The sequence below is a fragment of the Oryza glaberrima genome, chromosome 6 (genome assembly GCF_000147395.1).
Source record: "Oryza glaberrima chromosome 6, OglaRS2, whole genome shotgun sequence".
In the NCBI taxonomy this organism is placed as follows: Eukaryota; Viridiplantae; Streptophyta; class Magnoliopsida; order Poales; family Poaceae; genus Oryza; species Oryza glaberrima.
In genome coordinates this window covers 8,316,884-8,388,972 of record NC_068331.1, presented here as the reverse complement: position 1 = coordinate 8,388,972, position 72,089 = coordinate 8,316,884, and the positions used below count along the sequence as shown (strand labels likewise).

Below are 72,089 nucleotides of genomic sequence, written 5' to 3'. Positions count from 1 at the left end.
CGAATTAAATTATCCAGATAATTGATACACAGCGACTTACCGTGATATATAACCGTCTCCGGTAGTCCGGTGTAACTGACCGGTTCATTAACTACCATTGTTTTGTTATCCTGGTGAATATATACATTCAGCAAAAGCGGAAATAATACTGGAGACGTCTTCTTTACTCTATTTAATGTTCTTTTCCTCCAGAATCAACTTGCAATTGATTGGACAAATCGAAAAGGACCCATCTTGTATGACTTATTATTCATGTGCTGATTGATTATTCTTGTGTCCAAATGTTTAATCATAAAAGGAAAAACATATGTTTTCCTTTAAGCGCACATAGATTCTTTTTTTTCTATACATGTTTTCTATTCTGGTTTTAATTGGAAAATAAGAACTGTTACCAAGGCAAATAATGTAGTCAAAAGAGGAAGAACATTCTAATCCTTGAGGGGATACCTCCTAGTGTAAATATTTCTCTCCAATTCAATGCAAATAGTTGTGAAAAAATTCTAAATTTGTTTTTGGCAGCTTAGAGTATACTAACATCTACCACTCCACTAAAAATCATATTCAAATTCTATCTACACATTGAGAAATGAAAAAGACCGATTAAGACGTGAATAGTAATATTATTCACACTATTCACATCTGAATATGTCTATTTCATTTCTCAATGTGTGGGGTTGAGTTTTGACTTAATTTTTCTGGAGTAGTCTAAGTACATGTTATGAATGTTAACAAATTTTTCAAAGAATTATTAACAACTATTTGGATAGTGTTTGAACAAATGAGTGGGCATCCCCTCGAGAGTTCAAAACGCTTTCCCAGTCAAAAGAGGAGATGAGTTTTGAAAAGATAAAAGAACTTTTGTTCAACTCAAACCATTTTGAAAGTCTTTTTTATATAAAAAAAGAACCATATTGAGAACCCTCCCGATTTATGCATAACTAGAATACACCTGATCCAACACACACATATGAGGGTTGAAAACGGTTCAGAAAGTTTCCATATTCTGGACCTGTTTTTGAAAACAAGAAGTAACGGTAGGGTTTTGTTTCAAAAACTTTTAGAAAACAAAACAGATTCGGACTCTTTTTTGCCTTAAACGAAAACGAATACAGTAAAGGCACTATTTGTTAGAAAGTGGAATAGGTCATAAACTTACCGCAAAATTTCTCGGAAAAGAACTTGAAATTTTCTTTAGGCAATATTTGTTGTTCAAAAGATGAAAAATTGGACTTTAACGAAGTGGTATGTGAATTGTGATGTTATTCTTATAATATAAAGTGGTATTGTTATTTGCTAAAATTTGGAATTTTTTATCTATTGTTTTAGAAAAAAAAGGTAGAAGTTCAGTTTAAGTGGTTTTTATATTTTGATAAATATTCATAACATTATTCACTTCATTTTTGTAGTTGATAATATTCGATCATGTTTTTGTATTCGGGGTTTCCAGTTCTGAAAAAAAATGGAAACAAAAATGGTAGAGGTGGCTTTTTTCCGTTTCTGATTTGTTTTCATCCCTACATACATATAAAGTTTAGGTTAATTAGATCTATACCATTAAAAATTTGTCAGTTTTGAAATATACCATTACTCTTTGTGTATTTGTAACGATGCCGTTGTTGCTTGTTTGTAATCTCAGTGATGCCACTAAGATACGTATTTTTGCATGTATTAGACAAAAATGCCATCATCTTCTACCTCTCTCTTCCCTTGTCCTCTCCTCTTTCTCTGCTCATGCTCCTCTCAAACCTAAATCCCGTTGTCGGCGATGCCTCCCTGCTGCTCTCCGATTGGGCCGACTCATCTATGTCTGCCGCCAGAGCTTGCGGCGTTGGACAACACTGCGCTGGTCCACCGTTTCTCTTCACGAAGGCCGTCCTTGCTGCGTCGGGTGTCGAGGTGGTCATCGGTGATGAGGAGGAGGAGGCAGTTGCTGGACCGGAAATGATGGCACATTGGGCAGCTGCGAGTGTGGTAAGGGGGGTGCAGGAGCTCGTTGGAGAGGAGAAGTGGCCACTCTTTGCCACTCTTTCCTTGGTCCTTTGCTGCTTCGGCATTGTCGCCGCCACCGCCCAGGGCTCCTCGCTGCGAGGAGAGGCGGATGGATCTGGGACACCGTCGTCACCATCTCCATCAAGTGTCGGCCACCATCTTCCCCGTTTCCACCTTGCCAGCCGAAGAGAGGGACTAGGGGAGGGAGGAGCCGCATCGTCGGGGTAGTTGGAGGAAGATGCCATCGGTGGCGGGGACCGAGGGCCCCATGGCAACGCTGTCGTCGGTGTGGAGCTCCGCGTAGGAGGACACCAGCAGCGGCACGAGGTGGAGGGAGGCGCGGACATCCTGGCCGAAGGAGCGCTGGAGAGGAAGGAGATGGCGGCTATGGTGACCATGTCTATCGTCAGTCATGCTTACCGCTGCCGTTGCCGAACTATCGCCTGCCTTTCACGCCATGGAAGAGAGGAGGAAGGAGAAAGGGAAAGAAGGAAGAAGGGGAAAGGGGCAGGTTGGTTCAATTTTTTTCATAAATGAATCCAAGGGGTAAGTAATGGCATATCTGAAACATGTGTAAAATTATAATGGCCCAAATACGCGAATACTAGTGGTAAATTTGAAACCAACATATTTTTTATGGCATGGATCCAATAAACAATTAGAGAATATAGGAAAAGTTGTGAGAAACCAATCCTTAGGCTAAATTGCCATCTATTTTCTTGGGGGGGGGGGGGGGAACGTGTCTTGACCACTTACTCAAAGTGCTGACATACCGTTGCAACCAAATTTTGTGAACCCAACTTCTAAAAAATAGCCCAAGTACAAAACCTGTATGTAACTAGACATATAACCTGCAAAGGAAATGAATATTTCCTTTTGTTAAACACCATATAATTTCTGCATAGCCATATATAATAACAACAAGTAATAGCCACACCTAGTAGGACCTTTGTTGCCACTCCAATTTGGCCCACCTTCTCCACCTTGAGCATCCTTGCTGCCACCGGAGTTGAGGGAAATGGGAGACTTTTCTCGTCCCTTCTCTCGTTAGTTTTTAGGAGTTAATTAATAAACTCTGGAGATTAGATCTATTATGTTATGAAAACTCTGGGTGATCTCATCAATACCTTGGATGGGATTGACACCCTCGTGCCCGATGGTGGTTACACACTGCAGTTGTGTAGTGCCTCGCATCTCCTTGCCCTCTCAAGGCACTCCATTCCAACCAATGCGGTGGTATCCATCCATCGCGTCTTTAACCGATTCCCTATATATATTTGTACCAATGATCAATGAGAATCTAATCCTCTTCGCTCAATCTCTCTCGCTCTCGCTTTAATCTGAACATGTTATCAGCACTGCTCGCGAAGGAGAAGAGGAAGAGAAGGAAATTGTTGACGCGAAATCTTCCACTTGACATGCCAGATGTGCATTGATCGCGCCAACACTGAGGCCTGGGAGATTTTGCTTCTTTTTTTATTGGCAACTTGGTTTGTGAGGTCCTATGCAAAGATTTTGGAAGGTGCCGATGATCGAATAAATGGCTTTGGCTTTAGCCTTTAAGTCCGAGTCGCTAAATTGATCGGCAACACCGGTTTGCTGCTATGTTGGAGGAACAAATATGATGGTCGATATTCGTTCATTTGCTTTTTCGTATGTCAGAGTTGGTCAGTATTATGGTTACATGTTTTTTAAAATATTACATTATGTGGAGCCTCTTTGTTTTAGGTCGATATATGGTTATGTATAGTTATTGTAACCACATGTTCTGTAATCTTTTATATCATTTGTTATAATCTATCCTGTTCGGAAAGAAAAGACATACATGATGAAAAACATTACATACAATACAAAGTGATGACACATACTTCCTCTGTTCCAAAATAAATAAAATTGGTAGGGGAATATGGCATATTTTAGTACTCCGAATTTGAGTAGTAGTAGGATGAGTTACATCTCGTAATAGTTTTATTTATTTTAGGACGAAGGGAGTATATATATTCCTACATAACAAAAGTTGCAAAACTACTGACACGTGTGATTTATTCCGGCCCATACATCACAACATCTTATCTAAGATATTATCATCAAGTTGTTAGCTATATTCTTCACATTGTACTTCACTGGAAGACAAGGGGTTTTCTGGATAAAACATGACAGGGTGTCAGTCGATTCAAGGATATGTGCGATATTTTTAATAAACATGAGGAGCTTTTTGCAAAATAGCAAAACACGCTTAACCTCTTTGAGGAGCCGAAAAAATTCAGAAAACAGAGAAAATCGGAGAGGGTATGGGACGTTAATAACTTGTTATTTTGATAGGTTAGACTCTGCCAGACCAAAGTCAAATAAGCTATTTGTGGCAAATTGTTAATACGATTATAATACAATTGTTTTTTATAGGCGAAACAATTTTATACTAGTTAACGTGGTGGTAACCGGATCACCCAAAAGCCAAAACCACAGTGTAAAACCGGCCTTAATTAACGTGAAACTAGCTTTTTTCCACGCATAAATAAAATAAAAGCAACTAGTTAATCTACGGTTAGTTGATCATCATTCATGAAAAGTCGCTGAAGAACTCGAGTACTTGACGTACAATTCATTGCCGCGCATCTTTCAACAAACCCCGTACAGAAAAATCTTATACCGCGCATGTTTCTCCTGAAGAAACCAAACCGTGACACCGGTGCCTTCTCGCGGGGAGACGCCGCGTCCACCACGCATGTTTTCGCATTGGCTCGTTGCGCGTTTCCGCACGCTACTCTTTTTTCTTTCTATAATGGAGTAAAAATTTCGCTATATGTTTTGAAGAAGTTACAATCACTTAATATAAAATTCTCACAAGAAAACAGATACTTAGACAACAATAAAACCAACATATATAAGGAGAAAAAATGGCATCATCTTTTCGCTTATACTTATACTTATAAGCCAGAATTTGAATTTTTAACCTTAAATTTGGAGCTAATTTTGAGGTTTTTTCATCGAAGTTTATTTTTCAGCCTTTGATTGTAGATCACTAAGAACACGTATATAAAAGTTTTATATATAAATTACTTTTTTTTTTGTAAATACACATTTCACTTATTTCACGAATAAACGAAACGATGGCTCCATAATTGCTGAAGTTTATCTGGGAATCTTCACTGCATGATAGTCGGTTCTAATTTTCAACGTGCAGAATATATGAGCTCCCTGCCCGTCGGTTTCGCGTTTTTGTTTCACCGTACCGCGCACTGTCTCACCTCACGGTGTCACTGCAGTGCAGCAGATGCGTCACGCATGGCGGCGACGCCGTCCATCATGCGTCTCTGCCCGTCTCTCCCGCCTTCCTCGAGGGCCCGGGGCCCCTCTGTGCCCAAGAGCGCGATAGGCGATCGGCTCGAAACGGACCAATCATCTCCGGCATGCACAATCTCTCCAGCCTGCACGTCTCTCCTCGTTGCGTTGGTCTATCTATCCTAATCCGGTGGCCTTCTTCCACCAACAATCGCCTTTAATAACAGTTCAAAAGAAAAAAAAAAGAAGAAAAACAATCGCCTTTAGGCGTCACCGGTCTCTGTCCTGGGGGCCACCTCGTCCAACGTTCAACCTAAAAACGCTGTGCAGTGTGCAGCTGGGACACGCTACATGGGCCCTGTGTTCCAGTGAGAGTCCCAGCGACGCTCGGAGGAAGGACGGGTGGAGCCGTGGGGAGTGGAGAATGGAGAACGAGACACGAGGAACAAGCCAGACTATATACAGGAGTGCATTTGGAGTTTGCTGGAAACACTATCTGTATATATGCTAAAATGTACGCCCTATCTGGAGTAATACTTTTTAGTTGTTGTTTTTTTATCGTAAATCATCTTTTATACTCCCTCCGTACAAAAGTTTTAAGCATATTCCATTTTTCAGTTTTTCCCAAAGAAATTATCATATTTGTAATTAATTTTCATGCATCCAAGATTTCAATAAAAATATTATCTTTTTGTTTTATTCCCTCTATCCCATTTTAAGTGTAAACATAAGTTTTCGCGCCTAACTTTGATAGTCCGTCTTAGGCTGTGTTTAGTTCACGCAAAAATTGGAAGTTTGGTTGAAATTGGAACGATGTGACGGAAAAGTTGGAAGTTTATGTGAGTAGGAAAGTTTGATGTTATGGAAAAAGTTGGAAGTTTGAAGAAAAATTTGGAATCTAAACACGGTGTTATTTAAATTTTTTTTATAATTAGTATTTTTGTTGTTATGCAATGATAAAACATGAATATTACTTTACTGGTGACTTATATTTTTAAATTTTTTCAAAAAAATTTTAAATAAGACGGACGGTTAAAGTTGGACGCGGAAAACTATGACTGCACTTAAAATGGGACGGAGAGAGTATAAGGCTAGAATAAATTATTGACGAGAACCTGAGCAGTCATCTTAATACTTATTGGTTGTATGCATGATATGATTTCTTGATCTTTGGTGTCGGTGACCACAGAAATATGTGACTTTTGGATTGAGGGAGTATGCTATACATAAAATATTTTTTCTATTATCTTTTGCACAAGTTATTCCTCTCTCATATATGACACGTAAATATTTTTTGAATAATACATGAAAGATATCTTGGAACAGATACACAAATTTGTATGTTTTGTAAGGAGGCTACACGAAAAATTCATAAATTTTTAAACAAACCTTTTAATGAAAAAAAATCAATTCTCAACCTTAATCTTAATTTGGTACATGTAGGTGGATAAACAAAATTAAGGTTGTGTTCGAAACAGCTGCTCGACTATGATGCTCCATCATTTTTTGTGAGCTTACTTCTCGAACTACTAAACTAAACAGTTCATTTCGTAAAAAATTAGAAGTTCCTTTTAAAAAATCAAATAAAGGCATTTATTAAATTTATAATAATTAATATTCGATTAACTATGTGTCAATGGTTTGTATCATTTCACATGCTTCCGAAAAATCTAAGCCATCAATCTTATTCGAACAAGTAAAAAACGGCATAAATAATAGTGTCTGTGTCTAGGAGAAAATTCGACATAATTTTTTTTAGTGCGGAGGGGAAAAAATGAGTTGTTGTCGATTCATATATAGCATGATACTTTGTTTTATAGAGGCTATCAACTTACCATGGTTGAACAATATATAAAGTTTCCAACCATTAATTCTCACCAAACTATTTTTTATTAAACTGTCTTCCACCAAAATATTTTTATCATATTTTTTCCCTTTCCATCCCTATACGACAAAATTTCATTTTATTTTGGGCTAAGAGAGGTTTCTCTCTTCTACACGCCAGTAGATTAGTCTAGTAGTTAACGTTTTTATGGGCTAGCTATTAATTGTTATTATAACACAATCAACACTATATATGTTGTTTAGAGAATTATATCATTATTAGTTATATATGAATATATTCAAGATAGCTAAACAGATGGCTTATTTATTAAATGTGATATATGACATAATAAAAAATATAACTAATTATAAACTACTGTTCATACCCTAATCCTAAGTAATGGGGCACGATCCGAGCTCACTGTTTCGGTTTGTCTCTTTTTTTTTTTCTTTTTTTCTTTTGGAAAACTCATGCATTTGTAGAAAGAGATGAATGGAAAGAAGGGACTGTCATAACTGTTGAGCGGGCCATGCCGGCTGTTTCAATTCTCTCTGACTGAATTTGCTGACTTATTACTTGTTGGTATGCATGCATGTCAGCATGTGTGGAGGCCATGCACACAATATATGAAAATTCCACGTAAGCCAAAACCGGATGGGTTAAGATGAAGATGGCAATTTCTGTTATTTTTTCTTTTAACACACAACTCAAAGGCAAACGCCTATATACGAAGTCACCACAGCGTTCCAAGAGATCGGCCATACCGGCGCTACATTGTATATTACTGAAACAATGACTAAGTGTAAATATGAGATATGTGTAAAGTTTAGAACTTAAATCTGGATGGACATGTTTCCACCATAAGAAATGCTCTTGTTTGATTTGGCGTTAGATCGACCATGCTTAACACAATTTCTATCTGTTTTTAATAGTGAAGGTTGAAAAGTGAACCATTTTAGAGTTGCAAGTTCAAAATTGGACCAAAACAATTTTAAGGCTTAAAATAAAGTTCAAATTATAAAATACTACTTGTTAAGATTACACCCGGAACCACTACGATAACGTGAGAATGGCGCGTATTGAGTGTAGAATCAAAATGTACTCCTAAAAACAACATTATTTTTAATCCTGCGCTGGCTAGTTGTATCGAGCTCTGGCATTTATAAAATGTGTTAAAATAGGCCTACATCGTCCAATGATATCCCTAGAGCGGCGCTACGGATGGACACGGCCTTGATTACTCTTAAACATGTTCGATCTGACGCTAAATTAAACAAATTAACAAGTTGCTTTCAGGTGTACATGTAAGTATATATAATAATGTCGAACCGTATATATGTTGACGATTTGGTTAAAAGCGACATCGTCTAATGATGTTTTTATACTCATATTGGCACCTTTTTGCTGATGTTACTATGTCTGCGAATAGATGAGAAGGGAACATCAAGGCATTATTTGTCTTGTACGATCTGCTTTGTGAGTTGCGAGAGAAGACACACAATAAGAGAGAGTCTTCAGTTCCACCAAAGTGGCTAATTTTGGTGTAATAAGTAAGTTTTAGGGTTCTTCCATATAAAGTTGTTTATATGTAATAGCGAGTCTTAGGTATTTTTCTAACTCCCTCCGTTTCAGAGTATAAGACTTTCTAGCATTATCTATATTCATATATATGTTAATTAATCTAGACACATATATATGCCTAGATTCATTAACATCTATATGAATGTGGGCAATGCTAGAAAGTCTTAGATTGTGAAACGGAGGAAGTACATCATTTGCGAGATACTCGACAAAGATCTTAAAAGTCATCTTGTTTGTCGGGTTGCTAATAATTAAATTATTGGTGCCGGTTTTAGTGCTAAGGGCACCATGATTTATTTGGTGATGCCAATTTAAGCAATGGTGGAGGACATGGTCAAGGTCAGACACTCGTCATACCTTGGCGAGGCCATGAAAGCACTCCTTCCTCAACAGGGATTGCCTACAGTACTAGGCCCACGCGTCAGCCACTGCTACTGCACCAGTAGTACTGCAGAGGATCTACACTCCTCCTTCCTATCTTCCACAATTAATTTCTACTTAGAAAATATCATTAGTTTTTCTCCGTATAATAAGTTACTACTTAGAAATATGATAAAGAAAAGTTAATCTTGCAATTTTATTTGAACTTATTCCGGTACATCTTCTCTCGTAAGTAATATGTTATTTCATTGAGGGCAGCTACACAACGGGATCCGATTACTATGGGATATTTTAAGTGACTCATCCCTTTCTCTTTTTTTTTGTATAAGTGAGGTTCCACGTGTGCTCCCTCCTGGTACCTGGTACCACGTTCAAAGGTGCGATACCTATCCGATTCCTCCTCGATATCATGCGCGTGATACCTCATCCCCGGCATTGCTCCTCTACAGCTAAAGCAGCCAGCACAGGCTGGTACCTGATACCTGGTACCCGATACCTGATACCTGATACCTAGTACCTGGTACCAGTATAGTACCAGCTGCATGGTGTGTGGTACCTGTGGAATTGAAGGGATTCAAGAGGATGGGACAGGGGAATTGATACTATCCATATAAGCCGGAGAAAAAATCAGCAAGGAAATCATCAAGCAAAAAAAGAGAAAAACACACATGAAGAAGGGATGCAAGCGATGATGAAGCATTGCCGGTGTGGAGGAGGGGGGGTGGAGGAATCAACCAGAGTGGAATGGAGTGCGAGGGGTACCTGCAGGGTATCGAAAAAATGGATGTGAGCAGCGGCACAGCACCGCCGGTGTGGAGAGGAGGATGGATGGAGGGGAGAAGCGGCGGTGCAGCACTGTCGCGTGGGGGCGGAGGGACGGAGGAGCTCGCGGTCCTCGTCGGCGAGCGCGGCGGCACGAGAGCTCGCACGCCGCTTCGCCGCCGCGCGTTCCTGAGCCGGCGAGAGCAGCTCCGCATGGCGCCGCCTTCCCCGGCGCTAGCGAAGGAGAGCGGGCCGAGCGCCCTCCACGCCCGATGCGCCACCCCGCACAGCAAGCCGCCGCCGTCGTCTCTGTGCTCATGAGGGTGGTAGTCAGAGAGAGAGAGGGGGAGAGGGAAGGGGAAGAGATAAGGAAGAAGAAGAGGATAAGATGCCAGCTAGTAGTCGTAGTTGAGTAGTTTTTCTGTAATTCATTTCAAAAGTCCAATGTTAGAAAAGAAAAGGTGATTCACATTCAATTGTGAAATTGCATGCGTTGTACATTATATTTCGTGATGCATGTTCCGACGGATGATTGTATTATAATTGTTTTGATCTATTTTTGATTGTTTATCACATATTATTAATTTATTGTGTTTAGATCTATCAAAATAGCGTCCTTAGTTATGCCCAATGTTTTCTGCAAAGTAAACTAACTCTACCAGTATTGTTTTTTATTCGAACTTTAGATTCAAATACTTGTGAAGTAAAAATTGATAGGAGTAGCCATCAATTGCTGGAGAAAGGGTTTTTAACCCCGGTTCGTCACCCCCTGTAGGAATACTAAAGATAGCTATCTTTAGTCCCGGGTGAAATAACAGGGACTAAAGATAGAAGATCTTTGTTCCCGGTTGGTAACCAACCGGGACTTTAGAGGAAGAGGGCATGTCCCGATTGGTTTTTTAGTTTTTTTAATTGTTTCTAAGATTGAATTCACTCCATTCCTAAATCATCATGAAATCTCCAAATCATCTCTATATCACAAATCAATCATCCCCAAATCGTGAAATCCCCAAATCATCTCCAAATCACATATCATACATCATAAATTCTCAAAGATGGCTACATCACACATTCTGAAAAAACATCACATATTCACATCACAGTAAAATACATCATGAATTCTCAACAAAAAAATTCATCAAAAATCCTAAAATCCCTAGCCTGGTCGCCGCCCCAGCCTAGCCGACCAACCCTCCGCGGTGCACCTCCTCGTGCGCCCGGCCGCCGCCTGGCCGCCGGTCGCCCGACCTCCTCCTCGCGTGCCCGGCCGCCGCCCGGCCTCCTCCTCATGCGCCCGGTCTCCTCCGCGTGCGCCCGGCCAGCCCACCCTCTGCCGCCGGCCGGCCGGCGTCCTCCTCGTGTGCTCACCCCCTCGTGAGTCCTCCTCGTGCACTCGCTCAGCTGAGAAACAGATAGGGGAGATAAGGAGTGAGAAAGAAAAGAGATAAGGTTAGAGGAAAAAGAGATAGAGGAGAGAGGAGTTTGTGAGGACGGAAGAAGATGACAAGTATTAGGGATTATACAGAGCGTTTTGATTTTTAAAGATCACATAGTCCCATTGTGCTTTTAAACCGGGACTAAACATGCTTTTTAGTCCGGATTTTTAAGCAACCGGGACCATTGTGGGTTTTGCAATCAACCAAAGATGGTTTCTCCAGTAGTGGTACAATGCCGGTCCTCAAAATTGGGGCATGGTACATGTCACTTAAATCCACTATCTTTGTAAATCCAACATTTAGATCAATGATTTTGTTTTAGTGAATCATTGTAGGTCCAAAGCCCGTCTGACCGTTGACCTGGCTACGTGGTTGTCCAATATAGCCAAAACTTTGCATTTAACCCCTTTCATGTCCGGTCGACCCACTTCTCCTCCAAATATCCCCTCTTCTTCACGCTTTCGGTTTATGGTTGCGGTGGTAACAGCAGTGGAGATGCGGCTGGTCGACCAACCTAACAGTGGTTGCCATTGATGCATGTGTATAGAATGATGGATCTGGATATAACTTATGTGTAGAATGACGGATCTGGATATAACTTCTGGTATTGGAAAGAGGGGTATGTCAAGTATCATCAGAGGTCTGGCTTGATTAGTGAAGAGGAGGCGGGCAGATGTGAAGCAGCCTGTATATTCAATTGAGAAATACTTCAATGTAGGATCTATAGTGCACAAATTCAATTTCAGGCAACATAATAAACCCTAGATTACATCTCAGTTACTACCAAGATCAACTGACCAACCAACTAATTAAATACCTAGCTTTAGCATGGCAAGATCCGCTAATCATCTGCTAGGTGAAACCTTAGAAACTGCTACAGAGTTAAACGTTGAAATTGCGTAAAACACCAAGCTTCACCACTACAGATTCAACTAGAGAAATGGAAGGGGATAGAAAGAGGATGGACAGGCACCTCTTCACCTTCCCCCGCAAGGTTAGGTCCATCTTCTTCCTCAACACTACCGACAGCGCCACCGCCTTCAGCTGATCGACTGGCGTCTGACGGCCTAACGCGCCATCCAAATCTTGTCTCTGGCCACCATAGAGTGCCCACGATCACCGTCACCATGCTCAGAGTCGTCGCCACAATGCAAGTGTGGGGGTTAGAGTGAGGTTGGGATCGGGCGCGGAGGGGGCTAAGTGCAAGGTTTTGATTGGTAGGTCAATACGGTCAAGCGGACTTTGGACCTGTACTGATCCACTAGAACAAGATCATGGACCTAAATATCAAATTTACAAGATCGTGGATCTAAGTGACACAACGCTCTAACTTTAAGGACTGACGGTGTACTTTACTTTTTAAGAAACTACTATTTGTAGCTTGTGGCTACCGGTTAGGTTTCTTAAGGCGCGGTCTGCTTTCCTAAACTTGACACTGGTATACTCATATTTATAACTAATTTTTATGGTAGGTGATGTACTCGTTGATGGCGAAACGTCCGTCACTACTTAAAAAACTATTTTTCCAAACAACCCCTATATTTTTATAGGTGACCTAAATAAAGACATGCATGTGAAAATGGATAGAGTCTTCTGTCAATACCCGTATATAAAAATTAATATTTACGGATATGCTTCCTAGCTTGTAAAAATATGATTATTTTTATCGGCGGCCGTCTTAAAAGCCATACTATGAAAATCGTAATTTTCACAGATGAAATCACTCCTTATATCCTCACATCCTTTCTCACACAACTCACAAAGCGATAGACTGACGGTGGATAAGTATTGAGGTGGGTCTGGCGGAAGCAAAGATAAGGTCTGGGCCGCCTGGCGGTAGCGATGACCATGGATTGATCGGCAAGGAGGTCTAGCGGTGAAGCTATGTGTTGGCTCCCTTTCCTCCGATGGCAAGATGGCGGGAAGGGCACATCCTTTGCACGGAAGGCGGTGAATCGACTGCGACATCCCGGGAGGCGGTGAATCCATCGGACGCATGCCTCATGAACGGCAGATCTGCTGCCAGGAAGGTTGGGGATGGCATTGGCAATGTCTGCAACGGCGGATCCGGCGGCACTCATTTGCATGGGCAGTGTCGACGATGGACTGCGGTAGTGATGATGATGGCTTCACCGGTGACTACTATGCCACTAGGATTGGATCGAGCTAGGATTTCTGGAATTTTGTCTTTTGGAAGTCTTTTAGCCGAAATATCTTGTAGTTGGTCCTCATAACGTGCTAGCCTGTGAAAAATAATTATTTTCGCATGCGGTTAGGTGCCTGCTAGGAAAATTTGGATTTTCACAAAACATCTTACTCGAGGTTGTTATCCCACCCACCTAGAAAAAGCCTCTTAATGCGTGGTGACTTCGTCAATGAAAAGATATGCCGGCCCATTTTGGATGTGCTACTGGTCCAATCTTTCGGGATGCTTTTAATGTTTGGTATACGTCAATGAAAAGATATGCCGGCCCATTTCCCGATAGTATCTGCCTTGTTTTCCATTGACACGCAATTAGCGAATAAGTTTTTCAGTGGGGGTAAATAATCACCTGCTTTGTACTCTATAGAGTCTGTTGTGTGTAATCAGATAATTTATCAAAATTAAATGCGCATATTTTTTTCCTACCGTCACATAAGTGAAAAAGGAATTCCAAAATACCATCAAGATGAGCTACATCATCAAACAAATATTAACCGTTCGATGCACGATTTGAACAAAGAGGACTGCTGGATCGGAAGAGAAAAAAATAAATAAATAACCAACAATGTTCATGCAACACCAATGAGATATGTGGTAAGAAAGGTATTAAAATGAAAAAAAATACATTGGCCACATAAAAAATCACCAATAAATATTTATAGTAGTTCTATTGTATCAAAAATAACGAGTATTAGTGTATATATGAATAACTAATTAACCTAATGCTATCAATTATTCATTATGCCTTAAAATTATAAATCATGTTGCGTGGAGGACATAGTAAATTTTGAAAAGATAATTTAACATGTGATTATAAGATTTACGATAAAAACTATATATACACTTCTCAACGTGTAAAGGATGTGGGTATTTACATTATTAGATTTAGAAACTGAAGGAGTCAATGTTGTAAAATGTGACAAATTATTTCTTTAGATAATATTCTTAATCACAAATCACGATATAGAACCTGTTAGTTTTATAGCTACACTTTAAAATGTGTTTAAAATGTATTTATTTTTAATTTTTATTATATATTTAGGCCCATTAACACAAATAACATATAAATACATCTAATAGATAGGTTATAGTCGCGCAAACGTGCGACTTATAGGCTAGTATTTTACTGGTAAGTATTTGTCAGCTCGTTACAACAGAAATTTTAATATGAACATTGTCATATAATTATCAAGCTAGTCATTGTTATCTCCTAATTTTTACATATATTTTTTTGCCTGACAGGTGGGCCTTTTACCCATACGCTCTCTTTTTTTTCTTCATAAACATAGCTACTTGCTTTTTTTTAAAGTATCATATAGATGTCTACATCTATATAAAACAAACAAACAAGTTTATTCTTTGCTAGATGCACCAAAGAAAACATACATAATTCGATCTAAATTGTAGGATCATTATCTAATACTCCATCCGTCCCAAAATATAAAGGATTTTAGTTCGATAGTACGCATGCTAGTACTAGGATGTATCCCATCGAACAAAATTACTCCCTCCGTTTCACAATGTAAGACTTTTTAACATTGCCCACATTTATATAGATGCTAATGAATCTAAACATTATTATATATATAGATTTATTAGTATCTATATAAATATGAATAATGCTAGAAAGTTTTACATTGTGAAACGAGGAAGTATATATCTTATATTTTAGGACGTTGGAGGTACGAATCATTGGTTTAATGCATCTTTATTATTACTACTATAAAAAGTAACTGTTCGGAATTATCCCCAGAACTTATTGATACCATATTATTGTTCCTATATAATTAACAATCAATTAAGCTGCTGTTATTGTCAGGACGGGAGGATAATTCATGAAAGGTGTGTTTCTTGACCTGGTTTTTAGTTTATACTAGGTGATACCCCACGCTTTGCTGCGGGATTCATGGATGAGTATATATTAAATATTATCAAAATGATGAAAGTTGAAATGTTGAGAAAATAATGTGAGGAAGATGATTTGACATATACTTGTTGATCTCTATACTATAATATTGTATAATATTGTAGATGATGTGTAATACTTGCATGGGATTTAAAATATACTAGAATAGTAATTACTAGTGAGTGATTACGTGGCATGCTTGCATGGGATTTTAAATAGGCTAGAATAGTAATTGCTAGTGGGTGATGATGTGGCATGCTTGCATGTTGAGATTTAGCTTCTAATAATTGTTAGTGGGTACTAACTATATATGGAAAGTATAGATTTGCCACTGCATGCATACACGTACACGATTACTTAGTAATTTCTAGCAAGAGAAATGCCCATGAGTCTTCCGGTTAGCTTCACAAGGTGGTGTGCTAGTCGACCTGGGTTCGAAGGCTCGCTCCCTCTAATTATTTGATATTAGGTCATTCCCTAATATTTATATTTTTTAAGTAATTTTTAGCAAGGAAACTACTATATATGTTGGGCAAAACCAACCACTTATCAAACATAATATGATTTTCAACCAGTTGGGGTTTTAACCCTTGATTTTGTGCCGGTTGATGTCAAACTGGATTCATTTAGACTAGGTTGACCCCATTATCTGATATAATAAGGTTTTTTTTTGTTATTTTTTCCATTCATGGGAAAATGAGTTTACTACAGGACATTCAAAATTTGTGGTATTTACTGCAGGGCACTTAAAGGACAATAAGGAAAATATGGTAGTTAGCTACGGGATACATAATGATTATTTTATTATATTCTGTAAATAGAGAGAAATTTTTGGAAAAGATAAGTTTACACATGGGGTCATTTTTTTAACTTGACTAGATCTAATTCGAATCAGACTCAGACTAGAGGAGTGAGAAGGATCGAATCAGGGGAGTGTGAATAGTCAGACCCAATAGCCCTATAAGCCGATGGATGTATCGCCCTGATTTTCGTTCGGGATTAAAAATCATTAAATAAATCATTTCTAGAAATTATATTAAAAATTAATGCAATTTAATCAAGTGAAATAATGAGAGAATTAAAATTTTCCTTTAAAAATCATGGCTGGGAATATTTTTTAATATTCTCTTAAATTTCCCGTGAATTTTCAAAGCTCAAGAAGTAATTATAATAATAAAAAACCATAAATCCCCTTCTCTGTCTTTGGGTCGCTTCCGGCCCAAGCCCTCTTTCGGCCGCGGGCCCCTCTCTCTCTCAGGCCGGCCTCCCCTCTTCTCCCTTGGGTCGACAGCCCGCTCAGCTCCCCCTTTCCCCTCAAGTCCGTTTTGCCTCCTTCTCTCTCTCCCTTCGCTGATAGGTGGGATCGGTGGCCCCACCTATTAGCTCTCTCTTCCACCTCCGACCGAAACCGCCATGGCCGCCACCTTCCCACGTCACCGCCTCCCTCACGCCATCTCCCGTGCGAGCTTGGACCACGCCGCCCATCCCCTCCACCTCCACTCTCTTATCCCCCACTTGTCCCGTGCTATTCGGCGCCGGCCGAGCCGCCACCACCCCACGACACCGCCCCACTCCCCCTCCAAATCTGCCGCTCACCGGCCCTCTCCTCTCCCCCTCGAGCTATAAAAATGCTCACCACACCTCCCTCTCTCTTTTTCCCCAACTCCCCGATCTTGCCGCGCCTTCCATCGCTCTCCCCACGCCGCTCCTCACCTTCGCCACTCGCCGAAGCCCTCCGGCCGTGTAGACCCCCGATTTTTGGAAATCGGAAATCTTCTGTGTTTATCCGTACCAATCCCTGGATCAGTAGTTGGTACACACATACATAGTTGATCACAACATATCACGAATGAATTCAGGCTAAAAGAGTTAAATACTTACATTAGGGCCAGGTAGGCCAACAACTATCAGAGAACAACAGCGGAAGACAAAATAATATAAGGGCTCGGTTAACATGCCACAGGCAGTCGACTGGGGAGCGAGACCTAGAACAAGACCGCACTCCGATCATCTTGTTGGATACGCAAGCGTACCGACAAGGGCTTCTTTTCAACACTCCCCTAAAAGATATATAAATAGCAAGGGTGAGTACCAACCGTACTCAGCAAGCCACCACAACAACAATGCATATGATAGAGAGTATTCAAGGAATGGCTTCAGGTTCTTTTGCATAAAGCTGCGTTTTGCAAATATTTTCACAAGCCTAAGACCTATCATAGACTGATCAAATTTTAGTTCCAGTGTTCACATTAAACAACGACGGTTCTGTCCACCATCCATTGTGATCCCAAGGATAGCTTCCCGCCATTGAGTCGTCATGGTTTTCTGAGAACGTCCACCTTCCCTCCTCTCAGGAAGTGGCTCCATCAGCATAAAAATCATCATGCAATATCCCATCCCACACAAGTTAAGAATTTAGAGTCTAGCCAAGTGTAATACATGTCCCGGTGCTCATTAACCGCGAGCACGGCTATTCGAATAGATTTGGTTTACTCACACTGCAGTGGATGTACACTTTACCCGCACTCCGCAACTGCCCAACACATGAGCCTCGTCCCAACACATGAGACGCGTCACGGCAAAGCTTTTCGATAACCTCGCATTGGCAGTACCCGCTCCATGAACTTAAATCCTCATGCACTCTAGGTGTCCATGTTTCTAGCAGTGAGAGGAGTTCTGGCGCTCCCGGGAAAGAGAAGTCTCACACACACATTAAATTATAGTTCAAGTTAAGTTCTCTCTCTCACACACTCATGGCAGTCCTACTAATGGCGACACCGATGTAGGGCACGCCTCTCGGCCCTACCTCAACGGCTGTCCCATCGTAGCGCACCTGCCTCACTCAGGGGTGAACCATCTATGCAGGGATACTGCCTCCACTCGGCTATCTAATCCGCTAGGTCTATACCCATTCGAGAAGTACGGTTGTACGGGGGTCGTTTCATGCTTAACTTCATGGCTCGGTCCTTAATTGACCGGGGACGGTACTAGCCTTTTCCAGATACCACCCAAATCCTCCGTCCGCCCCAGTCGAAAATAGTTGTTTAGTTTTATTTTTTTTTCCTTTCACAAATCATGTCATCAATATCATGGCAATGTGGCGCTCATGTCTCCACATGCCGCATCTCAATTACCTTCCCAAAGGTAATTGCCCAGGCATATAGCATTTGATAAATATGAGTATGCATAATTCTAGAATAGCATTTCTAAGCAATTGTCATAATTGACTAGGGACTCATACGTAAACATGGTTACGAAGGAATAAGGGCAAACAATAATCAAGGCATGGCATAATCACAAGTAGGATGTTCATCATTGCATGCAATTTTATTTGTAAACAAAATAATTTCGCAATTGGGATCAACATGTTCAAGGAATAGTGATGACTTGCCTTGCTCAGAGTAGTCCTTATTCTTTATATAATCTTGATCAACCTTCACCTCCTGGAAGCTGCATACGTTGCCTCACGACTAATCGATACACAGTCTAGAATACGCGAGAAAAACCAATATTCAAGCAACAGTCAAATATGCACAAACAAAATATATTTGTTGAGGTCGAACCTAAGGTTGCTCATATTATTCGCGCTTGCTAATGGACTCTAATCAAGCTAAGAGCTAAGGTTTCTTAGTCTTTCTGTTGTCATGGTGGTTCAGTCTAGCTAATGGCTAAGGAAGGATTATGGTTACACATGCATCTATCTAAATAGAACGGTTATACACTAGAGGTTCTGTTGCCGGATGGATTTTGGATCGGTCAAATAATTACTGTGAATCATTTGTATTATTATTTTATTAATGGAGGCTTTATTTTAATTATGTACATATTTTACTTGTCAAAATAAATTATAAAAGGTTAACAATTACTCATGCTTGTATGTTAGAATTGTTTAGGTTAATCATATTATGGTTACGGATTATCCCATCACATAATTTTACAATGACTATTCCAAATTTACACTTGATCTGTAATTATACGAGGACAAGATGTATCACTAGTATTTATCTAATATTCATGTTTGTCATATACTCCCTCTAAATTAATATATGCAACAAGTAAATTAATACGATACCATATATCTATAATGGGATGTACAATATATGTGTGTGCACAATATCTTAATATATATTGAATCATTTATTTGAATAGTTGCTATGTACTGCTTGGTTAACTAAGGGTAGCTCACCTCTCCTACTATATGCTATTATATGGGATATGTCGTTGATTAATTTCATATAGGTGATTTAATCACACTAGCTCTGTTATTATTTGCCATAAACAAGCTTAGGACCGATCTATGTGTATCCATATTTTACTTACCTAATAATTATAAGGCTAACTTTATTTAAATAACTAATAAGTCATGGGTTTTAATTATATTTGGACATAGTTTAATAAATGGCGCTAATATTTTCCTATATATCCATTAATTTCAAACAGTGATTATAATTAATTTATGTGGTTGCTACACTGACAAAACATATTAAGGGTAATTATTCTACTGTACAATATCCATTTTTATTTATTGGCACATTTTTAAGTTAACTATTATGCATCCTCTTGATATTAATTATTTAATATTTATAAATATATTTTATTATCATAAGTTTTTAATTTAATCTACCCGAGCATTATATCCATATAATAGGTTAGAAATTTCTATCGCGAACTAAATATCGGACGGAATCTTAAAATTATTATAATGTTATACGATTTAGTTTAGTCTATGAATAAACGAGTAAATATAATATACGTCTAAAATTCCTAGTGATTAAATCCGAATTTCTACCGTGAATCGATTACTTATAGAGGTTACCCAAAAATAATCTATAATAGTATATAAAAATTCATCTAATTGTTTAGTTGTTAATTACATCTAAATTACTACCGCGGATTGGTTTCTTGTAGAAATTATCAAGAATAATCCATAATTTATATTAAATTTCGCAATTCTACGACTATAATTAATCTATAACTAAATTCTAATTATTTTAAATTTCCTAAACTCCCCTAATCTCCCTCTAATTTCCTATTTATTTCCCTTTTCTTTTTCTCCCCCTCTTCTTCTTTTTTCCTTCCTTTCTTTTTTTCTTTTCTTTTTCTTTCTCTCTCTCTTTTCCTTTTTTTTTCCTTTCTCTCTTTCTTCCTTCCGGTTTCTCTCCTCCTTCCTTCTTCTTTCTCTCCCTCGGGCGGTGACGGCGGTGGGCGCGAGGTGGAGGGGGGGGGGGAAAGACGGCTCACCGGCGGCGGCGGTGGCGGCGATGACGGCGACGGCGGCGCAGTCGCGGCACGGCGCGGCGGCGCGGCGGCTTCGCGGCGGCGGCGCGGTGACTTCGCAGCGGCGGCGCGGCGGCTCCGAAGGCGGCGGCGCGGCGGCACGACGACGGCGGCGCGGTGGAGAGGGAGGGGAATGGAGGAGTGGTGTGGGGTGGAGGAGGGGGAAGGGGCCGGGGTTTTTATAGGGGAGAGAGGGGGAAAAAGGGAGAGAAGGAGGGGGGGAGGGGTGGAGCGTCGGCGGCGCGAGGCGGCGCGGCACGGGGCGCGACGCGGGGCGACGGGTGACGCGACGGCGACGCGGCGTGGCAGCGGCGCGGGGCGCGAGGCGGCGGGCACGCGGCGCGAGGCGACGGGACGACGCGCGGCGCGGCAGTGGCAATGGGACGGCGAGCGGCGCGGCTCGGCGAGGGGACGGGCGAGCGGCGCGCGCGGGCGCGGGGCGCGAGGCGGCGCGACGGCGCGCGGCGGCAGCGGCGGAGCGGGGTGATGGCGACAGGCGAGCGGCGACGGGACGGCAGACGGCGACGGCGCGACAGCGGCGACGCGACAGACGGGCATCTAGGGCTAGGGGACGTGATCGAACACCTAGGAGGCAATGAACAGTGACTTTTCCTATTTATCCCGATTTTAGTGTATTTCCCATATAAATTTGATTCCATAATTCCTAATTTTTGCATAAATGAAGTTTACCCAATATTTGTGTTATTCCAACCAATGGATTTATTCTAGATTAATATTACTCATATTTTATTTATATAATTTATTTGAATTTTTAATTAGGGTTAATTCTTATTATTATTATATATATTTCAAAGTTTTCCTATTTTTCTTCTTTTAGGGTTTTTGTTGATTTATAAATTGAGAAAAGTTGCAAATTAAATTTGTATTTACTCCTAAGCATTTGGGTGACCGTATTAAGTGTTCAAATGTGAATTTGCCCAAAATTTAATATTGTCCAATATTTAAGGATCATTAAAGATTCTATAATTTTCTAATGAGACCGTTATTAACACAATAGCACATTAGCTCAATTTATTTATATGTTAGTTTATTTTATATGGAGGGGTTTAATATATCAAATTTCAATCCCTAAATGCAATTAGGAACTTGGTGCAATATCGATCTACATATCGAATTAAATACTCCCGTAATTCTATTATATATACAGAGAGCTCAGTTTATTTGAATGATCATCATTTCATGTGTACTCATATTATGGCACCCACCTACATTATTCAAATATTTTAATATTTGATAAAATAGGTTAATAATAACTTTTCTTTTATTTGATTTTAATATCTTGTGCATAATTATTTGTAGGATTAAATATATTCCCGTAAATCATATCTATTGTTTAAATGTAGTTCTTTTCTTTACTTTCTTGGTGATCATTTACGGTTTGGCAAGCAATAGCAATCATAACAACCAGCATGATGCAGAAGTTTTAAAAAGTTCAAAATTTTCGTGATTTTCATTGTCTTGAATTTTCAGGATGCTACAGGCCGCGCGCTACCGCCGCCCTAGCCACCGCGAGCCGCGCCGTTCGCACCGTTGGCTTCACCGCTCTACGCCGCACCCCGGCCCCTACCTCTTTTCCCCAAACCGCCATCAGAACCACCTCCCCACCGCAAACCCGAGCCACCGCCGCCTTTTACCACCTCCAACCACCGCTCCTCGCCGCTCTAGCCACCGTCGCGTTGTGCCGCCACCACCGCCGGCTTCGCCGCATGACGCCGCACTCCAGCCTCCCCTTCGCGCCCTCAATCCGTCGCCGAAACCCCCTCCATGCCACACCACCCTATCGGCCGCCCCTTTTACCGCCTCCGGCCGCCGTTTGCCATCACCCCAGCTGCCGCCGCGACGCGCCGCCCACATCGCTGGCTTCGCCGCGCCACGCTCTTCCCCGGTCGCCGCCTCTCCTCGCCGTTGGCCGTCCACCCGCGCCGCCTCCTTGCCTTGTGCGCTCGATGAGCACCCCTTCGTCTCCCCTCCCTTATCCCCTCTCTCCGCTGCCTCCCGCGCATGCCGCCATGCCGGTGGTCGTCGTCGGCGACCATCGGGCCAGGCGCCACCGTCTCCCGGCCGCTATGCCGATGAGCCTTGCCACCTCGCTCGCCCATGGCAACCCCGATTCACTTCGGGTGAATCTGAGCCGTCCACGTGGCCTCCCGGTGCTGGCCCGCGTTGGTGTCTTTGTGGCGCCACGTCGGCGCCACCTCTGCCCGCTTGTCTACCGTGGCCGCCACGTGGTGCGCCCGCTGCCTTGAGTCACCGATGGGTGGGGCCCGCTTGTCGACACCGCCTCTTTCCCCTCGGCTGACGTCATAAATCGTACTAATTGCGCAATAATTCGAGTAATAATTATAGAAGTTCATATAAATGGCTCAAAACTTCTAGAATTCATAACTAATTCCTACGAACTCCAAATTGGGCCATTCAACTTGCAAAATTCATCTAAAATTGAGCTCTGCATGTTGGTTTACTTTTTATGTATACTGTTTACTTGGTTTTTATTAGAGTTTTTCCTCGTTTTGCGTGCCAGCGCGTAGTTTCTGTCGTTTCGGAAGATCATGGTTGCGAGGAAAAGAGTTCAGAGGATTGAATTGAAGAAGCAAGACAAGTCACACATTCCCCATGAAAATATTGAGCCTACTTTATAAATGCTTTACCGTTTGCAAATAAAATTGCATGTTTTGCTTACATGGGATTACGGGATTACCTATCTGTTCGCTTGTGCCATATTACTTGATATCCATTCCTTGCAAACTTGGGGGATAATTTGACTAGCTTGTGTTACTTATGTTGACCTAGCTAGAATTATATATGCTTAGCCATGCTTAATTACCACTAGCTCACATAATGGGATAATTACATTATTAGATACTTAGTATCATGACGAGCTGCGTGCTCGGGACACCCGGCCATGTTTCATTAGTCGTAATTATCCAACTAAAATGCGACTGAATGGTGGGCTGTGAGTGCATGGTTTTGCTAGTCGCATCCATGGCAATTAAGGACCGGTTCGCGGGATGCACTGGAAGACTTACTACGCTTACCACAAGCGGTAATGGGTAATTGTTGACTTGTAGTATAGCTTTTCTCTAACTGACGTATTGCGGCAAAGGTGAGCGTGATGGAATTAGGATGGGCCCTGTGACAGCCTTTGCTGCTTCCGGATTCACCTAGGCATGAGGGGGGGCTGCCCGCTGCCCGCTGCCTGCTGGGGAGAGGGGGTGAAACCTGAGGTGTGGCATCGATTGGTCAGGGGGAGTTATGCGAAGAGTCTTGTCACAATCACTCGACATGGTGACGTGTCTGGTCAGGCACGGTGATATGCTGATGGATTGTGTTTTGTGGATACAGTTGTACACCTCTGGCCAAAATAAATCTATTAGAAGAGCCGTGCCCGCGGTTATGGGTGATTGACCAGAATCACCGTGATTAGTCTTACGCCCTTAATAACTTGACCTAATGAACTAGTGTAGTTCAGGTGGGTTGGTTGGGCTTGTTCAACGTGGGGTAGTTTTGTTCAGTGGAGATATAATCTTGCCTTAATTAATCAACTGTTTTTACTATTTTCAACAATAAATGTTTTACATCTGCCTTTATGCAAATAACCTCCCTTGCATGCATACATCATTGGTGTGGCTTACTAAGTACGTTGGTTGTTATTATTCCTCCTTTTCAGAAGTGTAGTGCTCCTGAGCCGAAGATGAAGTTAGAGGATCAAGGTTCAGACCCTAGTTGAGTTTTGCCTGTGGAGTGGAGCTGAAGCCCCGCTAGGATCGTCTTTTTCCGCTGCTGCCGTTTTCTTTTGATATGAGGACTAAGTGCCTCTTCTGTAAGTATTTACGCTTTATTTATGCTTGGGTTTGTATATAAATTTGTCGTTTTGTGTACCCTGGCCGATTCCTGGATAGGGATTTAATACACGAAATAGTCTGGAATTTTTGGCTAAATTTCTGGGCGTGACAATGGACATATAGGCAAATTGGTACTTTCCACACCGTTTCTCTCTCTGAACCAAATATATAACACGTTTAATGTCCAACAGCTAATTACCATGGTTTTTAGTGGTATCTCATAGGAGTAGTATAAGCATTTTTAGTATAGTGTCAAATCAAATATTTTTTACTTTGACTATTAAAAGCAAAAAAAATGATCAATCATGTAAATTTGATGTTATTAAATTGATGTTATTAGATTTATCATTAAACAAACAATCATAATATGCAACTCTTTTTATTTAAAATATCTTACTTTTATAGATATTGTTGCTTATGGTAGAATCTCGAAGACTATGTCAAGGTCCAAAAATGATTATATTTGAGGACAGAGGGAGTACATATGTTTTTATTGTCCTACAATAAATACCATGAACTTTAAGTGTCATGTAAGAAACTTTGCCATGAAAAAAACTAGATAACCTTATCCTCATATGTGTAGGATCGAAACACCAGAACTAGCCAACCAGAGAGGGGGTGAATGGTTGGTATACCCAAAAACTCAAACTTTTAGCAGAAATAAAAGTTACCTTGAAATTCGATGGATCACGGTCTGACCGCTTGATAGCCGTCGGTCTGACCGGAGTTGATCGCCTGGTTGGACCGCCGAGATCAGCTGCCGTCGCCTGAAGCCGCCGCCGGTCTGACCGCAGGTTCGTTGCCGGTCTGACCGCTGCCTTGCCACCGGTCCGACCGCCGGTGTGTCGCCGGTTAGACTGCCAAAACCGATGAAACACAAATTGAAGAACTCTCAATGACAACTTTATTGCTTCTCTCTGTATTTACAAAGTGCAACAACAGCACTCCTTACAAAAATCTTGACTAAACTCGAAACCCTAACTAAACTATCAACTCAATTGCTCTCAACAGCGATACCGGGAAGCCTCACGCTCCCTCTCTATTTATACATGAGGTAGGCAGCCTAAAGCCACGAACCAAACTCATACTAAAGTCCTAATCCCCTAGGAAACCTTCTCGTACAAGAAACAAACTTTGCATAACCAATCATACCAAATTTAGACTCCTTCCAAATTCAACTCCGCATCCTATACGCACACAATACCTCCATCGTATGCCATATGAAATCTTCATCAACCACGTGCATTGAACTCTAGACTAAGTATCCCGCATGATATCTGACCGTCACGGACATCGTCTTATCCCTAAGCCAACTCCCGATCTATCACCGGCAATACTCTCTTGAGGCATCAAGTCACCTACACATGAATTAAACAAAAAAAACTATATTCCGAGACCAAGCTATCTCCAACTTGACTCATTAGTAGCAAACAACAGTATTACATACACATAGTATCTATCTAGAAGCCATAAATATGAAACAATCACGGATATCTAAATAAACAACCCGAAACCGAAACCGATACAGTGTTGGCCGGTCAGACCGCGGGCTGGCCGGTCTGACCGGCAGCACCTGTCCGGTCTGACCGGACCCAAATCACAAGCAGCAGTTCCTATTCACCTGCAAATTCCAATAATCTCCAAAACCACTTCATAAATAAATTCCAAATATCACCAATAATCTCCAATACTAATTGTTCAACTTTGATTTTACAATATGACCATGGTTGGATAATGAGACCACCTAGGGATTTTACAGGTACGTGGATAGAAAATGGGTTAGAGACAGAAGGACGACGATAATGAGAATGGCACGAGTTGAAGCGCCGGAAGAATGGCACGCTTGCTAATATGCGACACAAATTAGTCATGTTCGGCTAAATCAATTCAGTGTAATCTAGAGCAATGATGGTGTAGTAATGATAAAACTTTATTATGGACATAATGTTTGAGAAGACCACAGCAAAATTGCATTATTGCGGTGCATAATATACAAATCAATTGAGATAAGGGAATCCATCTACCTTTTTTTTCTAAAGAGTACTACTTATAAGATTGATATTTGAAAAATGAACTAGTGTCATTATCTAAAAGTTCTCCATTATAATGAAATTCTTATGTTGAATTAAAACTATCAGTATGATTAGGATGGGTGGTATTTGTGAACAACAGCAGTCCATAGACACAAACTCGAAGAGTACAAGATAAAGCAAAACACACACACATGTAGCCAAGTCTCAATAGGGAACAAGATATGTCAAATGATACAAAATCTGTATATACAGAACAGAAAGAAAAAAAAAAACAAACCCAGCACAAATCCACAAATTGATTCGCGACCTAATACTTCTATATATATCAAGAAATGATGGAAAAGACAAATGAAATAAGGAAATGCCTTCACAGATTTTTCCAGCGAGAGGAACACAAGTCCGTTGCCCATTGGCTTTGACCAATTAAAGCAAAGGAAAAGGTAAATTACAAATAAAAAAAAGGGAAAGAAATATATTTTTAAAAAAGGAAGGATAAAACCATAAAAAAAAATTCTACTACCCCACCAAACTTAATTTTATTTTTTTAATCGTCTTACCCGCTCGCCTTTCCTTTTCTCTCTATATCTACCTCATTCTTGTCGCACCAGCAAAAAAAGCTTCCTTCTTCCTCCCATGGGTGGTGCCTCCCCCTCCCTCTCCCCCACCTCCACCTCTACCCGCCGGAAACCCGCCGCCGCCGCCGATTTCCCCTTCTCCGACGCTTCCCGAGTCGCGCAGCTGGTGCTGGATTGGGGAGTATTGAGCGATGCTGCGTTGCTGCGCCCCACGTGTTCGACGGAATGCCTCGGCTGCGCCGACGCCAAGAACCGCTAGGATTAGGCGCTCCCTGGGGTCCCTTTTAGTTCCCCTCTGACGATTCGTGAGCCTTTTCGTTCGCCTGGTTGGCTTTTGCTGTGATTTGGTGTGGGATTTTTTCTTCTTGTGGGTTATAGAGAGTATAGAGAGAGAGAGAGAGATCAAGAAGTGCTTGATTTGGGCTTACTCCGGTAGCGTTTTAGGCGGTTCTTGCTGCTTTTATGGGAGTTCCCGTCGTCCAGAATTACGATTCTTGGACTGCGGACCTTGCGATGACGGATTGCGGCGGCGGCGGAGGCGGCGAGCGCTGCGACCTCGGCTTCCGGCCTATTAACGGAGGCCGAGGCGCTGCCATGGAGCAGCGTGGTGACGGTACGGATGGGCCGTCGGTGTCCCCGCCGGAGCGCGTCCCCACGCCGTCTTCGTCGAGGTACGCCGGGTGGCGGCGCCTCTCGTCACCTGGTCCTCTCCGATGCTCGACAAGGTGAGAAATTTAGCTTTTTGATGCATAGCCAGGAGGATATAGCGTGAAAAAAGTATTCTCACTGAATAAGGTTTGCTGGATGTATAGGAGTGTTGGTTATGAAGATGGTGATGACTCGGAGCGGTATTTCTCTCCGCACAGTGAGTTTTCTCAGGACACTTCGGATACAGATTCGGTGAGCACAAGTATTAGTAGGATGTACACCTTCAGATTGGGGACTTCGAGCCCGGTAGATAGTCCCGTGAGACGATTGGGACTAGGAGACACAAGTCCATCCTCCAGGAGGAGCTGCCACTCTCCTGTCTACCCTTTGAATTCTGTCCATGGCTCTGAAGATGTCGATTATTCTAGCTTTGTGGATTCACCTGTTTGCGGTGATGAACAGCAGAACAATACCTCGATACCGATTGATTTTGAGAGTAACAGACTCATTTGGTATCCACCACCACCTCAGGACGAGGGTGATGACTTTGAAAATGGTTTTTTTGAATACGATGATGATGATTATGATGGCAATGATGTTGGTGATACGAATACCTTCACACGTGTTAACCATGATCATGGTGGTGAAGATGATTCGCTGGGAATAAAAGGAAAACACAATATAGCCCATAAAGAGTTCCTAAGGAATGCTTTGCATGGGCATTTCAGGGCTCTTGTGTCCCAGCTGCTCCAAGGTCATGGCGTTGATCCTGTGGATGTATGGTCAGACATAATATCCTCATTAGCATGGCAGGCGGCTACCTTTGTAAGGCCAGATACAAGTAAAGGTGGTAGCATGGATCCCACGGACTATGTCAAAGTCAAATGTGTAGCATCAGGGAATCCCAATGATAGGTATGCCTTAATGAATAACATGTATATAAGAATTGCATGACCTTCTTTGCCATTTTATTGCTGGGGCTAAATGGTATTCATCTGTTTGCAGTACTTTCATTAAAGGTGTAGTTTGTTCTAAGAATGTAAAACATAAACGCATGGTGTCAAAGCATGAGAACCCTAGATTGCTTCTTTTGGGGGGAGCACTAGAACACCAAAAGGCTTCGAACAAACTAGCATCGATAAACAGCATTCTTGAACAGGTTACACATCATCCATTTTCTAGTTAAGGTGATTATCTGATTGCTCTCAACATGTAAATGATGAACTCTAAATTATGATTTTACAGGAAAAGGAATACCTTAAGATTGCAGTTGCAAAAATAGAGGCCCAACGACCTCATGTTTTGCTCGTTGAAAAAAGCGTGCCACTATATGCTCAACAGCTTCTTGCAAAAGATATCTCTTTAGTTCTGAATGTCAAGAGATCACTTCTAGAAAGGATATCACGCTGCACAGGTGCTCAAATTGCTTCATCCATTGAAAATGTTACTTCGGTAAGGCTTGGACAGTGCCAAACATTCTGGATTGAACGAATTTCAGAGTCTTCATCACCAAAGAATGCAAACAAGAAGTCTGCCAAGACACTGATGTTTTTTGATGGTTGTCCAAGACGGTTGGGCTGCACGGTAAGCATCATACTGTTCGTTGTTGACTCAATGATCATCAAAGTTACATATTGATTACCTATTGTAAATTGCCATGATCATGTAAGGCTTCATGCTTTGTTTTGTGACTTACATAATCAAACCACCTTGTTTTTTTACTAGATCCTTCTAAGAGGCACATCCCACGAAGAGTTAAGGAGGGTTAAACTTGCTCTACAGTTTGCACTATTTGCAGCCTATCACCTATCACTTGAGACCTCATATCTTGCAGATGAGGGTGCAACACTACCAAAGATCCCTTCAGATATTTCAGCTCTTCCACTTGAGAATCATGTGGATGGTGGGAACTGTTCCTCAAGTTACTGTCTTCAGGATTTTAACGATTTTCAAATTGTTGGTCAGAAAACTTCAGATAATGGGTGCAACATGCCTGCAAATTGCCTTAATGATTCTGAAAACCCGCTATGTGCGGATAAATCTTTTCTGGGACCTAACTTAAATCAGGCAGAGTACATCGGTGTCACTAATGGTATATATCCTCGTTCTCCAAGATCCTCCCTTGATAAGGGTTGTGTACCACCTTCAGACATTATTGTTCAGACATCCAAAAGCTCACCAATGGGACCACGTTTTCATAGAGTTGAAAGTGACTTGGATAATGGTTGGCAAAATACATCAGATGAAGAACATGCAGGATTAGCTGTACGTGACCATAATGAAAACCACATTGAATATTTCCCAACATCTGATAATCCACAAAGCATTTTAGTGTCCTTGTCAATCGCATGTCCTCAGAGAGGGGTTGTATGCAAGCAATCGCAGCTCTTTCGCATAAAGTTCTACGGTAATTTTGATAAGCCACTCGGTAGATATTTCCGCGAAGATTTATTTAATCAGGTGCAGCATTTTTCCTCCTTCTATTCTTTTTTTTTAAAAAAAACCTTTTATTACCTTATTAATTTATATGGTCTTCGCTGGCAGATTTCGTGCTGTGAATCTTGCAAGGAACCTGCAGAATCTCATGTTCGATGCTACACCCATCGACAAGGCAGTCTCACAATCAGTGTTAGAAATCTTGCCTCTGTAAGGTTACCTGGGGAGAATGATGGGAAGATATGGATGTGGCACAGGTGCCTCAGGTGCAAACCTAAAGATGGAATCCCTCCAGCAACACAAAGAGTAGTGATGTCTGATGCGGCACGTGGACTTTCTTTTGGGAAGTTTTTGGAACTTAGCTTTTCGAATCACACAACGGCCAACCGGGTTGCCTCCTGTGGACATTCCCTTCAGAGGGACTGCCTTCGTTTTTATGGGTATGTGATTATTTCTTGTGGTAAAATTGAGTCAAGGCCAATGTAAAAAATGTTATTATTTTCATCTACAGGTATGGAAGCATGGTTGCTGTCTTCCGCTATTCTCCTGTGGATATTCTTTCCGTGAACTTGCCACCCGCAGTACTGGACTTCACTTATCCAATGGCTCAAGATTGGATCATCAAAGATGCTGCTGATGTATGTTCGCTTACATTTAGTTTTGTTTTTTTTTCTTTAGGGCCTATCTGGTCTAGTTTCTGGATGAAAACAGACTAGATTTTCCAGTAGCTGAATCCCACCTAAAGCAATATGATGTGGAATAGTGGTTCTTTTGGTTTCTCAACCTTTTTCTAATTCTATCACAACTCCCATATAAGCTAATGTTTTTAATTTTACCAATCTGTGTATTCTATAACAAGCAGACCAAACTTAGATTATTGATTGATGACCATAAGCCACCAAAATTAGTTTCTTACTCCCTCTGTCCCATTTTAAGTGCAGCCATGGTTTTCCGCGCTCAACTTTGACCGTTCATCTTATTTGAAATTTTTTTTAAAAAAAAAATTAAAAACATAAGTCACGAGTAAAGTACTATTTATGTTTTATCATCTCATAACAACAAAAATGCTAATTATAAAAAATTTTCAAATAAGACGGACGATCAAAGTTGGGCACGGAAACTTATGGTTGCACTTAAAATGGGACAGAGGGAGTAGATAATAAAGTTAAGCCAGAACAGACAAACCATTAAAATTTTAGATTAACATTTTTTTTTGCGCGTGTGTGATCTGTTCACCTATTCAAATTATTTGGCTTTACTTGCAGGTAGCCAGCAGGAAGGAGTACTTTTACAAGGAGATATTCGACAAACTTGACTCAATTGAAAACATAGTTTCAGCCCAAAACATGAGCATGAAAACAGGCTTGCCTAAACATGTTATTGATCTTAAGGATTTGATTAAAGTTGAATGGAAGAAGTATGATGTAAGTTTAACTGCTAGATTGTTTTATTGTTTCTGTTAAGCGGTACAATGTGTTACTATATAAATGCTGTCATGGAGGTTTGATTTGTTATGATGACTGTTCAAAATTATTTTTCAGGTATTGTCAAGGTTTGCTAGCACAGAAAACCTGAATACACTTGAACTGGCTATAGATATTCTTGAGCTCAATCGCCTGAGGAGAGAGCTTATAGTTGATGCACATATATGGGATCGTAGACTGTACATGATGCAGGCACTTACCAAGGAAAACTGTCATACTGTGCCAACTGACGTGCAGTGTCTTGATAAGATTCCTGAAAGCTTTGTAGAAAAATCAAAGGTTGAGATTCCTGGTACACATGAGAATTGGGAGAATTCACTAGAACATACTCAGTCAAGTTCATTGACGGTGGCTGCAAATAGTATAAAACCATTGATCAGGGGAGACCAAATTGACACAATTGTGACACATTTTGGGTTGAAAACCGACATTAAAGGTGAAGTACCTCCGCAGTCTGCTGAAGACTATTCCAGTTCAGTTGTTCCAGGCCCATCTGAACGACCGAATGATGGGATACTGACTGATGAGCTTGAAAAAACATTTGAGAGATCACGATCTTCTGCAACCAACCTTTCTGATAGAATTGACTTAGCATGGACCGGCTCTAGTCAGCTTGTTAATGACCCATCAAAGTGTAGCATTGAGGCACTTCCAGTTGTACCTGCTTCTCTGGTGGATGATCCCTCATACCAGAGAGTTATTGCACCAATCAGAATCAATTCATTTGATTCTGCCATCAATTTCAAAAATAGGTTATCACCTGTAGATGGCTCAGACGGAATCATTAGAAGAGCTTATTCTCAAAAGCCTCCAAAAGCTCTTGAGAGAACAGGCAGGGGTTTGTCCCCGACATTCAAAACTGAGCTATCAGTTCCTGATATAATGCATGGTGAAGGTCGTTTGCTTCTTCAAAATGCTGGAGATGTTGTTGTTCCAATTTACGATGATGAGCCATCCAGCATGATAGCCCATGCCATGACTGTTCCTGATTATCATAAATTCATGTTGCCGTTGCTGGACCAGCAAAATGACTTGGGCAGATTTAGTGTTGGAAATTCTTTGGATCAGGATTCCTCTTCTAGGAGTTCATTAGATGTATCCACGTGGAGCTATGGTTCTGACCAACCTCGAACTGGAAATAGTGACTCCAAGGATATTCATTTGACAGTTTCTTTTGAGGATGACGATTCAATTTCTGTGGATAAAGCTAAATTTTCTGTAACATGTTATTTTGCAAAGCAATTTGATGCAATCAGAAGAAAGTGCTGTCCAGATGAGCTTTACTACATTCGTTCTTTGAGTCGATGCAAGAGATGGAGTGCTCAAGGTGGCAAGAGTAATGTATACTTCGCCAAAACACTAGATGACAGATTTGTCATAAAGCAAGTGACCCGAACGGAACTAGATTCATTTGAGGACTATGCAGCTGAGTACTTCAAATATTTAACAGAAACTGTATCTTCAGGAAGCCCCACGTGCCTTGCTAAAGTTCTTGGTCTTTACCAGGTTTGTGATTCTCTATTGTTATATTCGTGTGTCTGTCAGATGATGTGAGATTGAAACATGTGAAATTTACCGCTACGTATTTTTGACTAGGTTGCTGCCAGGAACTTGAGAGATGGCAAGGAACTAAAGTTGGATGTAATGGTCATGGAAAATCTTTTTTACAAGAAGAAGATATCAAGAATATATGACCTGAAAGGCTCTTTGCGCTCCCGTTACAATCCTGATACATCAGGAAACAACAAAGTTCTCTTAGATCTGAATCTATTAGAGACACTTCATACAAAGCCCATTTTTCTCGGAAGCAAAGCAAAACGAAGGTTGGAGCGAGCTGTCTGGAATGATACTTCTTTTCTGGCGGTAAGTCACTTGCACTTCTGCTGTTGTATGCTATGTTTCTTCAAAGTCATACGCAAATAGAGCTTCCAGTTCCATAAGGCTATCATTTTGCAAACTGTTAAAATTTGTTTAATAATTATAATTGTAAGTTTGGTGGGAGCTAGCTGAATTCAAAGGGTACATCCTTTGAAATTGGCTAAATGTTGCAAATTCTGTGGAAATCAGGTGTACAAGTTACTAAAATTCTGAGATAAGAGGAAATGTGCAAAATTTAAGGTCAAACTCAATTGCATGTTTTAGATACTAAAAAGATATTAACTTAGAGGACAGCACAAATTCAGGATTTAGTCTAATTGAAAATTGTTTAGTGGATGGTGAATATTCACTATTAAATAAGTATCGTCTCTTTCACAAGATGTTGTCTCTTCAATTTATTTTGAGATTTATATACCGTGCCCTTTCCTAGTTATATTGTTGCTGGGAACAGTAAGAAACTTTTGAAGAGATGTGCAGTCGATCTTCATAAATTATGCAACATTTAGTGCAGAATAGAAAGGATATGTGCCTGAACTAAAAAGTGATTTGCTTGTTTCCACTTTGCACAATTAGTACTGTAACATGTGAAATAATATGAAAACAGTCTAGAATTGGTGTAAATCAGTTATGGAGTGTTTATGTTAGTTTGATACTGTAATATTTTTGTCCATCTTATGAAGTCCCTATACTTTTACTTTTAGAACTATGAATACACTATGTCAGCAGTACTTTGCTTGGCTGCTGCCAAATTAGCTTAGGGAGAGTTTTTTTGGAATTGGAGCACATGCTTGAACTGAAGATTATATGGGTGTAGGCAGGGAAGGAAGAAAAAATAATATAGAAGTTTTTAACCCTTTATGTAGCTTTAACTTACACATTTTTTCTTTTAAAACAATGAATGACCTTGGAGGTGTGTAGTCCACATTCTATTTCCAAGCTATGACATTGTAGCCACTTGCTAGATTGGTTGCTGATTTTATTGCCACCTTTAGCAGCTGTGAGTAAAGTTATTGCTCAATTAGTGATCCTACTTAGCCAATTCTCCAGTCAGTTTGGGATTGGCTTAGCCATTAATGCTATCGCAAGACCTTCAACAACCTTGGCTTGGTTAAGGTACACCCTGATTGCCGATGGATAATTGAGCGTCACGTAACCTGTTGCTAATCCTCACAACGGTGGCGTAGTTTTCAAAATGCAGGATACATAAGCAATCTTTTTTTTTATAAAAAAAAAGTGCAAACCATCCGGGTGAACAATTTCTGTAGCATCGTGCTAATTGCTAACACCAAGCTGCATAGGTTGTACCTTCCTCTACTCGAGCATGGATGACATCTACTCATTCTGTCCTGCATTTTCTTTTTTTCAGTCGGTGGATGTGATGGATTACTCACTATTAGTTGGCATTGATGAAGAAAGCAAAGAGCTTGTGATGGGAATCATCGACTACCTTCGTCAGTACACCTGGGACAAGCAGCTGGAGACCTGGGTGAAGGCGTCAGGGTTCCTGGGTGGCTCCAGAGACGTGCTCCCAACTATCATTTCCCCAGACCAGTACAAGAAGAGGTTCAGGAAGGCCATGTCGAGGTACTTCCTGACTGTCCCTGACCAATGGTCATCTTGATGTCTCGATGCCATTGAAGATATCCAAGCATCAGACGCATCCAGACGGTTCAAGTGCAAAATGGAATGATGGGAGAAGAACATGCCGTTCGTTTTCTTTTTCTTAACTTTCTTTTTTCGTTTTTTTTTGTTAGAATAGTCGATCCTATTGTGCCTTGTGTATGTTATTTTTGTCACAACGGGCAGGATCGAGAGCTCCCTGGAGAGGGCTGACGCCGATCAATCCAGGCAGCCTAGAGATCAATACGTGTAAATTTTTTACCACACTATAACAGGAATTGTATAAAGAATGGGAAATACGCGAGTTGTTTTTTTTGCAAAGGCAATGTTGTGAGCTCTCGTCGTCGGTTGAGCTGTTGCTCTGGAGTACAATTCCCTTGCTGGCGAAGTCGTCGTGAAGTGCGTGCACGAGAGACGGTAGCGTAGGGTGGGGGAGGAGAGAGCTTTATGAGGTGTCGGTAGAGCATTATGTAGTTGGTTGGTAGGCGACGACTGATCGCGGGAAGGGAGAGGAGGTGCGTGGGAAGGATTGGGGCAGGTCGTTTACCAAACCGATCGTGGTCGTAGCAAGATCCCGTCCAATTGACGAAAACAGCTTAAGTTGAAAAAAAATCATAATTGAATTTTGATAGTACATAGACATAATACTCTCTCCTTAACGTAACAACTTGTATCCTTCAAAATTTATCCTAACATATAACAATTTCTCTACCTACATTCTCTTCTCAACCAATCACAACCTTACACCATTCGAATTACTTACATTCTTTTCTTCTAATCAATCATAACATTTTTCTGTTTAATTTCACGAACTTTTCTTCTTCTCAACCAATCATAATATTTTTCTATTTAATTCCACCAACTTTCTTATTACTCGTGCCTAATCCGAAAAATCCATATATTTTAAGGCGGAGGTACTATTATCCAAATGCCAAAATTCACAAATTTTAATGCCATTGACATAATATTATCCATAGGTAATTTCTTTTTTTCTATACTTTTTTATTTTAGTTTGTATTTTAATTGGGGGCGGCTCAAATTGGTCAGCGATGGCACTTGATTCTACACCTTGTGGCCGGGGAGGGAGGGGGGTGGCAAAAACAGAGGTACTGGTCAAAGTTTTTCGGGGATAAGGAAAATGGTGATGAATAGTGTTGGTTTCTAGAATGAATATGAAGTTCTTACGTTGAATAACTGTAACCTGGCGACAACGGAATCATTTATCACGGCAAGTAATTTCATCGACAAATTTTATTACTAGTTTATCATCAATAGCCGTTGATAGCAACGTCCTGAAGTCATGTTGCTCTAAAGGACCAGACGACGTATGTAGTATGGACATGAACTTGATCACATGACAGAATGGCATCAATCACTCCGAAGCACTTCAGCCAAGAGTCGGTAATGAGTTCTTCAGATTATGGGCTGGGCTCCACTGCAGTCTATCAAGATGTCTTAATCCCACGGACCAATCATGCCTCCAGAATTAAGTGTTCATGGAGTGTTCATAAGTGGCGATGCAACTTGAACTCAAGCTTTCCCAGATGAACCGAACAGGCGCATTTTCTCAGCCACAACAGCTTTCATTGCTTCCTTAGCAGATGCCATGACATGAATCAGGTCCTTTTCTGGCCTTTTAAGGGATTCAAGGTAGCTGTTTCGGACCTCCGTGTTCACGTTGAATTTCCTCACCCCCAAAGCTATGCATTCCTGCGCAGACGTAAGCCAAGATTAATAAACACTTGTAGAACAAATTTCAATTATGATAGGTATTGCTGACATAAGCATTTAGATTGACTTGATCATAGGTTAAGGTTTTGTTTTTTGTTTTGCTTTTGCTTTTTTTTTTTACAAAATGTGAACTAGTCGATTCATGAACCTCGACATTGTTTAGAGCACCAAAGTCATAATTCACGGTATTGTTAGGTCGACATCACTGAAGGACTTATTTTTCTCCATCGTTGATGCTCCAAATTAACAAGTCTTCAACAAAGAAAGTCTAGGTTTGAATATGGTACACCATGTTCGATCACATGCACAAACTGATTAAACAAAACATAGAAAACATGGGGAGTGATAGGTGATGGATTTCCCTCTTTCACCCAAAAAAGGTAAAAACAAACTTCTGTAATTGCTGGAAACTCATCGAGTACAGGCTAAAACTTCATTAATCAATCTTATTAAAGACAGAAACAGTATATCGAACCTTTACAAGTTCATGAGGCAGTCCGGATGCTCCATGGAGAACCAAGCTAACACCTTTCTTCATTGTCAATGCACGAAGGTCCTGTCATTATTTCAAGGAAAGATCATAATGCATTTTTCTCAAGAAAATTACTCATCTAAAGTCTGGTCCAACAGTAATATGATATGTCCAATGTTCCTTTACAGAATACTTAGGGTGTGTTCGGCCTCCAACTTTCCCAACCCTCCTTTCTCGTTTTCCGCACGCACGCTTTTCAAACTACTAAATGGTGTGTTTTTTGCAAAAAAGTTTCTATACGAAAGTTGCTTAAAAAAATCAAATTAATCCATTTTTAAAATAAAATTTAGCTAATACTTAATTAATCATGTGCTAATAGATCGTTCCATTTTCCGTGCAGGAGGGATTAGTTCCCATCCCTGAAATCCGAACACAGCCTTAATGACAATGTTATGGCCTTGTGGGAACAATGACAGGACTGTTACTCCATTGTTCCATTTTTCTTCTGAAAAATCTATTTATTTTTTAAGGTTTATAGGTTTTGTCTTGTAAAACATAAGGCTTGGACGTGAATTATCACAGTCAAATTCACACATTCATAAGAAAAAAAAAACATCTTCTAATCATCCCTACTGTTCTACTCCTATTCCTAAGATAATTTTAAGGCTGTTTTCTTCTCTCAACTTTCCCAACCTCTAGTTTCTCGTTTTCCACGTGAGCATCCCAAACTACTAAATGGTGTGTTTTTTGCAAAAAAAAAACTATAGAGAAGTTGTTTTAAAAAATAGTATTACTCCATTTTCCAAAAATAATTAACTAATACTTAACTAATTATGTGCTAATAAGTTGCTCCGTTTGTCGTGCGCAAGAGATTAGTTCTCAACTCATGGATCCGAACACAGCCTTAAGAGGGGTCATGGCCTTTTTGACATCTCTATTCTTGGTTCTATACTCAATCTTAGCATCCACTCAAAAGTAAACCTTATTTTGGGAAATAGAGGGAGTGCTATAAGAATCATATGTTGCATGTTAGTATGCTACAGCAGTATCTTCAGTAGCCCCATATTTTATTTACCAGTTATGTCTCAAACTTTTGGGACTCAAACACACATGCCAGTGAATGCAAAAACAAGGGAATGGGTAAAAAAAAAATTCAGCAACAGGTGATGAATAACTTATACTAAAGTGTTCGACTATACAATAGTTTCTCCATTAAATATTTCCTGTTTCCACAAACCAAAAACAGAAGGAAAGTTTAATCGCATTTGTCTGACCTCTAGCAAGTCAAATCTGAGATTTGGTCCACTGGGGGGATATTTTCCATGAACATTTCCAATACATACTGCTAGAGTATCGATACCAGTTTCATCAATGAATTCCAAGGCCTGAAAAATATGTACCATAAAATAAAATATTACACAAGTATAAAAAAATAATCCAATAGAATGGATATTTGATGGAAAATAGGAAATAACCTGAGCAACATCAGTAAATCTTGCTTCGTATTCTTCGACTGTCAAGCCATCTTCAGTGCCTGAGAGTCTCCCCAGTTCAGCTTCTACAAGCATGCCTTTTGAATGAGCCAAGGAAGATATGCTCCTTGTGTATAAGATGTTCTTCCCTAAAGGTAGATGTGATCCGTCCACCATGATTGAATCAAAACCCTGAAAAAGAATTAAGTGCCAACAGAAAAGGTTAGGAAGAACTTCTTTCAGCACTAAGAAGATCCCAAGATTGAGATAGTCATCAACTGTCATTCAGAGAAAAGATAGCACACAGAAATTTGGTACATGCACACCATCTCAAGAGCTTGAAGCAAATCAGACTTGGAAGTTCCATGGTCATAATGAACGGTGATAGGTACCTGCAATGAGACAATCACAAAATGTCATCCACAGAAGACGTAAAAAAAAAAGATAATGATGTAAACATCTTGCTAGCTGGATAATGTCGAACTTGTTTACTAAGGAAGTAGCATTCGTATGCAGAAAGCAATAGGAGAAGAATTAGAGGATACAATAGGAGTTGGGGTTTATTTCCAAGTTGAAGTCCAAGTCTAATGGATTGAAGTCCAAGATTAATGGATCAACTTAACGTCTCAACCCACCCACCCAACCACAACCATCTAAATTCCCAGGTGTAGCTTACACTAGCGTGTTCTGCAGCAGCAATGCAACATGAGACCAATGGAACTCCACCTTGCTTCAGGGCACTGGGATGAACCTAAATATAACAACCACAATGTCCGTGATCAGAAATCAAGAAAAATACGTACGAATATGTTTCTATATATAAGAGTGCAGTCGTTGTATCATGGGGTACCCACATCCCTGTTGTTGAATTTACCATGTCGCAATGATTCAGATATCATCAAAGGGCGGTCAGTACGATTTATCATGTGATTTGCACCATTCATTTCCATAAAAATCAGCATGCTACATTACAGCATCACTAACCTGCAGAATAGCAGGACTTTTTTCGGCTTCGGCAGCTGAAACGACAGCATCAATTCCCTCAAGGTTATATACATTGAAAGCACCAATGGCATAACCACCATTCTCTGCGTTCTTCATAGCAAGGGAAATGGTTAATGATGATTCAAGGCCAAAACAATGATGTATAGATTAGCCTTGGCAAAAAGTTCAAATGGAAGAGAAAATCTTACAAGGAGAAGTTCTTTTGCAGAACTTCTAGAAGGGCAAGCCCAATTCTGGACCACTTTTGCAAGAGCACTGTTGTCACCAACATTACCTGTTTTTTTTTCAGGGAGTCTCAAGACAGTTACTTTATTATTAAGATTAAATTTTCTATATCAATAGGAACGGAAAATGAATAAAAATATTTATTACCAGGAAAAACAATGTAAGGGACACCAGGATGTCTACTCTCAGGACCAAGCTGCCATAAAGGGACACCAGCTAAAGCTTGTCCCATTACTTTGGCACGCCGAGCTTCCAAAGCCTTCGTAGCAAGATCGGATGAAGTGATTCCTCCCTGTATAAATGACGTTGGAAACAATAGATTTCAGAAATAAATTTCAAGGCCAACTTGTGGGTACAATCATTTTGTTTGCACTACCTAACACAGTAGCACTCACACACATTTTATTTTGTTCTGAAGTATTTAGGTGTAATGACATCCCCGGATTTCATAAAGCTTGTGAAAAACGAAAGCACAAAATTGCAGCATAACTCAATATTCTAAAATGGCAAAAATTTACAGTTTTGTAGTGAGCTATCAATATGCATATCGAAAGCCTGTTGTAATGAAGCAAGGGACAAACTTGACAACTAACAGGTTTATTTTCTAAAATTGTTTTGGCTGTTTAATGGTTACCTTTGCAAGAATATAACGGGGTCGACTGCCAATCCCTCTCACAATCTCCACTAGGGCTGAGCTCACTTTGTAATTAATTTCTAAGCTTTCTTCAGGAGCTGCAAGATAAAAATTACAATCTTGTTAGGAGATCAAACTACTTTAAGAAAAATATATAAAATAACAAAACATATTTTTCCTGGCGTAAAAACAACTGTTGTCAGGTAAGTCAGATAACAGTAACATGTCATGAATTGTCATTGCTTTAAAAGAAGGTAAAATAAGCTGTCCTCATAAGTACTACTCCCTCCGTTTCAGGTTATAAGACTTTCTAGCATTGTCCACATTCATATAGATATTAATGAATCTAGACAACATATATATTTAGATTCATTAACATATATATGAATAAGGGCAATGCTAGAAAGTCTTATAATATGAAACGGATGAAGTATTTTTTAACACTGAGTTAGGTACTTCATTGAGCCTCCAGGGATACCAAAATAAAAATTTAAGTAGTAAACATGTTTTAAAAAACTGAGCTAGACATTTTTACTATAGCACAAAATTTTCAGGAACAAAAAAAAAAAAAACTAATTTGGTTAAGATTTGGTCATTACAAAGGTTGCAAATAATAGGTGTTAGTTCTAAACAATACATCTAGTGCGATAAGCTTATTTCTTGCATTTTTAGATTGTCCATATCCCTAGATTGACAAATTCTGGTCTGTCTTTTGGTACAGTTAATCTTGGTTAATGCCAACAACATAAGAAAAACCGATAGTGAAGTATCTCCAACAGAATGTTGAGAGAACATGATAATATTTCTTGTATCTTACGTGCTTATCTTGATAATCAAACCTCTACACTGCACACCTTGCTCACAAAATTCGCCAAATGGATGTGTCTCAAGGCATTAGCGATAAGTCAAGATTTAACTCAGCATTTCAATCTCGAATAGAACATCTACAACCGGAACTTAAGTTCCCTGTCATTTTATTACTAATTAAAAAAAGGTAACTAGAAATAATATGATAAAAAAGGTGCTAACTTTTTCCTGTGATGAGTTGGCGGCTGGTGACAACTAGAGTGTCTTTCCTGGATTGTATATAAGCATTTCCCAATTCAATAACTCGGCTAATTTCATGGTCTCTATCCTCAGCCGATTTCATTGAAATCATCTCAACAGATACCTACAATGAGTCAGGAAGAGAAAAGGAACTAATTATCTCAAATGAAATGATTCAAACTTTAAATAAATTGTATTTCATCCAAGTATATGCATACAACTTCCATGCTTAGGCCAGATGGAGTCAATTTAAATTTAAATCACCTCTATTATTCGGAGAGATTGCTCACACTGTGACCTAAGTTCATCAACCTGAGAAATGCAAATATATATGAGAATAAGAAAAGTATGGGAGAGAGAAAATAAGGGAAGAACCTTAAAGTATTGACCTGCTTTGTAGTTTTTGGCACATAAGAGCCAACAACAATGAGGCCTCCAGTTAAAGCTCTTTTTAAACCTAGGTCAGTTGGACGAATAGGTGGCTTTGGCTTTATTGCAATTCTAGCACTCACAAAACTTGCAGCTGTGCGGCACAGAAATCTCTTTCCTTTCAATTCAGCCTATCAAATTTACATATAGAGAAGAAAAGAACAAAAACAAATCAAAACATAGTATTCCTGCTTCAGTAAGACATCATATTACTTGATAGAAAATTTTTAATATGAACAAATGATTCCAATTGAAATGTAGCAAGAGCAACATAACATACCTGGATCATTCCAGCAGCAAACACAGACATGTCCCTCTCACTAGCAGCATTGACAATACATGCAGAACCCTGCAAACAAACAAATTGCCTGTTAGAGAACTGAAAAAGAAAAGAAAATGAGAAGACATCAGAATTACAAACTTGGATTTTTTTTAAAAAAATATATATATCTGGTTGAATTTGATGATAAAGCTCAAGAGTTCTTTGAACACCTGTGATATAATAATTGGTAACTCGTTATCATTATTTAGCCTGGAATGAGTGCATCAACAAATGAGGGTACCCAAGGCCCACAAACATAGACAATAATTTTCTGAGAAAAAAAAAGAACTGCAAAGTAACTTTTTGTATGGAATGTTTATATTACTAATATACCTTCTTCAAACTACAGAGATGCTGGCAGACTGCATTCGGTCCCTCTTTACGTAGGAGATTAACAGAAATTGTTGAAACTTGGTTCTCAGAAATCCGTCCTTTTGTCTTCTCTTCAACCCACTGCACAGTCAAGTACAAAGCAAGTTTCTAAGATCCTTGATCCTCTTGATCAAACAAACACTTCCAGAATAATACCTGTCTGAGATTGGAAGATTTATAGCCAAAAGCTGCATCCTTTGCAAACTCAGTTTCACCAGCAGGAATTAATCTGTTAGATTATTGGACTTGTCTGAGATTGGAAGATTTACGTATCAACCTTACGTCATGAAGTACTTTCCTAAAAAAGTTAAATAGATTGCATATAGAATCATGCATAGATTACCTGTCAGAATCTGCAACATAGTGAATGTCATCAATAGTGTAGCGGCCACCTTGAAGGAAAAATGGGCATATTATCCAAGCATCCATCTCACCTAACACTGAAACGACTGCATCGGCTTCCTGGGAAGTAGAAGAGACAAGGTGTGATCAGGGAATGAAATGGAAAAGTAAAAGAAAAATTGCGTTAACTTCAGATATTAACCTCTGGGAAATGGCCACGTAAAGTGGAATCCCCTCTCAATACCACTGTATAGCTAACACCAGGGACAGACTTAGCTGCAGCTTCAAGATTTCTGCAGATATCTTTTACTAATAGTGTAGCCTATTAAAGTGACAAACAGTTAAAAAAGATCTAGAAGGTTACAAATATAACTAACTGTTTAAGACTGCACTTTCCTACCTTTTCCGCAGTCATTGAACGGGAGTTTGTCAAAATAAAAAAGCAAGCTGGTAGCTTTTGAAACTGTTCTGCAAGGGCTTCAACAGGCCTGCAGTTTAATTTCCAAGTGAGGCTTATGGCACTGTTCACAGAACATTTTTACAAAGTAACAAAGTACGTCAATCTATTCAGTCAATACTATGCCACAGGCTCAAAATATACATCTCCCATTATTTATTTTACCATTCAGTTAAAACTTCTATATCATGAACTGTCTGGGTTCCAGTTGGATCATCATCCAAAACCACAAGAATTTTTTTGCTATTATGAGATGCAGATGAAACAAGATCATCCATGGGATCTTCTGGCCATTCAGCAGGAAGAGAACTCAGAACATCTTCTTTGTTAAGCATGGGAGGCCTCCCTTCAACTTTTACTCCAGTTAATGTCTCATAAACCTGAAGGCACAGACAATTAACAGATGATTATGTTTTGGTGATCTAGTCTAATGCACACTGCCTAAACATAGTGCAGGCTCACCTTCACAACAGCAGCATCATCAAATCGACCCCATCCAGAAGCAGAACCTATCGGAAATACATAATGTCAACAAAACAGTCGACATGTTTTAAGGCATGGCCACTATTAGAAGTCAAAAGTGCAGAATTATGCCAGCATCTGACAGTTACCAGTTCTATAAATACATTTTGCAGTGGAGAGTGGGTGTTCCCTTATATATTAACAAATCTATTTCATAAGGGAACTCCCGTACTGTTCTCCGCAAGAAACATAGAATAAAAGAGTTGTTTGTTCTGTTACAGGAAATGACCTGAAAGAAAAAGTTGATGAGCAATACTAGAGACATGCAGTGGGATCCTTGCGTTGGAGCTTTCATGAGATACTATACCCTGGAATAGACAAGATACATGCATTATAATTGTTCCTAATGGTTTATAACATCTAAAAGTTGGTGAATAGTTTGGTTATCTATACAAGATCCTTGACAAATATGTCCACTGCAGAATAAGGAGTATAATCATTATCAAGCATGTGTGGCACACGATTTCCAAACATCCTGCAATATGAAAATTGATTGTGTCAGTTTTCTTATCACCAGCCATCTTAACTAATTGCAAAGCATAGCAGTTAATGAAGGAGTTCCATGAGATACTTGAAATACTGAGTCTAAAGGGAACTGATAATTAGCAGAAGCTATAATTAATTGAGTTTTTTTTCCCAGTCCTTGGGAGGTATATGTATCTCATAGTGCTAACCCTCTTAGTAGAGGCAAATACCTCCCAATTAACACTAAAAATCTACCACCCAAGGACTGGAGAAAAGCTCAGAAAAACTACATTTTCAAGTTTAGTCAGCTTTTAACTCAACAAACATATACATGGTCGTGGCATGTGGGCTTTGGGCAGTTTGATCCCTCTAGTGCTCCAACCTGGTCTCCTTTTTGCTAACTTAGTAAGCTTAATTTTACTCATCTTATCTTCCTCAGTCCTCTTTCTAGATGCCTAATATAACTTTCAACATAAACACCTCTAAACTTGTAATCTTAGGACTCTCCTTGTGCCATCTTCTGTCCACAATAGCACATCTGAAGAATTGAGAAGTGACTGTGGTCAAAGTGAAGGGACATAACTAATGGAATGTACCATGAATAACCTCTTGCATGTTGAATAATTTCAAAAAGTCTCCTTGTCCTCAAATTTAATCGAGCACCAAATGCCATTGCTTCAGCTGCTGAGGCTATATGAACCCCAGCAAGAAGTTGGTTTACCATCTTTACAGAACTGGAAATAAGAACAGAAGAAAGATCCTGATAAGGAAAATAGCTGGAGAGGGAAATTGATCCGTGCACTACCAAGCACTCCATATCATGTAAAAAATAGTCGCGATGGAGAAATAGTGAAAGGCAAAGATTTGCAATAAGCAAAGCACATAGCCATAAAATGTGTGTATCACCTTGCAGCTCCACATCCTCCTTTGATGACATAAAGCTTCTCACTTAGTGCTGTTACATAAAATATACTACAGTCATGGACCAATTTCTGCATGTTTGTCTACAAATATATGAAGTGTTAAGATAATCTACTTTAGAACCTGAGAGAACACTGCCAGTACACTGCAGAGCTTCATCTGTTCCTGAAGCGATTATCTGTTAAAAATGTGCTTCTTATATTATTAAGGATACAACACATCTTTGAACAAAAAAATTTGATGCATCAACATCATACAAAAAATTTACTGGCAATCATACTGTTAATGTCCCCTCTGCTGCCCTTTTGACACCACCAGACACCGGAGCATCAACCAACTTTATGTCTCGGCATTCAGCTGCACCAAAAGTTAATGATGCCAAATTTCTTTTAATCACACAAATCAGTATGCAACATTGCCAGAATATGTGAAAAGTTGACTTCAACTCTATAGCAATGGACATAAGCAGTAAAGAGAAAGATGTGACCGCTTTGCCACCAGTGAGTCACTGCAACTTACAGTTAAAAAGGTTGTAAGGAAGTTTGTTTCTTATATATATAAATGTAAAGCTAAAGGAATCAGCTGCCATCCAAAATTCAAATGGGTTTGAGATTTACATGAGTAAAGCAAGGGAACCGATTGCATTAGAACAAGACCAAACAACTATATTTATAACAATATAGCCATCATTACTGAGTTCATCATTCAAATCTATCAGCAAAAAAGGAAGAAAAAGTCTTCAAACTTATTTTAGGAGAAATGGAAGCAGGTAAGTTCCTACCTTCTAATCTTTCCTTGAGTTTAATCACAAATCCAGGAGAAACTGTTGAAGATAGGATGATGGATGTTCCAGCGGCCATTACTGAAAAGCAAAGGTATTCACAAACATATAACTGGAGTTCACCAAAATAGTAAACCTAACTAAAAGACACATAATTCTATAAAAACAGAACATGGCTTAATTTTCTAGGGATTACCTGATACAGCACCAGCATTTCCATATAGAACATTTTCAGCTTGAACTTCATTTGCAACCATGATAACAAGTATTTCCACATCTGAAATAACCTCGTATTTAATATTTCAGGCAGGGTATCTCCATAAATACTTTCAACATGGTACAGCTTTTAAGTACTAATAACTAGTTAGCTCAACATTCTGTACGTAGTATATCGCCAGCAAGTGATAAGTGACAACTAGTACTACCTCCGTGCCAAAATATAGCAACTTTTGAACGGATGGGACACATCCTAGTACTACGAATCTAGACAAGTAGTGTCTATCCAGATTCGTAGTACTAGGATGTGTCCTATCCGTTCAAGAGTTGCTATATTTTCGGACGGAGGGAGTGTAACTAATGTAGTAACAGTGTTAAGTAATAAATAACTACACATGCACAATAAATTGTGAAAGACTAAAAATTAGTTCTCAATGAGAATTAGTAGTCTAAACTGTTTTCCTGTGGTGAAAAAATCATGAGTATCTATTACTCCCTCCATCCAAAAGTGTAAGACATATTACTTTTGTCACCAAGACCAAGTAGGAATTAACTCATCCCCCAAGTAACAAAACCAAGAAACTACATGCATGCATGCATGCAACCAAATGAGTATTAAAATGGTTGCTTGGGTTCCAGCCAACAATTAATTTAGCACATGGAGACTACAAATATGACCATCTCTTCTGGAAAAACCAAAAAATGAAACATGCTTAACACTTTTGGATGCAGGGAGTATTATATTATTTAAACAGGGCAAAATAATCCACTCCATTCACTCTCAAGGGCTAGAAATCATCATATTAATCAGTGAAAAAGAGAAAAATACACATTGATCACGATGGGTGTAGATTATAATGGTGTAAACTGACCACTAAAACTATATTGAAATACAGTTATATTGCTATGAAAAAGTAAGACTTGTAACATACTACTTTAAAAGGCTCTAGTGATGGTAGCAGTGAATCTGCCATTCGGCCAACTCGAGTACTCGCATGGTAAATTTTGTAGTCACTCCTTTGAGCTTCTTAATATTAAAAAATCAAACCTAAATGGATAGCAACATATAAAATTAAAATAAGGTGAATATTTCCCATATCAAACCATGGGTAGCACACTTCATGAAAAATATATTTTATCCCTAGCAAAGCACAGGCATTCAGCTAGTATATCCATACATATATTTTTTCCATGTGGACTTTGATTGCGCAACACATTTTAGCTGACTATAATTCTATAGTTGATCAAATTTTATCTTATGGTTGTGAGAACTTTACTCTGTAGCAGAAGGTTGCAAGGTACCTTTTGTTACTTCCTCAGGAGAATCTTTAGTCAATCCACCTAAATCAGTAAACCTGGCCAGTGTTGGCTTGTATACCTAAATGGAATACAAAAAATATTATTGTATGTAAAACCAAAAAAAAGAGCAAATTTTATGAAATAAAGTTTGCAACATTATGTCCGTTACTGAATAAATGTATAAAATGGTGAAAATGGCATGTAGGCTGTTCTATTTTCTCATCTCTAGGAATAAAGGCGTTCACAAACTATCTGCCTGTCATTCAGATCACTGGTGTCACGTGCACCATGCACGTGAACTTCAACTGTCTATGTGAGTGAATAGTCCCGTGATAGTGTGGCACATGAGCAACGGAATTTGGAGGCTATCTTTTACCTCATATGGGTGACAATTATTGCATTGGAATCACAAAAATGGAATTCAATTCCAATGATGAGGCTGTTAGGGTAGATTTTTTGTACTGCAATTCGCAGAAAATTGAATGACCAATTATGCAATTAGGAAGAATTCTTACATCATAAGCAATAACGGAGAAACCTGATTTTAGCAAATGAGATGCCATTCCAAAGCCCATAGCTCCAAGACCAATAAAGCCGATAGTTTTTGCTGTTTTACATGCCATAACAAGCTGGTCAGCTAATTTGCTTGCATCGTAGATTTGTTGACTGGCAGCATCTATGATGTTTACTCCAAATGACTGTTCCCAAACCTGCAAATGAAGTTTTATAATATATTTGCGAAACTGAAGCATCTATAATCAGAATTAAAATAACCCGACAGTTCACACCTTCAACGGTGAGACTAATGCATCTCCATTTGCTGATGAACAACCTGAAATTAAGAACAGAGAAATGCATATGAATGAAAAAAACATAAGCAAAGAATGTAGGGATTCAAGTCTTTTTATTAAAAGCGTAAATGACTTTGAACTAGCATTTTGCCATCAAATGGCTGATGCAAAGGAGTTTAACAGCATACCATGTATTAATTGTTGATAAGAAACAGCTACAAGTGGCAAAGGGAATATTACTGCTTTAGCCATATCCATCACATAGCCCTACAATGTTTAAGAGTGAAAAAAATAATAATTCAGAAGCAGAAGCGTTCAGCCTTGCAGTAGCCATAGTCCTTTTACATTTCACAACATCAGAGCAACACTTAAGTAATTAATAATATCTGAAAGAGAGTATCCTGGCAACATATACAAAAATATAAATACCTAAAAATTAAATCCACAAGAGTAAAAGACTAGAGTAAACTGTTTGCCATGGGGAAGGCAACAATTATAGTTAGAACATTACAACTTCTCAAGCTATTTTAAGGACCAGTCAGATGGAATTCATCCCTTGCCCCCATACCCCCCTCCCTTGTTCTTTATCACATTTATATATTTGCCCCTGGCACCATCTCATATATCTAATCTCCTCTCCAGTACCTCTCCTCCCATTGGTTGTAGAAAAAGAAAGAAGGGTTGTAGTGAAATTATGAGAGAATGAACATGTGTATGTTGAATGAAAAATATTTCACCAAGGTGAATTGATTGTCTGACAGGGAAAAAAAGTCTCAGGAGCTGTTTCAGTGTGAGTATTTAAGGAATGAAGGATACTATATTTTATGATGATGCAAGTAGTCCTGACATAAAGGAGCTTACTGCGTTTGTCTTGGATGACTCTAGATAATCAATAAGCAAAGAATCCTCTCTCAAAAGCTTTGGTACGATCTCCACGAATATTCTGTAGCATAATAAGTTAAGATCTTGATTTAAATAAATGCATAAAAGTATGGAAGATTTAGATAGAATAAAAAAGAACTGAATTACTCTTATAACCTTGAGCTTCCGGCAGCATTCGATATTATGTCATAGATAATTGATGGATGAATCCCAGCCCGAACACCAAGAAACATTGCTTCAATAGATGCTATAAAATGAATGCTCTCCAGCAAATCATTAACCAGCTTAATTTTGCTGTAAAAATAAGTGGGTTGCAGTTAAAACTGCGATCAGTAACATTTCAGTTAATGGGCTATGGTACATAAATTGGAAAAGGAGAATAATGCTCAATATTCTATAATGTAAGATAATCTTTACTATGAGAGAAGACAGCAACCTGCTACTGCCAAATTCACCTTCAACAAAGTAAACTGCTGTATCAAGACCTAAAATATCACCATGTAGCCTAGAATCAGCATCATTGCACCATCACAACATCAAAAGACATAGGCCAAGATGAAAATGTTGGCAAAATGGTAACACATATTTGGAATTACCAGAGAAGAATTGCCCGGTTCTTTCTGTAACATCATGTCTCCCAGATGCAACAACCTGGTATTTAAAAGGAAATGGGTGACAACAGAATAAAGGACACGAGCACGCGCAATTCATATTCTCATCTTGTCCCATCACTTACAACAATCTTTTGCTTTAATTCATCAGATAAACCACTAAAAATGTATCCATCAAGAAGGGCATTCTTCTTCTCATCTGCAGGATAAGTTAGGCTATAGATTAACTAGTATTGTGGCTATTGTCGTAATTGTCCATCACAAAGATCAGTATTCCCTTTGCTGGAACAGAATAAAGTAACCATTACCCAGTATACATCATACAAGTTTTTTTCCAAGAAAACTCTTCTATTAATTTATCCTAAAATCAACAATGCCTACCTGCAAGCTTCTGATTCAACTTCTCCAGATGACTAGGCAGCATTGTTGATCGAATCAATACAACAGCACCCGAGCACAGTCCTGCACAAATGCTCAATGAGACGTTGTATGAAGCATCAAATTTAGTAACTGGGAAAATTGAGTACGTGCACATGGCATACCTTTCACTATCCCCTCAGGTCCGAAGAACAGCTCATCAACCCCATCCGTGTCACTGAGCACAATGACTAGCTCAGCGTCTGCAGGTATCAAGATATAGCAATCGATCAGATAGAGGCTGCAGACATGTGGGGGCGTGCTTGCTCCACGGGAGCACGGCATTCCAACAAACGCCTCGTGAGCAAGCACGAGGCAATCCAACAAACACCACGAACACCAACTGGCACGCAAACAACTGCTACAAATCACGAGGAGGCCATCTGTCTACTCGCATCGGGACCGGTCCAGCAGTCCAGTACAGGAGCTCCAGTCGAGACGCTCACCTCGCGCGGCTTCCGCGGGGCTCGCGCACCGGACGCCGCCCAGCTCCGCGAGCGCCGTCGCCGATCCATCACCCTGCAAACGCACGCACGCACGCACGCGCGCACACGTTCCCTCACGTGAGCCCGTCTCTCGTCAACCTCCTGCGAAGAAAAAAAAAAAACAAGGAAGAGAAATCGAACCCCGGGAGCGACGAAGAAGCGGACGATGGCCCCGGACCGGACGAAGGAGGCGGCGAGGGACACGCCCAGCTCGTCGGCGCCGACGAAGGACACGACCTTCCCGGACGCCATCGCTCCCAGTATCCGCACCCGGTGCTCGCCGGCGGCGGCTGCTGCGGCGGCGACGGCGACACGAAGCAGAGGCGGAGGAAGCAGAGCAGAAGGGAAGGAAGCGAGAGGGGGGGAAGAGTGAGCGAGGAAGAGAAGTGGCGCACGGCCGTGGCCCCGCGTGTGGATGCGACTGTGTTGGACTTTTATGCATCTACCTCGTGTCACTGGCAATGCGGGCCCGAGGCGGTGACCCCACGTGGCAGTTGAAGCTGCGGCAAGATCGGAAAGCTTTAGCGCGATAAGCGGAAAGCTGACGTGGCGATCCGGAGAAGAAGACAAGCTCGATGCGGTGCTCACGTGATGCAAAGTCAATAACAAAAATTACTAGTATGTCTTTTTTTAAGAAAAAATAACCAAAACTTCTACTGGCATTTTTATGTCGTACTATCGTTTGCCTTACGCCTGGAAAAGTAAACGAAGTGAAAAAAACTAATTTGTGTGTAACATTTTTATATGTTTTTTATTGTTTATTGTTTATAAAGTAAATGTAAAAAATAAGCTACAATAAATAAATCTTAAAATTAATTCTAAAATTAAGTTTTTTAATGGCTGATAAACCATTGAGCAAACTATGACACTATGAGGTGTAAAGATGGCCATATGGCCCGCCCGGCACGGCCCGGCCCAGGCCCGGCCTAGGCACGGCCCGAGGCGATCGGGCCGACACGGCACGCCTGGCACTTCGTGTCGTGCCGTGCCTGCCCACGGGCTGTACCTCAGGCCCAGGCAAGGCCCGACAGCAGTCGTGCCGGACCGTGCTGGCCCGACGGCACGATGAGCCCACCGTGCCCGGGCCAGCCCAGGCACGCCAAACACTAACTGCCACTTGTTCACTTCAGTTTTGCACATACATATCAAAAATGCAATGTCCATCAAAAAAACAGCACAAAAACCATCCAATTCACAAGTTAACAGATTACAATATCACAAGTCTTAGATTACAATATCACAATTCACAAGTTATAGTATGTGCAATATCACAACTCAATTCACTAACTCAACTACTAAGTCTCACAATTCACAACTCAAGTCACAAATCCACAAAACACTTTCAAATACTAAGTCTAACAGTTCACAAATCACAGTTCAAACTTAAGTGATCAAGTCACAAACACTTTCAAAAATAATAGTAGCTGTGTAGTGCAATGGCTGCCTCATTAAAAACCTTTCTAGGTAAAAACTCACACCTCGTGAGAAAACCCTAGAAAGGAAAAAAGAGTGTAGCCCACAGCTTTCATCTAACTATCATATTAAAGTCCAAGTCCAGTACAATCATCCAGTTCCAGTGGCACTGCCTCTGGTTACATCATCAAGAAACAAATTCTCAAATGATTTTATAAGCTCTACATTCTCAGCAGTGTGCTGCAACTTCTTGTCTGCCTGCACCCAGTCCTTGATCAATGCCAAAGCTTGCACCATGTCAAGACCTAGACGTCGTCGTCGCTCCTCGATGATCCTGCTAGTTAAGCTAAAAGCAGACTTCGACGATATAGTAGAAACAGAAACAGTCAAGACATCTCTAGCTAATATGGACAGAATAGGATATGTGTGTTTGTGCTCCTGCCACCAGCTTAGGATATTGAAGTCATCATCGAATTGGTTGACAGTGTCACTATCAAGATAGGCAGACAACTCAGAGGCATTCGAGTTAGCATTAGAAGAAACAGCTAGAATCAAAGCAGTAGCAGAAGTTCTCCTGGAAAATGGACCAGCACCAAGTCCAGAACCTGGACTGGCACCAGCACCATGTCCAAGTGCATCACTGGCACCAAAAATCTTTCCCCAGGCTGTCTTTTTCTTACCAGCAGTATTGCCTGGGGTTGTTCTTTGCAATCTCACAACACCAAACTTACTTTCATACTTAGAAAAAATGTCAGACAATGCAGCCCTAACCTCAGTTAAATAAGTAGAGTAATCAGAGGTCAAAATTTGTGACATAATTTGTAGAACATTGCTAAAACCTCTGATCTTAGCCCTAGGATCCAAGATAAAAGCAAATGAATACAGAAATGGAATCTCAGACCAGTATGCCAAGAACTTACTCTTCATGGGAACAACAACATTTCTAAAGTTAATATCATTCTCATAAGTGTTAAGATGTCCAGCAATCTCAAGAGTGTGATGCATAATTAATGGAGATGTTGGATAATAAACACCAGACAAAATAACGGTTGAATCATAAAATTGTTCAAGGAATAAAAGCACAGTTTCAGCAATTGTCCAATGCAAATCAGTAAGCAGTAGTCTACCATTTTCCCTAGGATAATGAGTTTCAATAAACAATGAAAAAAGCTCCTTATGTGGGAAGAGATGCTTAAGCATTAGATAAGTTGCATTCCATCTAACATCCATGTCCAAATCAAACTTACGAAGTCGAACACCCTTAGCAATACACCAGTTTTTTATAAAGCAATGCGCTGATTAGATGCATTCACAAATGAGATGGCTGTTCTAAAATCTTGAAGCATGGGTTTGAAAACTTCTAGACCAGCCTTAACAATCAAGTTGATTATATGACATGCACAGCGCTGATGCAAATATAAATCACCAACATAAGCAGACAACTTAGGTTTTAGAAAATCCATTGCCTTAGTATTAGAAGAGGCATTGTCTAGAGTAATAGAAAAAACCTTATCAGTCAAACCATATTCTTCAACAACAGAAAGCACACGTTCAGAAATATTCTCAGTAGTGTGCTTCACATCAATCAGCTCTAGACCCAAAATCCTTTTCTCTAATTGCCAATCAGAATTAACAAAATGAGCAACAACACTTAAATAATCCTCCTTAGCATTACCAGACCATATATCAGATGTCAAAGCAACAGAGTTAACAGACTTGAACCTCTCAATAAGCATAGCACGACTCTTGTCAAAGTACTTAAAAACATCTCTACTAATAGTTTGCCTAGAGACAGCATGGAATCTAGGGTTATGAGCATTCTGAATGTACTCCTCAAAAGCAGGAGATTGACCAAAATTAAGTGGCATATCCTCTACAGCAATCAATTTAACCAACTCAGATATAGCATAATCAGGATCATATTCCCATGGACGAACAGTACCATCAGCATTGTACTTAAGCATAGACTGAGACAAATTACTAGCAGTTCTAGGTTTGCATGACTTGAGATGCCTAAGCAAATGACCAGTGCCACCAGATGAATGAGCAGACAAAGTTTTTTTTGCAGTGATTGCATTTAGCAGAAACGCGAACCTGCGCGCCATTGGGTGATTCAAAGAGTTCTTCGAAGTCATCCCATACCTTGGATGATCTTGGCCGCTTGTTGGTAGCACTGGAGTCGGTGCCGGACGGCGCGCCTGTGCCACCATCACCGTCACCGCCACTAGTATCGTCCACGTCCGGCTTCGTCTCCAGCTGCGACCCATCGAAGTGAGGAGGTGACGAAGTGATTCCGAACACCTGCACGCGTACCTCCTCCAAGTCATCTTCGTCATCACCCCGCATCCCCATCAACCTCAACTCGTGGTTGCAAGAGGATGGATCGTCCATCGTCGGCACTCCGGTTCCTCAACGGCGGCTACCGCTCAGCGACCTGCAAGACACACAGAATGAGAGAAGAGAGCAGTTAGGGACCAGAGAGAAGTAGAAAACCAAGAGAGGAGAGAGGAGCAGAGATAGGTGTGTACGGTGTACCTGCGCATCCGGAGCACCGGAGTTGCTGTTGATGATAGAGATCGACGGATCTACGAGAAGAAGAGAGCAGAGACTGGGTTTGGGGAGTGATCTGACAAAGAGCTCACGGAGAAACGGCGAGCGGGCGAGAGTGGCAAAAAAAATGAAAAAGAAAGAGGAAATCGAGAGCACGGCCGACGATCCGAAGACTGGAAAGGCGGAGACGAGACAAGGTCACGGATCCAGCGAGGCGGCGACCCTCGGTGGTAGATCCGGCGAGGCGTTCATCAGAGACGGCGACGAGATGGAGGCGTGGTCGCGTGGAGGTGGAGGCGTGGATCGACGGAGGCAGAAGCGGAGGCGGAACGGTCAAGGCGGAGGCGGAGGCGGAGGGGGAGGCGTGCGTGGATCGGCGGAGGCGGCTAGGGTTAGGATTAGGGTTGTGAGGGAGACGACTGGCGGAGGCGAGAGGACGCGGCGGCCTTTATATATGAGGTGCGGGCGCGTGGCGGCGGCTCCCGATGGGCTTCGTCAGGACGTGCCTACCGTTATACAGGCCTGTGCCGTGCCGGCCCAGCGTGCTGCTGCGGGAGCCCAGGCACGGCCCGACTGTCGGGCCGGGCCAGCACGGGCACGAACACTGACGGGCCGGGCCGTGCTTGGGCCGAGCCGTCGAGCTGCAGGCCATATGGCCATCTATAATGAGGTGAACCGAAAAGATTCCACTTGTAGCAGTTAAACTTTAGATTACTTAGATTTCTCTCTCAAATGCATGATTGGCTAAAAATGTGTTAATTTCTATGCATTGGAGTTGGTGCCCTTGAAATATTTATAATATTTATATTGTGATACTACAAAATTTTAAATCGTAAAATATTTATACCGAGACAGAGAATATAGGGCATGTTCGGCTGCCTGTGCTGCGGCTGCGGCACAGCCGGCACCAACAGTGCCGCACACACATGGCGCAGCCGCAGTCGCCGCAAACAGGCCGCCAAACAGGCCCATAAGTTGTGGGAAGTTTCTAGTCCTATACCTTCGATGGATCAAGAATGGGGAAAGGTAATGGTGTCAGGGCCGTCGATAAGTTGATCGCTAGCATATGGCCCCCGAAAAGTTGGGCCCCCAAATCTTAAGCCCTGTTTGATTCAGCTTAGGATTATTATAATCTAGATTATTAGGAGTAAGCTGAAATAAACAAGTAGATTATTAAGTTAGATTATTATAATCTATAAGTCAGATTAGTATAATCCAATAATCTCCTTTAGAGGAGCTTTTTCCAGATTATTGAGTGGCTAAAGACCCTCTACCCTTAAATGCCTCCAATAATCCAGAGAAACAAACAACTCGCAACTTATTCAATGTCAGCTTACTCAATCTAGCTTAGAGTAATCTGATTTAATAATCAAGATTACAATAATCTTAAGCTGAAAAAACAGGATCTTAATTATCTTTTTAAGTATGTGCTTAATCAAGGAAAAGAAAAAGAAATACCCATCAAGACCTAAATACCCCATACTGATTAGTAAGTGCTAATATGTTATCTTGATGCTGTTCGTTTCACGAACCATCCGGCTGTTCGTCTCTCCGCCGTCGGCACCATATCGTGCGTGGCTCTGGCTGCGTCCCTGCTCCCTTCTCTGCTGGCCAGCGAAACGAAGAATGCCAGCCGCCAGGCCGTGACCTGCCCAAGAGGGATGCAAGCGGGGTGGGTAAGCGGGTTTTTTTAGCCCGTTTATCTCACTTCTACTTTATATTTTCTCTGAAATTTTGTACTATTATATGGAAAATAAACTAGCTAGCGGATTTTTATACAGGTAGCGAGGCTATCCACTTGCATCCCTACCTGCCAAAAAGTGCCGACGCAGTCGCGGCGCTACCGTCGCGAGCGAGAAAGCTAATCCGCAACCAGTCGCGCGCGTCCTCCCCCGCGTTATTTTTTTTGGGAGTGGTTTCTTTTTTTTTTCTGTTTTTCTTTCCGTATCTGTAGTTTGCGATTTTATTTTCTTTTTCTGTTTTTTCTTTCCGTAGTTTACGGTTTCTGTTTTTGTTTTGTTGCTTTTTTGTTTTTCTTTCCGTATTATTATTAGTTTTTTTTAATACGTTATACATGTATAAATATAAACTTTGTATACGCATATACAAACGATGCATATGCAAACTTTATATACGTATATGCAAAGTTTACATACATGTATACAAAGTTTGTATAAGTATATTTTTTAAGTTTTATACGTATGTACACAAACTTGGTATACATATATACCAAGTTTGTATATATATACATATATATATATATATTGTTTTCTATACATAAGCACACGAACTTTATATACATGTGTATATTTTTTATACAATAAAGTGTATATATATAAAAAATTTATATATATACACGTATATATATACTATATAAACATACGTATAAACTTTGTATACATAAATACAAAGTTTATACGTATGTATATATAGTACATAATACATATATACACAGTACTCCTGTATAGGAGTAGAGACTAGAGAGGGGGCGCTGATCGCGCGCGTGCGCGGCCGCGCGACTAGTCGGGATCAGCACCCACCGTCAATCGTGACTCATGCAATTGCCAAAAGAGGCTCAAACCGCTGAAATTGTTCAAGTTGATGCTAATATATTGCCAACGAAGTTAGTAGCAATGTTACTATGTAAAAAAAGAAAAAGGTAACAATGGCATAATTTTTAGAGCCCCAATGTGTATTTCGCACTGGGGCCTCAAATTCGTGAAGACGGCCCTGAACGGTGTCAATGCGAAATCTTTACAGCGCAGTTTAGATTCTTTGTTCTTATCTGTTTTTTTGCTGATTTAATTAGTGTCCGATATTGTCCTAGAAATTGTAATAGTTTTACCGATGCTATGGCAGAATTAGGAGTTTTGCTAGAACATGAGAATGCTTGCTCGACATGGTGAAAGAAGACTTTGCCAAGCTTGTTATTTCTGGAACTAACAACAATTATCTGGCATGGGCTTGTAAAGTCGAATCTCATCTAGCTAGGAATGGTCTCAGTGACACGATTGTTCCTGGCTCCAACTGCACCGACGCAGAAAAGGCAACGACTGTGCTCTTCCTAAGGCGCCATCTAGGCGAAACTTTGAAAAACGAGTTCATGTTCGAAATGGATCCATCTGTTCTTTGGCAATCCCTCAAGGATCGGTTCGATGAACAGAAGCCCATCATTCTGATCCAAGCACGATATGACTGGGAGCACTTGCGATTCCAGGACTTCGACTCTGTGGCCGAGTACGATTCAACTCTCCGCGACATCGTCTCTAAGCTCAAACTGTGTGGGCGAGATGTTTCAGAGGATGAGATGATAGAGAAGACATTGTTTACATTCCACCCAAGCCAGCTTGTACTCCAGATGATGTACATGGACAGACATTATCAGAAGTATCAGAGCTTATCTCTGCACTGTTGCTAGTGGAAGAAGGGGATAGGAGACTCCTGGAGAATTACTATGACCGAGCAGGTGGCTCTCAACATGTGCAACGGGCTTCATGTCGAGGACAATCCAATTTCTAAGTATAAAGATGATGAATGATATATAGTACTACCTCCATTTTAGCTAGGTGTTCTTATCTACGTACTTTCTCCGCCTTATAATATAAAGGGTCTGGGGTGATATAACAGTTCAAATTTGTTATAATAGGATGTGTTACATCCACCTAAAATTCTTTATATTTTTGAAAAGGAGTAAGTACATCCTTAATAGTAGTTATTTAGTTACAATATACTACCTCCGTATTTTAATGTATGACGCCATTGACTTTTTATCCAACGTTTGACCATTCATCTTATTATTATTTGTTTTATTATGACTTGATTTGTCATTAAATATTCTTTAAGCATGATATAAATATTTTCATATTTGCACAAAATTTTGAATAAAACGAATGATCAAACGTTGGTCAAAAAATTAACGGCGTCATACATTAAAATACGAAGAGAGTATGTGCTTTTTAGATAGATTTTTATGGATTATGTGGCTGTTAAGGATGTATATGCCAGTGTATATAAGATATATCGTACTAGTATTTGTTACATATACTGATATACATATCTCATCATTTTACTCATAATTTTACTTATGATTTTATAGTTTTTCTTGTTATAGTTATACTGATCAACCGTTTTGGAGTACATCACTTCGTCTGTCGTTCGCTTGCCCCACGTTTCACGATAGGTGCAAAAGGCATCGCGACATGTCGCAATGGCAAAACAAAGGGACTGTTGATGCCAAAAAAACCTTACCAAATTTTGGAAATGTCAAAATTTTAACATAGTTATAAAAATTTAAATTTTAACTTGGCAAAATTTTGGTAGGATTTCTTATATAGTTACCAAAATTTGGCAGCAAACTAAATATAGCCACATTTTTTTTGACAACTTTATTAAAATTTGGTAAGATTAAAAATAGCATCAAAGTAAACAAACCCAAAAATAAATTGATCTCCGTTCATTTGTTTCAGAGAAAGGACTGCAACCTAAGATGCAAATATGTGCATCGACCCATCGATGAACTTCAAACAGAAAAAGCGCAACGGCTCTCAGAATATAAATTCCGCACGCATTTCACAACGATTTTGCAAAAACAAGTTACCTAAGAGTTTTTTCTTCTTCTTTTGAAACTAAGTTACCCACAAGAGATTTTTTTAGATAAAAAAAAAGAGTTTACTTTTTGATCTTAACTTACCCAAGAGTTGGCCCACTTGTCACAGAGAGTGAGAAGCCCAACCTCCTCCGTGGCAGGCTGGCAGCAATAGGAAGAGAGGAAGCCACCGTCCTCAACTCATGGTCACGGAGAAGGATAAAGCAGATCGTGGTAGCAACGGCCAACGGGTGGGGTTCGGGGAGTTTAAAGAGGCGCTCGTGCTGGCCGAATTGGCGATCCCAACGGTTAAATCACCGCCACGAAATTCGACCTCGAGCCCTAACCCTAGCCTGACCTCCCTTCTTGGTCGAATCGACCGCGCGCACGCCGGAGTTGAGCGGCCGCTTGCCGGAGTTGGGCCGCTGCGTTGTCGTCGAGGTGCCTCTGCCTCGCCGCGGGGATCGCCTGCCGCTGTAACGTCGCTTCGTCTCGCCCCATCTAGTTTGGTCCGGTCAGTTTGTTCCCCTTCTCGCATTTGGCTCCCTTGGCGTCTCCTTTGGTGTGTGATTGTGCTGCCAAGGGGCAAGGGTGATCGCTAGTTTGGGTTTCGGCCGTTGTTTGCATCGATTCGTCCGTTCACCGGGTCTGCTTTTTCTTTCCAATTTTGCAAGTGTTGATGTCGATTTGGTTCTGTGATGCCTGCGTTTGCGCGTGTTCTTAAATCTTAAGACGAGGCGGCGCGCACGTTGATTCTGTACTTCGTGTCGTGATGAGGTGTTTCTGGAGATAAGCGCGATAGGGCGATTTGATTTGTGATTTTTGTGTTGTCCTGGCGGTGAGATCAGCAGTTTGAGCGGCGTGTTGAGATTTGTGTTCTTTTTTGTTTTTGCGGCTAGTGCGATTCGAACAGCGGGTTGATTTTTGATTTTATTGTTTTTACAGCGAGATGTGCGATTTGAATGACAAATTGATTTCATAGATGGCGCGATTTCGATGGCAGATTAATGTGAATTGTTTTGGTTGTCGCTGTGGTGAGCAGATTGGACGTGTGGGTTGATTTGTGATTTTCTTGTTTTTACAGTGAGATGTGCGATTTGAATGACAAATTGATTTCATAGATGGTGAGATTTTGATGGCAGATTGATGTGAATTGTTTTGGTTGTCCCTGTGGTGAGCACATTGGACGTGTGTGCTAACGTTGGCGGATTGATTTGAGTTTGGTGTACTTGTGCTTACAGTGAGGCGTCATGCGTGATATTCATTTGTCTGGTCGGTTTTGTGGTGACATGTGGCCCATATGCCTAAGAATATAATTTGAGCAGTGGATTGATTCGATTTGGGTTGGCTTTAGCTATTCATATAGTAAGGAGGTCGTTCTAAGTGGAGAATTGATTTGGTTTTGGTCCAGCAACGGATGCATGTTGTGAGTGGCCAATAAAATAAATTCCTTTTGGTGAGGCGGTTGATTTGAGATTTGGATGTGATTCTATCTTAGGGTTCTATTGCTTAAGTTGTCTGTATGGTTTTGCTTCCGAGTAGCAGTGGGTCTGGGTATAGAGAAATAGGCTTGACTATGGTCCAATACAAGAGGTTGTGCTTGCAGTTAAGAATGTGATCAAGGGATGGTTTTGCCTTGCCTTTTGGTTTTAGGTCGTTATAGTGGTGTTGTGCTTCTAAATGAGTGAATCTTGTACCAATTGTTCTGTGGAGAGATGGCAGTTTGCCGAATGTGTCCTTTTTTCTTGTTTTTGCTTAGTAGGTTTTACGTAATGGGCTTCATTTGATTATATGTTGAATTGATTCAGATGAAGTTGTGCTTTTAATTAGAGAAACATGATGTGCCTCCATACTAGCATAAGTGCTCCCTCGTTTGTGATTTGATTTGCTTGGTTATGGTCAACTACTGCATGCACAGGCACTTTTGTTCTTCTGCTTTCTGAATGAGGTAGCATTGCATCTGTTAGCTGTAATTGCAAAAAGGGAAGATAACCGAGTAGCTGAATTTAAAAATTCACATAGATGTGTCATTTTTTTCATTTGTGTCGAAATGGTTCAATGCTTGAATGCATGGATCTCATAACATGTACATATGTGCCTGAATTTTATTTATTTATCTATTTACTATCTATGAGTACGTCTGATTGCATGGATATGAAATTAGTTTTTGAAAACTTCCATCTCATTAACTCATCTATATTATGTTTTGAATGCATCTTCAAAGGAAATATGAAGAAATATACTATTTGTAGAGTCCATGCTCAACATTTTATATTTTGTACAGACTGAAATTAGTAATCCCATATCATCCTGGTTGCATTTTGGTCTCTGCTTATTCGGAGGTATATGATTAGAATTTTTAACATTCACTTCATGAAAGCGAATTAATCATAGGTAGCTTTCTTCTGTTTCTGGTCATTTTTGGACTTCTTTTTTTAGTTGAGTTAATCATGGCAGGATCTCTTGTATTTTGTTTGCTTGTCTACTGATGTTTGTTCCTAGTTCTATGTAGAACACGATATAGATTACTGGTATGATATGGACCTCATGCTCAAATAAGGTACTCCTATTTTCCCCTTGGTCCTTTATTCGGTATCTTATTGAAGTTGGATTGTAAAGAATTTATATAATCTGTAAAATGACATACTTTTTTTCTTGGTGAGGCATATATTCCTTGATTTCCTAGCAAGCAACTACGACAAAACTGATATTTGCACAATACTTCTATGTGTGTGCACATGGTCTATATCTTTAGATGACTAGCAAAATGCCCGTGCTTCGCTACGGAGCTATAGATAAATTATTTATTAGTCTAAGTATTGATCAGAATATCAATAATAATAGGATGGATAAAAACTACTATTGCATATTGATATACTCATATTCTCATAATACTCGCCCTTTCTCAACTATTGTGTAGCATTTCTAAAACCGTACGCGAAATCACGTGCAGACCGATCGTGTCACGCGTAAATGACGGATAGGTGATCGAGGGAGGGAACCAGCAGGCGCCAGTACCTACCCATCATCGACTGAGAGATGGGAGAAACGAATAAGGGATAAGGGTGGAGCAGGTGTGTGCATGGTGAACGATTGGATCGAATTGGTAAATGGATAGCAAGGCGGGTTAATTCCTTCTAACTTTCAGGGTCCTTACCGAAGCGATTTAATGCGTTGGATGACTCAATCGCGCGATTCAACGTGGTCCACGTAGCCGACAAACAAAATAAAGCGTGACAGTTGAAAAAAATATGTTTTTTAAAGTAGGGTGGAATAGAAGTTTGTCAAGCAGTACTCGACCAGAACATCCTTGAATGAAGAACCATCAGCATCATCAACAAAAGCTACCCCGTCCTTCCCGTGTGTTTGGTAGCTCATATCTTCTTAGCCTGGCTTATCTCCCTTATACAACCCGAGTTTAACATGGCTAAGAGGATACGCATGCCTCCTTTGTTTGGTTGCTTGTATTTATTAGCCTGAGTTTGATATGGCCAAGAGGATACGCATGCCTCCTTTATTTGGTTGCTTGTATTTATATAGTCTAGCTAATATACCATTTTATTTGGTTACTTCCATAAGAGAAACGGTCTGGAAGATATTTTGTTTGTTTGGTTTTATGGATTTGTGTATGAGCACCTTTTATTTAGTTAGGTGAGTTATCTCTACACTATCATATAAAATATCATATTAACATTTGAATTAGTCAATTAGAAGTATTCTTATACACGCAAACATGCCATAACAAAAGATTTTTCTGAAAAGTACTAATCCACGAATTAATCTAATGTTCATATGTCACAATTATACTGTAAGCAGTAAGAGAAAAGAAAAAAAGAAAAAAAAGAGAAAAGAAAAAAAAAGAGCGTCGTTTCTTTGCTGGTGTGATTCTCGTCAGCTCGCTGCCCCCGACCTTATCCGCGTGAGCGTGAGTGGTTAGAGAAAAGAAAAAAAAAGGAAAAAAGAAATAGAATCGCCGCTCCGATAATTTATCCGCGTGAGCGGTTCTTTCCCCTCGTCCTCTTTTCTCGTCCTCATCGCCGCTGATATTCCCCTCAGCCCGCCGCCACTAATGCATCCATCTGCGTTGCTTGGTGACTTTGGATTCGTGGCTAGCCGATCTGGTAGCCGGAGGGAGGAGAGGATGCCGAATCCGGTGCATGGGATTCTCGGAGCTTGTGCAGGAAGGCGGTGGGGTGGCCTGTGAGAAGACAACGCCAGTAACAACAGGAGAAGAGGAGGAAGATTATTGCGGCGACGGCGGCGTCTCGAGCTTTCGGATTTGGTAATCTCCTCGAGCTCTCCTGTCTCCCCGCCCTCTTCCTACCTTCCGGACTGAGTCGACCTCGAGCTCTTGTGGCCGGATCTGGCTGCTGGAGCTCGTTGGTGCCGGTTGGAGTTCTGAATAAGAGGCGCGTTTGTGGAGATTGGAGAAGATCGGATCGGACGGGGGCGACGTGGATCAAGCCCGGATTGGGTGCTGATGGCACGGATCGAGCAAGGGCACTCCCTGTGCGTCCACCCCAGAGAACAGAGCGATTTTCCCCTTCTACAGGATCAGTGTACAATTTATTTTTTCTCTTCTCCAACTCCATTTATCTTTATTTTCTTCTTGATCTTGATTTTTCAAGAAGTTTTTGTTCCGATTTTTTTTCATATGATTGGGTTTTGGGTAGGGAATTTGGGTTGATTTGTTCATGTGTCCGTGTTTGTATCTGATTCGATCCGTTTCTCACGGAGAGAGGGACAAAAGTTGTGCAGGGGACGAAGGGGATCGTGAGCAAGGCGGACACAAGCACGGAGTAATTTTTTTTTAGTATATACGGACGAAAAATTAGCGCGTATACGGACAAAAATTAGGTGACGATTGGAAAAATCCAAATCTTTTAATTAGTTAAGATTAAGATATGAATAAGAGGTAGTTCAACTTGGTGTCATTAATCTATTTATTCATTTATTTATCAGTATAGTGCTTATCACTAATGGAAATTGTCATTGGTATAAACTTTGCCTTTTTAATTTAACATACGTTTTGAATTGGGTTGTATACTTGCGTTTATGTAGTATCTCTGAGGCTGTCCTGTTCTGAAATATAACCCCTAGACTCTATTAATGCAAATCTTTATTTAACTTCTGTCAAATGCAAAGGTAGTGGGTTAAAACCACTGAATTGGATGAGGTATGCTGATGGCTATACTTTTGGAGAACAATAGTGCAGAAACCCCATTGCAAGTTAAAGGTGTTGTTTGTCTATTGTGTAATAGTATTTGGCCAAAAGTATTATGTTAACTGTCTGAGTCTTGTCTTTTTAGTTTCCTGAAAATTGTGAATGCCTCGTGCCTGACAGAAGAATATAGAGTTTATGAGAGTTGATCAATATTATTCTGTGAAGAACTAAATGAAAATGCATGGTCACTTTGCTCTATTGCAGGTACTGAAGCACTACAAATTTGTTGCTTTTGTTGACATGACAAGCTTGTTCTTGGCTTTGGTGAAGTGATCTTAGCTATTCCAGATAATTTATATTATACCACACAATAATCAATTGATATTATTTCAACTATTCTTTCTTCTTCATTCCCTAGAACATGGGTTCCCGCTGATTTTCTTTGCACTTGGAAGTGAAAAGGGTGAAGTCCATTTAGCATATTCTTGTCTTCTCTGATTCAGCATACATAAATAGAATCATGTATTGATGTCAGCATCTTGCCCTTATTTCTTGACACAATGCTAGAAGGTGTTTTTCATCAGCACTCACTGATGATGAGATCGAGAAAATTCAAGATTGCTTTCTGTGAGCTCTTGACCTATTGTGGCTTTGCTAATTATCACTAATAACATCAAGGTTGTATTTGGAGAGAGTCTGACACGTATTTTTTTTTTTGAAAAACTATGAACAATCTTTTTATTGATTCAAGGGTAAATATAACATATTTGAAGATTCTTCCTTCATCCTGAATGCAATTATCAACCATTGTCAGGAAAACTGAAATTGAATGAAGCTTATTATTAGACTGATTTCGTGGGGAGAAGCATATTAAGTTGACTTGTTGAAGCCATTTTTTGTCTACATCCAGCCCAAGGGAAGCAATACAACACGGTAGGTCATAATATATTTCTTTACTGATCATAAAAGTACAATATTTCTTTTACACTGATGTAATATCTTTTACATTGTAATTGTGTTTTCTTTCTCTGGATTGATTGCTGGAGGAGCCAGAAAAAAAAAAGATTGATGAGAGATAAGCAATGCATAATATCACTATCACTGATTCTGTTTCAAAACTACCACATTTTTTTATACTAGCAAAGCTCGGTCTCTGTCCCCTAGCGAAACTATGTTGTCAACAGAAGTTGAACTATTGGGAGCGAAACTGACAGCAGTTGTAGTTGGCTTTTGCTGGACTTACTTCTGGAAAATGATTGGGTTTTGTGTTCCACATGTTATAGAAGAGGATTGAGTCATCTGTTTTGCACTTTTGCTTGTGGAGGAAATGACAGATGGTGCCAATGGTGCTGTAATTAATGGTTGGCGTTATAGATATGGCCCAACAGTGATCTTCCAATATCTGCTTTGGTTGGAGACTGTCATGTGCTTCCAGAGTTTTCAGCTTATTAAATCTAGGAGTACGCTGAGAGCAATGGCTAAATGATGGAAAAACATGCTTCGTACATCATTGGCATCTAGTATTGCAGAGGTCAAAGTGGCTTTATCCATCATAATTTCAAGCTGCCTTATTTATTTGCATCTGTGGTAATTTGTAAGATCATTCATCGTTCATGGTTTTGGTTCAGCGCAGATTAGAAGATCTGTAATAAAGTTGATGGAATAGTGGGGGTCAGTGAGGGCTTTGTTTGTGAGCTATATTCAATCCTTTTCTCCACGCAGCCAATATACCATCTACGGTTTGCGGCTTATTCTCTACTTTTTTTTTGAGCCCCTGTGTCAATTTTTACTGTTAAAAGGAGTGTTCTCTCGGATTAATTGATGATTGATTCAGGAATCCTTTTTTTTTTTTGAAGCAGGAAGGCTGGAGTTCTGCCTTTTCTTATATTAACGAGATAATAATTTCTTGTACAAGTTTGGACTTATTACAATATCCAGGGTTGTACAACTTCGACCGGAACCATAAGAGAGGTAAATAAGATTTACTCTATGTAATTAACCACAAAAGCTCTTTCATTTATGTTCTGGATCACCAAGGTAGCAACCTGTTCTTCCTGTTGGTGTTCATCTTAGAAAACATTCTATTCTTCCAGCCAAAAGTTCCACCAAAATAACCGACTGAGTTGTGATAATTTTCTTCCTTGTATGTTTAGGTGTGATTTTGCACAAACTATCCCATCTTTTGGTTAATCTTGTTTAGGGGCTTTGAGGTAGTTTGCATGTGAGGCCTCGCCATCAACATACCATGTCTAAGACCTTGGTAAAACATTTGGTGGCCAAATGGTTTGTTGTTTCGAAAGCCTCACCACACAGATAACAACAAATCCAATTGCATGGTCATCTATGGCGCAGAAGGTTACCTGCAGTTAGAGCCTTTTGATGCAAAACCAGCCAGCTGAAAAAAAATGATTTTGGCTCCACATTCCCTTCCTTAGTTGTTTGAAATTAAACCTCGTAAAGGAACCTTTAAATTGCGCCCTGTAAGCTGATTATGTAGAGTATTCACCTGAATTTATCCATCTCCATCTTATGTCATCCTTTTCTCCGGTGATTAAAACTGTGTTTTGAAAGGGATGGGCTAGAGTGACTAACTCATTTATCTCCTCAATCGTTATTATTGGCCGAAGCATAGTAAGCCATTGTTGTCCGAGATTTCAGTTGTCACATTTCGACACTTCCACTTTGCCAACTTCTATAGATTATGTGCTATATCTCTAGGCTCTTAGTTTTGATTCAGTTATCTTTCCAAAACAATTCTTTTGAGCCCTCTTTCAGTATGATTTCTGTTGACACACATCGATGGAGCCCCTTTTCTCCTCCCCTCACCGGCGAGGGCAGATGGAGGCGGTGTGGGTCGGTGATTGTAGATCAAGTGACGACCTTGATGGTAAGCCAGCCACTACCTCGTCTCTCATCTTCCTCCCATGGATCTCCTCTCCTTTCCTCTTCTCATCCTCGTCTTCTTTCCTCTTCTCATCTCCCTGCCACTTTCTTCCTCATCTGCCCTGTGTGGAGGTAAAAGATTCCTTGTGTTGTTTTTGGGCTAGATCTGAATGGATAAATGTCTCCTTCTTGATGGCTCCTTCTCCCTCCTCTTCCTCCAGTGCAACCGCCATGCTGTCGCTGTTCTCTCGACGATTCAAGTGCGGCACAACGACGATTGTCGGCGAGATCGTGCTACTGTCGACACGGGTGGCAGCGAGAGAGGTATGTATGTCCAGTTGTAACATTGGTTGTTTGACAGATTTGGGAGGAAAGGTTCTTTTAGTGTCATCCATCGTGTCTTCTCTGCCTTCTCCACTCTGTCTGCATATAATTTATAGAAACAATGTCATTTGATCATGTCCCTCTTATGGCACCATTTCTTTACTTGAAAAGTGCAGACACATACAGTATCACAGTCCAAAAAGAAAATGCCCCAAAGTGGAAACTAATAATCCTTATCCTACTGAATGTTTTTTTGATTGATTAAGCAACAGAATATGTAACTAATGCTACACAAGGATATCATTAGGAAATAGGGAGCTAAGCCTTGAAGCCTTTTCTACTGATACAACATGCAAATAGGCATATAAACATCTTACTGTGGGCATCTGATGCATCAAAATATGATGTGTAACGGAATAGCCATTATAAACACATCATTTACTATTCCAAAGCATGTAATGGAAAAACATTGTCCGAATGACAATTGACCATTACTATGGGGATAGCTACACACAGTTTATGATGTGTTTTTTTACCTTGCTTGTGCAAATAGCTGGACACAGAGTTGTTTGTGACTTGCCAGGTAATTTTCAGATAAGATGCTTATGTATGCTCACCAGTGTTTTACATTCCTGACAGAACAGGTCCTTGACACACAAGCTGATCAACTGAGAAGTGTTTCCCAAAAGTATGACAATGCCAAGAAATTATGGGCAGCTGCCATATCTAACTTGGAAAATAAAATCAAGGTAGAACAGATTTATCTGCAATGCTACAACAAGAATTGATAAATACATTAGATGCTAAGTTTCACTGATTATATCACTCTTTAATTTTCAGGTCATGAAACAAGAGCAGACATCTTAGATATGGCAGTTTTAACCAAATTCTGACCCTTCTATATTTGGTTAGTCACTTCTATCTTAGATGTTTATGGTTCTCACTTCTATATTTGGTTAGTGTATCTATGTTGAAAGTTAAATCGTAGTGGTTTTTTATTCTATTTATGTATAAATGGTGATCACTTTATGAACAATAAACATCTTGATTTTCCTCCATCAGTGTTCATGTTACTTGGTGTTGGTATTGCTAGCTAGACACCGTTTAAGAGAAATTTCTTCCATCATGTTAGATTCCAAGTATCAGATTTCAGTCCTTGCGAAAGATATGTTGTATGCCAAAGCACTAAAACTTTTATAATGGCACGCTTGTCACTATATAGTATCTTCCGGGTGAAGATTTCATAATAGAAAATGTGCTAATAGATAGTGTCCTGTTTGGTCATTAGTTCTGACTGTTTCTTTTTGTTTTTCAGCAGGAGCTGCATTGCTGCAGTTAGCGTGGTTCAGAACAGCAAATGAGAATATTCTTTTTCTAGATATAGTAAGAGAAAAAGTTTGTATTCCTACTCTGCTTCATTCAAAAAACCCTTATTTTTAACCCTTTTGGCTACTGAAGCATCATAAGGATTGTTCTATTTTGAGTTCCATGATATGTTCAACAAATTAACATAGGCAGTTTTATTTGTATGAAATGATGTGCCTAAACTTTTCCAGAAGATCAAGTTGCTAAGAAGGGTATCGTATTATTTACTAGGAACATATATAAAAGATTTATATCTTTTCTCACTGAATCTGAAATTTATACCTTTTTATCTTATTTGACATTTCAACATCTCATGGGATACTCGATAGAGCTATAGATGCAGAAAATAGGAAACATGATAGCTTCATGACATTGATAATTAGTACAATAGAAAAGTTACTTTAACTTGCAGAGTACAGAATTAATGGTATGTTATTTGTCTGTAATAGTGAACTATCTTGGAATATCTGTTGATTACCTAGGATCGTGTTGAAAGGAAATCTGGGATTGGTTGCAATTGGTGATGTAATTTTGAGAGACCCTAATCCTGGCATATTTATGATGTTCTACAAAACCTGCATCCATTCCATCTAAAAGAACTCATCAGCTGGGATCGAAGTAATGATCAGATCTTTTTTTCTAGGAGAACTCGAGAAGAAAGTTCGAAAGATGGGACCTTGCAAGCACAACACCAGTACCTAACATCAAGTTGATGCTCATTGCAATAAGTTCTGCCATTTGCAAAACATTTAGAGATTTTTTTAAAAATCTGTGATCAATTTCCATAAATTCACATCAAGGTGTCTCATGCAGTGCCAGGTAAAGAAAGGGAGCGCAGTGCTTAACAAAAGGATTATATGTTTTGCATAGTGAAGCAGTCATTCACTAATACTAGAGTTGCAGGCCTCATGATTGATGTTGCACAACATTTGAATGGAAGTCTGTTACCAGATGATGAAGATGAGCTCCTGACTGTGTTAATTGAAGATTTTGATTATGTCGGTTAAATTGAGAACCTAAGATTGAGCTTCTGAAGATATTATCTGGACTCTGAAGAACCTTGAAGAAAAACACTGAATTATAGTAATTAGTTTCTTTCATTTGTGCAGTATGACAAAGGTAAATCTTCACGTTTCATTAAATTTTATTCTTCTAAAACATCCAGATACCTTGTGACTGAGCCTATTCTTTCCTAGATATAGCGATCATAAAAAATGTGAAGATCTACTCCAAGTAGCTCAGAAAAGCCACACACAATTATGCTCAGGACTCAAATTAGGATAGTGCTGTTAACACAACAGTGTTCTTTTGCCCGCATTTACATGCCAGCATTATAGTTAAAAGCTTTTGCAGTTATGTCGCAAAAAAAAAAAACTTTTTGGAATCTCCTCTTTTTTAAGCATCTTACTCTTGGTTGTTTAGTTTTATTTATTTTGCTCTAAGGGAAGAGTTAAAGCGAGATAGTAAATTGCTTGCTGAATGCAATTGGTCTTATTCTTGATTGTTCCCTACATTTTGAATGCAATTATTTTTACCAAAAAATATTTATTGATAAAATGAGCAACTGAACGAGCATTATATTAATTGAAGTTTCCGTTCAAGCTTTCTCTTGCTATTTAGCATTTTAGCTTAGATCTCATGAGAAGAAGAGTAATACACTATACCAAACTGTATTTTGTTCCTCTACATCCATAAGGATGATATTAACCCAAATTTTGGAGGGATGAAAACCAATTTTTAGTACCAAGATAGTGCTAATAATTTTATTTGCTGCTTATAAATAGTGGAAATATATGTTCTTTGTACTGTTGTGTTGCTCCGTTGAATTGGTCACATATATAATCTCATTGAATATAGAGAATATTGGTATTGTGTTTTTGGCACTGATGACCTAATCTGCAGATGCTTAATATCTTTCTTTTAAGTGCATTTCAGTAGTTTACATGCCACCGAATGTAGCCAATCAAACAAAACAACATAGGTATGATCTGTACATGAGAAAACTACCGACTTGCTTTGCATCCTAAAAGTTTATACTAATCTGTAATCTGCACTGTACATTGTTTGCAGAACATCATATTTGAGGCCTAACTTCTATGCTAAATATTTTCTGCTTTCTTTTTCCAGTTGAAGCGTGGTGATTGATGTTGTTAAAGTGTTGACTGTTATGTGGGCTTGTCTATGATCTTGATGTTTCTACCTTTCCATTCTATGTGAGAGTTTTGCTATTATACGTCATCTTCTTTGTTCTTCCCTTCGCATTTTCAGACTTTGACTTGCTGCATTTTCTTTACACTTCAGATTTCATACCGATAATTGTCAAATAATCATTTTTTGGGACATGGTTTTGTTCAGTTCAGTTCAGATAAGTTTCAAATACAAGTTGCATTTACCATAGATTGTCAATATGCATTTTCTAGCTAAGAATAATTCTACCTTGTGTATTATATGCTTTATATTTACCTAATGTTATAGACCGGCGTTATGGAATCAAATACCATAGGAATAGGAATAGGAATAGGAATAATCAGTAGATATATCTAATTCTAGTTGGTTTAGGATTCTGTTTCCTATTCCTAGTTTGTCTTATATTTCCTAAATATTAGATTGGCACCTAGTATATAAAGGGGGCCTGCTATTGTATTAAGGACTAAGCAATAAAGATATTAAGGGCCTTGCCCACTAAGTCAATCAGATCAAAGCCTCGGTCTTCCAGAGAAGCTGGCGA

General features: G+C 40.0%; 3 protein-coding genes across 4 annotated transcripts; 2 read left to right on the top strand and 1 right to left on the bottom strand.

Annotated features, from left to right (window-relative positions):
• Positions 1–27,154: 27,154 nt before the first annotated feature.
• On the top strand, positions 27,155–35,500 carry LOC127776493 (putative 1-phosphatidylinositol-3-phosphate 5-kinase FAB1C). The gene is made up of 11 exons (XM_052302882.1): positions 27,155–27,838; positions 27,926–28,675; positions 28,767–28,920; positions 29,007–29,345; positions 29,487–30,221; positions 30,306–30,637; positions 30,709–30,835; positions 31,463–31,621; positions 31,739–33,187; positions 33,278–33,544; positions 34,926–35,500. Exons 1-11 carry the CDS (start codon positions 27,576–27,578, stop codon positions 35,178–35,180), a joined length of 4,830 nt encoding a protein of 1,609 aa, XP_052158842.1. The 5' UTR covers positions 27,155–27,575; the 3' UTR covers positions 35,181–35,500.
• Positions 35,501–36,365: 865 nt separating this feature from the next.
• LOC127776494 (uncharacterized) lies at positions 36,366–51,473 on the bottom strand. 2 transcript variants are annotated; one of them, XM_052302883.1, is made up of 42 exons: positions 51,219–51,473; positions 51,039–51,111; positions 50,718–50,795; positions 50,557–50,637; positions 50,301–50,374; positions 50,161–50,215; positions 50,001–50,049; positions 49,721–49,858; positions 49,544–49,625; positions 48,871–48,949; positions 48,680–48,723; positions 48,407–48,601; positions 47,895–47,970; positions 46,573–46,653; positions 46,377–46,457; positions 45,876–45,952; positions 45,719–45,773; positions 45,581–45,629; positions 45,271–45,408; positions 44,603–44,684; positions 44,439–44,517; positions 44,150–44,196; positions 43,853–44,067; positions 43,631–43,718; positions 43,433–43,552; positions 43,232–43,350; positions 43,045–43,117; positions 42,850–42,969; positions 42,475–42,543; positions 42,155–42,325; positions 42,030–42,077; positions 41,748–41,889; positions 40,719–40,816; positions 40,232–40,376; positions 40,048–40,133; positions 39,839–39,949; positions 39,531–39,605; positions 39,181–39,246; positions 38,858–39,046; positions 38,657–38,767; positions 37,386–37,466; positions 36,366–36,889 (listed from the first exon to the last, which is right to left on the bottom strand). In XM_052302883.1, exons 1-42 carry the CDS (start codon positions 51,327–51,329, stop codon positions 36,710–36,712), a joined length of 4,131 nt encoding a protein of 1,376 aa, XP_052158843.1. In that variant the 5' UTR covers positions 51,330–51,473; the 3' UTR covers positions 36,366–36,709. The 2 variants fall into 2 exon arrangements, with proteins under 2 accessions (XP_052158843.1, XP_052158844.1); XM_052302884.1 differs by lacking the exons at positions 36,366–36,889; positions 37,386–37,466; positions 38,657–38,767 and having other exon boundaries at positions 38,864–39,046; positions 39,173–39,246.
• A 6,466-nt stretch (positions 51,474–57,939) lies between these two features.
• On the top strand, positions 57,940–58,458 carry LOC127776383 (uncharacterized). The gene has a single exon (XM_052302739.1). The coding sequence runs from the start codon at positions 57,940–57,942 to the stop codon at positions 58,456–58,458; it is 519 nt and encodes a 172-aa protein (XP_052158699.1).
• Positions 58,459–72,089: the final 13,631 nt, after the last annotated feature.

Coding starts and splice junctions, on each gene's coding strand:
- LOC127776493 (XM_052302882.1), top strand. CDS start 27,576: ATGGGAGTTCCCGTCGTCCAGAATTACGATTCTTGGACTGCGGACCTT. Junction 30,638..30,708: donor GACTGCCTTCGTTTTTATGG/GTATGTGATTAT, acceptor TTTCATCTACAG/GTATGGAAGCATGGTTGCTG. Junction 33,545..34,925: donor ATGATACTTCTTTTCTGGCG/GTAAGTCACTTG, acceptor TCTTTTTTTCAG/TCGGTGGATGTGATGGATTA.
- LOC127776494 (XM_052302883.1), bottom strand. CDS start 51,329: ATGGCGTCCGGGAAGGTCGTGTCCTTCGTCGGCGCCGACGAGCTGGGC. Junction 41,890..42,029: donor AATCTCTCCGAATAATAGAG/GTGATTTAAATT, acceptor GACTCATTGTAG/GTATCTGTTGAGATGATTTC. Junction 40,134..40,231: donor CCCTTACATTGTTTTTCCTG/GTAATAAATATT, acceptor AAAAAAAAACAG/GTAATGTTGGTGACAACAGT.
- LOC127776383 (XM_052302739.1), top strand. CDS start 57,940: ATGGTGAAAGAAGACTTTGCCAAGCTTGTTATTTCTGGAACTAACAAC.